Source organism: Gossypium arboreum, chromosome 7 (assembly GCF_025698485.1).
Source record: "Gossypium arboreum isolate Shixiya-1 chromosome 7, ASM2569848v2, whole genome shotgun sequence".
NCBI lineage: Eukaryota > Viridiplantae > Streptophyta > Magnoliopsida > Malvales > Malvaceae > Gossypium > Gossypium arboreum.
This window is the reverse complement of record NC_069076.1, coordinates 98,389,811-98,457,884: the sequence shown is the minus strand read 5'-3', so window position 1 is coordinate 98,457,884 and position 68,074 is coordinate 98,389,811. Positions and strand designations below refer to the sequence as shown.

Here is a 68,074-nt window from a genome sequence, read left to right as displayed (position 1 = left end):
TTTTTGATGTCAGCGTTTTCGTTGTCTGCATCGGTAGGGTTTTTTTTTTTTTTTTGTTAGGACCAGTGTGGTTTTTGATTTTTGACTTTTAAAAAAGCTAAAGACTATCATTGATGGAAGACTGTGGCATTGCCATATTTGTTGCTGCTAATCGCACCTCCTCCACTACTAGTGTCTTTTTCCTCTATTTGCTGTTATCACTACATAGTGTTTTCCGCTGCTTGCCTGTTCTTGAAGTGACCAACATCGATTTATTCAACATTGTGGCTTGATTCAAAAAAGCTAAGGAAAAATGAAAAGAAAAGAGGAAGAGAAGAAGGCAAGACAGATGTATGAGTAAAAAAAATAGACTTGGAAAATATAACAATTAATTATAACAGTAATAAGATTAATTAATTGTAAAATAAATAAGAGTCGAATAAGGTTAAAGGAAAGGATATATTAGAAAAATACTAAAATAATTATTCTCGAAAAGATAAAAGAAATTGAGTTGATAAATTTAATTTTCAATTTTATGGTTTCAATGTACTTTACCTAATATAAAAATATTTTTATTCTCTTCCAAAATTTGTATATGAAAATTAGAAGTTTAAGAAATTAAAGTGTTTGGAATGAAATTTTTATTGTAATTAAATTCCATTCATTGCTGCAATTAAAACCCATTTTGTCTTTTCAACTGCAATTTTATTCTTATATACAGCTAAAATTGAATTAATTAATGGAATTTAATTGCAATAAAACTCATTCCGCCTTGCCAATGGCAATTTTGTGCCCATTTATAGCTTTAGTTGTGTTACAAGCTAATTTTGGGCCGATTACAAACTTAAACTAACCCACAAAGCCCAATCACATTCAGCTAAACCCAATTACCCATTTGCCCATTTTTAAACCCCAAACTCGGGAGCCCAATTAACCTACCCAAACCCATCGGACCCACTAACCTAAACCTAGCCCACTTACAACCCCAAACCCAAACAGAAACCCTAATCAACCAAACCCCCCACTTGCCCCCTACTTGCGCCGCAATGTCCCATCGGCCACTTACCCCTCTGTCATACCGACTGCCACCACCACCACTGGCCATGCCCTACAAAAACAACAGACAAGCAAAGCAGAAGCAAGAATAGCAAAAAATAATAATAAAGTATGTAACAAAACAGGCTATAAAAGCCGAATAGAAAACTGAAATGGGGTTTCTTTTCCCTTTCCTTTTTTTTCTTTGTAAACATCAACCAAAAAAAGAGTTATAGATTTCAATAAACATATAAGTCGTTATTCAAGCACATAGGAGAAAATCCAAGAATCGAATCAGATCAGTGACAAAGAAGGTGACTTTTTTTTTTCATTTTAGGCATTTAAATACAGAAAAATAAAAGGAAAATAAAAAATAGATAAATAGAAAAAAAAAAAGAAGAAATTACCTTTCCGGCCACCGTGTACGGTGGCCGACGCCGGCGCCGGTGAGGATCAGGTGGCCGGAAGGTGGCCGGGCTCCCCGTCGGAAATCCTCTTCCCCCCTCCCTTCTCTCTCCCTTCTCTCTTCCCTATCTCTTTTTTTTTCTTTCCCTTACACCAAATGACTTTTTTTTTTGTTAATTTTAGGCCTTATATAGCCCTCCAAAACGACGTCGTTTTGGGGGCTGCTCTTTAGCCCCAAAACGGTGTCGTTTTGAGCCTACCCGACCGACCGATCCAAACCCGTTCAGGATCCTCGTGTTTTTTATGGAGGGGTTATTTGCGCGTTTAACCCCTCCGCTTTTTAATATGTTGTAATTAAATCTTTCATGGTTTTTTTAATTTGGCCCCAAAGTATGTAGCGCTTTGCGATTTAGTCCCTCTTGCTATGTTATGTTTTGAGGGGAGGATTAATTGTGTTTTGGTCCCCACAGTTTATCTGCGTTCTAATAGGTCCTTTCTCCTTTATATTTTTTTAAAAATTAGCCCCAAAGTTTTGATTTTAATCCAATTTTGGTCCTTTTTCATTTATTTTTCAGATTTACCTTGGATTTCATATTATTTTGACTATTTAATTCAACTTTAAATATTAATCATGTTATACATGTAATATTGTTATCACTATTATTTTTATATATTGTTATTATTATATTATATTTAGCTATATATATATATATTTTCTTTATGTTTCGTTTCTTACTATTATATGCATATATATCTATTATTATATTTATTATTAATATTGTTAGCATTAATACTTTTACTTAATGTGTATATAGATATACATGTACATATTAATAGTTTATTTTATCGGATGTGTATATTGTATATATTATATTTATATTATGTATATATTCTTAATGTTATTAGTTGTATATTTCTTGTATATTTCCATGTATATATTTTATATTGTCTCATGTACATACTCAAATACTATTATACATATACGTATTTTTAATACCATATTGAGTATATATTATTGTATTTATTTTTATTCGATTATACTTATTATTAATATTAGTACATATATTTTACCATATGTGTATATATACATTTTGTGTATATAATATTATTTTCGTATATTTAATTATATTATTCTAAAAAAGTTATAATATGTATATATTTGTGAATATCATACTATTCATATATTTTTATGTTATTTCATACATATATCTTTATGTTATTTGTTATGTATTTCTTTTACTATTTCATGTATATGTTTTTTAAATCCCATAATATTTATATATTTTTGTACTATCTTATGTTTGTATTTAATCCTTGTTATTATAATTACGAATATATGTTTTATTATTTATGTATATAGCTTCTTATTATTACTATTATTACTATTATTATTAGTGTGTGTCTATTATATATGTATGTTGTATATGTTCATTTTAAATATGTTACATATATGTGTATATATTATGTACCCATATTAGTATTATTATGTAAACCTTTTTCATCCTTATGTTACGTACATACTCTTAACATCTTCACTATGTATATACATGTATTCATTGTTTCTATTTCATGTTTAATTATAGTAGTGCGCTTAATGTCATATATATCTCTATCATCTTTATTATCATTGTCACATTGATTATTTGCTTCAATATACACCTAGCTCTTTCATTTATTTATTTTTATTCCACATCAGTTTTGCTTTGCATTACTTCGAAAATCATATCCTTGTTTTCTAATTGATTTCAATAATTAAGGCAACGTACCGATTTAACATTAAGTCATCGATTTCATCGCTATGTTGGGTGAATATCTATCGACTCGTGTTAAAACGGTATGCCCTTCTAAAAAAAACCAAAAAAAAAAACTAAAATCTCTCGTCTTTTCAACCGGATCCCGATTAAATGTTACTTTGAACTTGCAATTTTGAAAATTAAGACAACATTTGTTTTACAAGACACCAATTTTGGGCGTTGCGAGGGTGCTAATACCTTCCTCGCTCGTAATCGACTCCCGAACCCTACTTTGCTCTGGTTTTCACGTAGACTTAAATTTAGCCTTCATTTTCTGTTCGAGGATAAATTTTCTTTTCAAAAAGATGATTTATTAGGTGTCCGATCACACCTATAAAAAGGATCGGTGGCGACTCCCTCTTTTTTTCAAAATCAAACTTTAATTTTCGAGTTTTCACTAAATCGCCACAATTAACGATCAAGCCAAAATTTTTACGTCGCCACAAGTTGCATTAATTAATGGAATTTAATTGCAATAAAACTCATTCCGCCTTTCCAGTGGCAGTTTTATGCCCATTTACAGCTTTAATTGCATTAATTAATGGAATTTAATTAATGCATTAATTAACGGTAATTCCAACAATAACGACAACCCCAATACCAAAAAGGTTGACATCTATTAAAACATATATATATATTTTTTTAAATTCAAAATATTAGTATTTTTAAAAGTGTATTTAAAAATATACATTAGCAAACACAATGACAATATAAAAAAAATTATTTTTTATAGACAGAACAATTATCGGACAATCATTATGGGATGATGTAAGGTGGTGTCGACAGTAAGATAATTGACATTAATACGCGCTGTAGAAAACGAATCATTTTCGTATAAGATTTGACACTTTAATTATTTTCATAAATGATAAAAAAAAAACCACATATTTAACCTTCTTTTCTTCTTTTCGGTGGAAATAGATTTTATAAAGTTTGTTAACACAAAATAGAAGTAGTACTTGAGTGGTCGGGTGATTAAGGAAGAAGCATTAAACTAAAAATGCTTGGGTTTAAATTTTTGAAATTTATTTCTTTTTAAAAAAGTTTTTTTAGTTCGAGACTCATAAGAGACAATAATAGAAAATATAAATATAATGAATTCTTTGGTAGAATCGATTTTTTATGTTTTATTTTAACATTTTATAATAGTTTTTATTTATAAAAACATTTATAAATCTGAAGTGTAAATTAATTTTCTATAATAGTATATATTTTAAAATTTTAAGTAAATTTATAGGTATTTTATATAAGCAAACCTATTAACTATAATTTATTAAATAAAAATATCTTAATTAAAATATTATTTCATTAAAATGATTAAGTTTCACATGAAAAAATCATTAAGCATATTTTATTAAATGAAAATAATCTTCAATAAAATTATTAAGTTTCCTAATTAAATATTAAACTATGAATCTGAAACATCATAAACTTATAACTTGATTACTTGAATTTAATAACATATGATAAATTATAATTAATTTAATTTGATAACTTATATTGATTAATTGAACTTGCTAGATTTATGAATTTTATAATTAAATATGTGAAAGAGTATAAAAGCAATAACACATGCATCTATGTTATTGGTCTTTTAATTTTGTTGATTTGATTCGCCCTTTCTTTTCTTTTCTTTTTAACATAATTCTCGCTTTTTTATTTGATGGAACATGAATATGAATTTTATGATATGTTTACAATGATTATCTCAATAAGAATATGTTGTTATAGGTGTATAACAACCACCTCTCTATAATAGACAAAATCTTAGTAGACAAATGAGGTTGTTTTAGAAATGGTTGATTGTATAAAAATAAATAAATTTCCTAATTTACAACCACCGTTGTCGTCGAAAATTGAAGAACCTTGTTGCAGGCACTTAGAAAGACAATCAACGAGCAACGAAAAAGGGCCAAAACAGGCCCAACGTCATGACAAGAAATGTCGGGATCATGCCATGGACGATGTCACAATGAGTCAAAAAGCGACGTCACGACATGGCGATGTGTTCCAACATAAATCGGGTATTTTTTCCTAGTTAAATTCTTCTATCTTTCCCCAGTTGAACTCTAATTAATCTAGGAATATTTTAGTCATATTAGGACTTTAATATTAGCCTACTTAAAGGACCTTTGTAACCTTATTTTAAAGAGTTAATAGGCTATCTCTTATGTGAGATTTGATGAAGAGTTTTGGAGAGTGTTTTTGAGAGAGCTTTGTATTCAGATTTTGAGTTTTAGGTTTTCTTCTTTTAGAGTTATTTTCTCCATCTTGCACTCTTCGTTGGTTTGCCGAATTAGTGAAGCTTCCTTTGCCCTTGATTTTTATCATTTTTGGAGGAGTTTTCCACGTAAATTTTATATTTGATCTTCTCTACCTTTTATATTTCGTTGTTTATATGAGTTGATCTCCAACAAACTGGTATTAGAGCTTGGTTTGAATTCCAAAATCGACTCATCTAAGATGACAACAAGATTTGATATCGAGAGGTTTGATAGGAATGCAAATTTCAGTTTATGGTAAGTTCGGATGATGGCAATTCTAGTTCAGAACAGCTTAAAAAATGTCGTTACTGGGTAAAAGCCCAAAAATCTAGACCAATTAAAATGGGAAGAGCTTGATGAGAAGACTCTTTCAACAATTCAATTGTGCCTCACAAACAATGTGTTACAGGAGGTGCTTACAAAGAAAGCAGCAACAGCCTTATAGAGAAAATTAGAAACCCTTTATATAACAAAGTTTCTAGCAAATCGATTGGTGTTAAAACAACGCCTATGCACGAATTGCATGGACGAATGTGAGAACCTTAGGGGTCGCATCAGTCAATTTGTCACTCTCTTGAATGATTTGAAGAATGTCAAGGTAAACATCGATGATGAAGATCATACTATGCCATTATTGTGCTTTTTGTCTCCTTCGTATGAAACTTTCAAAGAGACTCGAAAAAAATCTCATCTCCTTAGGAAATTTAGACTCGAAGGGTTATATAATAGCCATCAAGTCAAACGATATTAAGGTATCCTGTAGAGCTCCTATTTTGATGAGAGATCGAAAGACCGACAGTCTGTATGTTCTACAAGGTTCAACAGTAACTAGTAAAACAACAATTTTCTCATTTGTTAATGAGTCAAAATTGAATTGTTTGAGGCATAGACAACTTGGTCATATAAGCGAAAAATGTATGATTGTTTTGAATAAAAGAGGTTCTCTTTCGGGTGCAGGAGTTGGAAAGACAAAGCATTACGTTTATGGGAAACATATATGAGTTAACTTGGATTTGGTAGCTCAAAAAACTAAAACTCTTCTAGTTTCATAGTTCAAGCACTGCTTGGACTCAGTTAATATCCTGCAAAGATCAAGCTAGGCCTGGGACGGACATTGGCGAAGAAGGCGTGTTAAATACTAGTTAAGGTGGAGATTTGTGGGGGTATGCCTCACATTTATCAGACTCTTTACAGGTACTTAGAAAGACAATCGACGAGTAATTGAAAATGAGCCAAAACAGGCCCAACATCACAACGAAGAATGTCTATACGATGCAACAGACGGCGTCACGATGAGCCGATGAAAAACATCATGATGTGACGGCGTGTTCCCACATAAACCAAATCTTTTTTCCTAGTTAAACTCTATTATATTTTCCCAGTTTAACTTTAATTAATGTAGGACTATTTTAATCATATTAGGACTTTAATCTTAAGGGGTATTTGTACTATTTAGAGTGTTAATAGAATATCTGTTATGTAAGATTTGATGAAGAGTTCTCGGGAGAGTTTTTGAGAAAACTTTGTACTCTTCATTGGTTTGCTAAATTAATGAAGCTTCCTTTGCCTGTGATTTTTACCCTTTTTAGAGAAGTTTTTTACGTAAAGTTTATGTTTGATCTTCTTTACCTTCGGGTCAATCCCCAACACCTTATGTTGTTCGATGATGGAGGCAGTGCAGAGGAAAGGAAAATGAAATTTTAAGAAAAAATATGAAAAATGAAAAAGAAATGAAAATTGGTTTGATTATGTTGTTTTTATAGTAACGGGGTTCTTCGAGTGGAGGCCGTGAAGAATAATTTAGTGACCAGAGGAAAAGAAAATGAAATTTTAAGAAAAATTATGAAAAATGAAAAAGGATTGAGAATCGGTTTGATTTTGTTGTTTTGATGGTAACAGGAATTGGGAAATTGGCGAGCAGCCCTCTGTGCTCCTTAGTGTTGCAGAGTGGGGTCGCTGCAAGGGATATTTTTTCATTTGGTCCTTGCTATTATTGATTTTGTTCAAATTTTGAAATTTCAACCAAATATAATTGCTCCCTAAGTTCATCTGTCTTCACATTCCATTTAATTTAAATTTTTTCAATTCCTATAGATTTTTTTAATTTTTTATTCTTATTTCACTTTCTATTTTATTTAAATTTATTTATTTTCACTCTATTATTTAGCTTTGGTTTTATTTCCATAGATTATGCTTCATTTTCTTTTATTCATTATTTTATATAAATTTTAGCAATTTTCATGGTTCTCAACTTAGTACCCATCTTAGTACCTCCATTTTATTTTATTTTGTAACTTTCATCATCTAATTTGTCAAGTGTTCTTATCATTATTTTGACATTGGTAAAATACGAGATTTTTTTTTGAATTTTACTTTAATATAAATTAGCCTTATATTTTTATAGTATTATTACTATAACCAAACTGATAAACATTATAAACTTTCACATTCTTATCAATTTGGACCTACTAATAAATATTATAAAAATAGAGGATGAAATTATATGAAATTAAAGTAAAAATATTAAATCTGAGGGTCCAAAATCGAAATTAGACCCTATATTTACCAAGGTACCGATAATAACGAATAAGAGAAAGTAAAAAGGGTCAAATATTCTGGGCGGACTCTTTTTGTCAAAATAACGCAACTTTACAAACTGTATATCTCTCTTTACAAACTGTATCAGCCGTCAGTCACTTTCACTCCTTCCATTATATATAAATATAGACACACACAAACTGTTTAAGCCAAAGGCTTTGGTTTAGAGGGATATAGGCAGATAGCGTGACAACTGTCAGAGATGGAGATGAAACCGCCGCCGTTTTCTCTTGGTTACCACATGCCTGCTGAATGGGAACCCCATTTACAGTGCTGGATGGGCTGGCCTGTTAGTATTATTTCTTCTTCTTTTTTCTTACTGATTCAACTCAGTTTTTTTTGTCGAAAAGTGTTTGTTTTGTTGGTAAATAAACGTTCGTTTTCGTTTCTTCTTTGATGGGTATGAATCAGAATCGAAAGATGTCCTTTTGTTTGTTCTTGTTATGTTTTTGGCCTTATTTTTCCATGGTTTCCTCTTCTAATTTCATTTCAATGGATTGGGTTTTTGTCTGTTATTGCATTTGTTGGTATTCTATTCAAAGGCTTTGAAATTGTTTAATCATGATCTAGGAATTTGATGCATGTTATTGCAAAATGCTGTTGTAACTGAGTACTTAGCAGCCATTGATTATTGGTAGTATAGCTTCATATTTATGATAAATGATTCTCAACATGCATTTTTGGTTATGCTGCTAAATTATTGTTCATCTAGCTGTGTAATGATCCATTTATGGCTAGAAGATTAGATGGTGTTTGATGTTATGTTCATGCTTAGAGTCTGTTGAGTTTGACAATTTTGAAACTGCTTGTTTTTCAGGAACGTCCTGATAATTGGCGAGACAATGCGAAACACGCCCAACGTGTGTTTGCTAGGGTTGCGAATACAATCTCAAAGTTCGAACCTGTGACCGTCTGTGCAAGTGCTGCTCAGGTTTGTAATCTGTTTTTCACATGTGGTATGTATTGTTTTGAGCTGAATTTTAATGAATTAATTAACTTTATCCACAGTGGGAGAATGCGCGAACTCTGTTACCGCCAAATGTCAGGGTTCTTGAAATGAGCATGAACGATGCTTGGTTTCGTGATACTGGACCAACTGTGAGCACCTCTTATTCTTTATGATCTTACTTTGTCTTCTGTCATAAATATTTGAAATTATTTATTTTTTTCTCCTTCTTGCAGTTTGTTGTAAAGAAAGGATCAGTGATTTCTGATAACTACAAGCACAGAGTTGCCGGGATAGATTGGAATTTTAATAGCTGGGGAGGTAAGAATAAACTTGACATGATTGCAACCTAATGTGCCTCTATGAATCAATCTATTTAATATCGAACGATGGTTTAACAACGAGCTAGTATCACATCTGTACTACAACTAACATAATCTAATATCATCCTTTGAAGTGTTTATTAAGTACGGGAGATGCACCAGTAGATTTTGATTCTTTATTAAAACTACATGGCCTAACATATGGATAGAAATTTAGATCTTACTTAGTATAAGGAGGAGCAAAAGCTGGGGAAAATGTTGGGTAAATTTTTTTACTTTGATTGCTTATTTGTTGGTCACAAGAGTCTGGCCTTGAATTTGACAGTTTTAAAGTGTTAGTAGTCATTATGTGTTAATTTATGGGTTTATCTCGTATTTGTCTTCACTGAGAGGAATCAGTTGTGATCTTTGTAGGGATTGATGATGGTTGTTATGAAGATTGGAGTCTTGACCTTCTTGTGGCACGGAAGGTTAGTGTTGGTGATATACTTATTTACTTGTTCAGTTGGGAAATTTATCTTTAGTCATTGATTGTTTGTAGATATTGGGAAATGAGAGGCTTCCTAGAATTCCTCATACGATGATTCTTGAAGGTGGAAGTATACATGTAGATGGAGAAGGTGAGAAACCAATAACTTATCCTCTTTGATAAGCTTGCTGTGTCAAAACTGTTGGCTAAGGCTGCTTAAGGACTCTTTTCTACGATACTTGCATAACTGAAAGGGATTTCTCTTTCACCCTTCATTTGCTTCTATGCAAACAGACATGTTTGAGTGTTTTTATATGATGCTTTTTTGAAAAGATGATCTTTTCTTTCTCATTACATCTAATAATATTAAAAAGTTTCATCTGCAATGCTTGATGTAGATTATTTTAGATGCATAGAAAGATGGAAGTCTAGTAAGCTACAGCTTTTATTCATCTTTTACATTTTTTACCCCCTCAGGAACTTGCCTCACTACCGAAGAGTGCCTTTTGAACAAAAACAGGAACCCAAATATGACTAAAGAAGAAATAGAAAATGAACTTAAGGCATATCTTGGTGTTGAGAAGGTTATCTGGTTGCCTCGTGGATTATATGGTATGTGATTCTGTCTTTATCTCATATCTGATATGTATCTCAAATTTCTCTTGAAATTTGTTTCTTTTCGAGTCTGGGGATTATCACTTCATGTCACTATGATTCATACATGTCTAATTTTCTCATCTCCTTCGGGGGCAATCCTCAGTGGTATATCAAGAAATTTATAACCTTCTTAAACTTAGAATGATTTTTCATTAGAGAACTGCACTATTGTTGTTTATTAATGCGCAAATCTTCATATCTGAATGGCAAAACCGGTTCTGGCGAACTTTTTACTCAATATCACTTTTAAAATATTAAACAATATCCTTGGAGGATTGCTGTAGCCCCGCAGCATTTATCGATTATCTACTATCTCAAGCAAATCTGTCAAGCTTTTAAGCACTTAATACGTACACTGAAAATTAAAGTATCTTCTTGTTTTCCAACAGGTGATGATGATACGAATGGTCATATTGATAATTTGTGTTGCTTTGCAAAGCCTGGTGTTGTTGTGTTGTCTTGGATTGATGATGAAAAGGACCCTCAATATGAACGTTCCATGGAAGCATTCACTGTTCTCTCGAATGAAAAAGATGCCCGTGGTCGGAAATTAGAAATAGTCAAACTCCATGTCCCTGGGCCGCTTTATATGACAGATGAAGAAGCTGATGGACTTGTTCAAGTAAGGATTTTCTTTTTCCATGACTCTGCATCACTGTCCATATAGATTCAACATATTGACTATAGCTTTGCCGAATGAAACTGTACATGACTTGCCAAAGAAGAAAGAGGTTTATTGTGCATTCTTTTCTGGTCTTTGATGTTCCTAACAACAGGATGGTGACGCTAAAGCAAGACTTCCTGGTACACGACTTGCTGCTTCTTATGTAAACTTCTATATTGCCAATGGAGCGATCATCTTGCCACAATTCGGGGACCAAAAGCGAGATGACGAAGCTGTTTCTGTCCTTTCTCAAACCTTTCCGGACTATGAAGTAAGCAAGTATTTCTTTTCAACATATGCTAGTAGTAGAACCATGATGGATGCAATATTTAACTCCATTTTAGTTATTCAAGTAAAAATGGAAAATTAACTTACAATCACTGCTTGGGAATCTTGTGTAATCGGTGGTAAATTAGGAGATAATATTAATACAAAAGTTTCATTTCTTTGTGAAGACAGCAACCTAAGAAGATTAGAGGCAAGGTTAAGATTGATACCGAAATGAGGTAAATGAAACCCGGATAACATCCAGGTTTAAAAGCATAATAGTGTCTCATGTTCACCGGTATAATATACCTAATGCCATATGCTGAGTTTATTAGTCTTGGAATTTAAAGCTAGCAGTTCTAAACTTACAGTTTTCAATCTTTAATTCTATGGTGATGGCTTGTATAAGATATATAGAAGGCTCAATCAAGTAACTTCTCTTTTTATTTGGGCCTTAGCTACTGGTTTTTTTCCACCTATGTTGCTTTGACTCTTTATTTTCTTAAAATACCTATGTTTGATGCATACTCGGGTAAGAGTATAAAGATATGATCCTCCAAGGACCCTCCATATACACAAGGAAAACTTAGGTAAACTAGACATACTCGAATCTAACACTTCCACTCAAGTCTGAGTAACATTGTTTTCCACAAAATAGGCTAGCCTTGCTTGAATTACTACAGTAACAGCTAAAGGCAAGTCTGAGTAACATTGTTTTCGACAAAATAGGCTAGACTTGCTTGAATTGCTACAGTAACAGCTAAAGGCTAAAGCTGATATTGTTCTTTTGGCTGCATTTACCGCTGTTTGTTTTGGTTCAGGTTGTAGGAATTGAGGGTGCTCGAGAAATTGTTTTGGGAGGTGGAAATATACATTGCATTACTCAACAACACCCTGCTATCTGATATTTTAACCAAAAATACAAAATTTCAAGTCGTTCGATTTGTGGCTTTCAGTTTCTGCAGCAGAAGATACGGGTTGTATCAATAAACACCATTCTTACAGACTTACACACACAAAGCTATAATAATTTATCAATGGACTTCACTTATGGTTGTCTTTAGGTACTTTTTAAAGATAAGTAGTTTTAATACATTGTCATCTTTGTTGTATTCGTATGCTATATGTATGTTCGACATAGACTTTTTCTCTTAGGACATTTCCTTTTTCTATTATTTACTTAAATAATTGTTTTTTTTTCTATACGTATGCTAATCCAATATCATTCAAAAGGAGGAAGAATTACTTAGCACCTAGCTTAAGATTGGTCAATTTGGCAAATTTCTTTGTTTAGTTTGGAATATACCTTGTCTTGCAAATTGATTCTTGTTAGACTATTGAGATTTTGATAATTGTATTCAGGATATTGGTTATGGTTTTTTAATTCTATTGTAGGGTATTTGTCATTGTATGCATAGAAGAGATAGGGTCTTGTTACCTAGTGATTGGGAAATTGAGCATACTTTAAAAACACTCAAGAAAGCCAATAGGGAAAGAGAACAATATTGAGTTAATAGTAACTGGAAGAATTATGGTTGTTTGATTGAAAGGGACATGTATTATAGTATGATGATATTATATATGCAAGTATAATGAGTAATTTGAATAAAGAAAAGAATATATTGATTTGATATTGATGAATGAATTTGTTAGTAAAAGTATAATTGTGTTGTTATGAATTGAAGGGAAAATAGAGGAGAGTAATCAATCTTGAGCTAATAAACATATTGATTGAATATTTGTACATGAGCACTAGTAATGACTTGATTTATTAAAGGTTGTTCCATATTGATTGAAATGCATGTATCAAAGCATTTTGGGACTTTGTATGTATGTATGATGAATGAATTGAAAGAGAAACGTTGATAAATGTACTACTAAACTTGGTGAGAATAGAGATGGAATATGATTGAAAGGCTAATAAAAATCAATAACAATGTGTACAATATATGAGCATACACTTTGTGCAAATGGTGTGGTGGATGGTATAAATTTCATAATGATAATATGTGTATATTTCAGGATTAAAATGGGAAAATGTGTATACTTCAAATACTTAAAGTGTACATTAAGTCAATTATATAATCATTTGATGGTTAAATCATAAGATTTAAAGAAAGTATGAGAAATATAGAATAATGGTATAAGATAAAAGAATATTAATCGAGTACAAATGGATAATGTTATTAAACAAGATACTAGTAAAAGAATATTATATGTGTAATTAATGTAACGATTTGATATTATATGTCTGAGTTGAAAAATATATTGCAATAATTATAAGAGTTATGTTAAGATGTTTCGTTTATTTTTGAACGTTATACACATTCCGAAATAATTGTAAATTTTATAACCAATAAATACATGTTATATATTTGTCGAAACTATTTTTTATTTAAAAATTTAAATTTAATAAAAAAATTAGGGAAATCGACTTTTAAAAAATAGAAATATGGAGTTGCCACCGATCCTTTTGTTTTGGTGTGATCGGATCACCTAAGAATGAGGTTATTTTAATAAAGCATTTTTGGTTTACTAAAACAACAATTTGGTCTACGAATTTTTGAAAAAACAGGTTCGGGAATCGGCTACGCATGAGGAAGGATTAGCACCCTCACTACGCCCAAAATTGGTACCAAATCGATTAAATACTGTCCTTATGTCTAAGATTTAAAAATATTTTTGAAATGTGGTTCCCTTTTGATAATATTTGAATAACCCGAGTTGGTTATCAAAATTCTCTTGCTTAAGAGGAATATAGTGCCACATCCAGCACGATAGGACATGATCCTTTATGCCCTCAAAAACATGACAAATTTTGACTTTCAAAAATTTATACGTTGAAAACCGCAAAAGGATGCCAAATTATTTAGTCCAACGAGAAAATCGAAACCTAGCACAGTAGGGCACGACTCCTCGAATTTCTAGATATCATAAATTGCCTTATTTTAGAATTTAGAAAGTATGAGTGAAATTCTAAAGGAATCTTCGATCATTTTGGACAAACAGGAAATCACAACCCAGCACGATAGGGCACGTTTCCCTGAATTGCCAAACGTTTCCCTGAATTGCCAAACATCGAATATTTCCTTTGTTTTGAAGAGTTTTTAGAAAACATGAGTGAAATTCAAAAGGGACCTTCGATTATTTTGAACAAACGAGAAATTGCAACCCAGCACGATAGGGCACGATTCCGCGAATTACCCAATATCAAACATCACCTTTGTTTAAAGAATTTTTAAAAGACATGGATGAAACTCTAAAGGGATCTTCGATTACTTTGAGAAAACGAGAAATTGCAACCCAACACGTTAGGGCACGATTCCGCGAATTGTCAAATATCGAACATCGCCCTCGTTTTAAAGGATTTTTAGAAGACATAAGTGAAATTTTGAAGGGATATTCAATTATTTTGAGCAAACGCGAAATTGCAACCCAACACGTTAGGGCACGATTCCGCAAATTGCCAAATATCAAATCTCGTCTTCGTTTTAAAGAATTTTTAAATGAATAGTTATAAAACTAGCTTAAAACGTATTAATGCGTTTTGAAACCAGATAAATTAATCATAAAGATTTGAATTTTATAAAAAAGAAAAAAAAACCACATTTCGCAAACCAAGTGAAAAATGATGATATGGGATAATGGATATGTATGAGATATGATCCACTAATAAACTAATAATTAAGCAGGGCTAATCTAAAAAAAGTAACTCGATTACAATAACGCATGGAGAATAATTGATGTGGTAACATATAAAAATGAGCAAGCATGATGTAGCAAATATACAAGAAATATCGGGAAGATAATTAACACATGAGATATCAAACGATATAGGATCAACAAGATACAAAAATAATGGACTAAAAAAATGATGGACTAATAATCAAATAATATATGCTAGAGTTTGAAATAACTTATAAAAGAAAAATTAAGAGTATATACATACAAAAAATAAAAATTTAATAGGTGTTTCAAAAACATTTGGATCAACCAAAATACTAGATATTTAGCCATAAAAATTTATTTAAAGTTGGTAATATCCCTACAATAAGAATAATCTATATAATACATAAGATGTGAAAGGATAATGGGTATAAAGCATGTAGCTATATGTACATATACACGTGTGAGTGAATTTTAAAGAAATTATATATAAAAATAACATGGAATTAAAATATAAAAAATAGATTGATTTTATCATAATATATATATATATATATATATGCAGATAAATAAATTAAAAATGATTGCTTTTAAAAAAATACCATAGAAACGTACTCAAAATTGAATTAATTTTATTAAAAACTATGATGGACTTAAAAGTGTGCTTATGTACAAAGGAAACTATGTATATAAAATGTAAGTTTAATAATGCATGTAAATCAAAACATGTACTAATATAAATGGATATAAAATAACTCAAATTTTTGTAAAACGATATACAAAGCATGCTTGAATAACAAAAATATATATTAAAATACATGGGTTTAATAATATATAGATCAAATATAGGTATCGATGAATATATATACATATATAATAATAATTTAAAAGATGTATTTAGTAGGATTATATAATAAAATACAAGAAGAAAATAATTTAAGGAATCACATGTATAAAAATAATATAAGGTTGATACTAGTATATATATATATGAAATAAAACCAACTTTGATACGAAGTACATATGTACATATATATATATATATATATATATTAATGTATATAAAAACTTTTATGAAATATACAAAGCGCGAAGATGACATTACAAAAATAAATTTACAATAATATAGTAACAATCACCAAAGTTATTTAAAATGCACGAATAAATAGTCAAGAATAAAAGGCTACAAAAAAAATAAAGAAAACTTAACTGGAATTAAACTAAAACAGCAGGGACAATTCGAAAATAAAACAATAACAATAAAAGGACCAATAATCAATGCACGAAAACAGCTAGGGACTAAAACTGGCAATATACCAAATCCCAAATGCTGCGTTTAAGCGCAGATCCATTTGCAAACGAGTGTAAATCACAGGGCTAAATTAATAAAAAAACGAAACAAGAATACGGGCTGATTTGAATACGGCGCGAAAGGGAGGGACTGATATGGAAAATAACCCTTCACCACGGAGGCGCCCGGGTCCTAAGGGTCGAAGAAACGGATCGGATCGGGCATAAAGGGGGTGGCCTAGACAGTGTCGTTTGAGACCATTATCATTGGTCTAAACGGTGCCGTTTCTTACTCCCTTAAAATCCCCAACAAAACACCCCGTTCAGCTGAACCCCCATCCATTTTCTTCTTTTCCAAACCCTAAATCCCCTTTGAAACTGCCGATTCTCCTTCCCCTAGCAGCAGTCAACAGATTTAGACTGGAGAGAACACCTTTCAGCCTTTCAATCTCCTCTTAACTTCGATATTAACTAAGCAAGAGGAGATCCACGGCGTGCTTTCAAGGTAAACTCCCTCTTTTCCCTTTTTTATTCATGCCTTAGAGTAAAAAACAACAAATAAACAAAATATCAAGCCGAAAAAAAAGGAACGCCTCTTAGATTTCAGTCAGAAAATCACCTTTAAGAATCGATTGTTTTCTATTGCTTTTGTTTTTGTATGTGTATTTCTGTGTTTATGTGGCGTTTGAGTGTGTAATATGCGTGTGTATATTGCATTCGTCACCAAAATACACTAATTTTTGAGGTCTTTATAGCCGAAAAGAAAGAATAATAAAAATACAATTTTCATTCCTTTCCATTTGCTACTCTGCTGTCGTTTTTTTTTTTGTATGTATTTGCTGCTGTGGTTTGTCCATTTCTTCGCAGGTACAGGTGCGTTGGCGCACGGGTACGGGGTTGGGCTGGCGTACGGAGACACGTGTGTGTGGCTGCTGGAGGGTATGGAGGCCAGGGCTGAGGCTTGGCTGCAGCGCGAGAGTGGGAACTGCTAGGGTTTCTGACGTTTTAATGTTCTGGGCCTATCGAGCCTTGTAAGTTTGGGTCAGGTTTTAAATTTGGGTCTAAGTTTAGTTATTGGGCTTGGGTTATGTAGCTGGGTTTAGGTTTGTTATAAAACTGGACTGTTGTATTGGTTTGGTTTAATTTAATTTTTTTTATTTACTTATTTTGTATATATTTTGGTTTTTAGTGGGCCCGGGCAAATTGGCCCTTTTACAATATTGATTTGTTTTTAAAGCTAAATTTGAGGTAATTTAGAAATCATATGAACACTATTAAGTATAGAGATATGCTTAATGTATTGAATCTTTATTCTACAAACAGGTAAATTCTGCATCGAATTACGGTCATATTAACTTGCTATAATTATATGCAATTTTAGGTTTTAGGATTATCTTGTATACATAAATGAAGTCTGTGTGATAGCATGGCATTTACGTGGGTATGAAGAATTTGTATATTATATAATTTTGTGACATGAAAGTTTATATGGTAAGATGTTTGAGGGTATGGCTGAATGGAATGGGACTTCAGTCGACAAATACAATTGTGTGTGATACGTCTTACCTTTCAATGGTATGACCTTAAACCCAAATCTTTAAATACCATGTATATAACCAGGTTGCACTGAAAAGATTAAATTTTGTTATTACTTTTTTTTTAGTAAAGGTTATGAATTTAATCTTTATATTTTTATTTTTTCTTAATTTTTATATTTTTAAATTTTAGTCTGCACTAAATATTAATTGTTAAATTTATCAAGTAAAATTCTGTTATTTTCAAAATTTGATGGCGTCAATATAATGTCGTGTCAGTTTATTATTTTCATATTACTTACTAAAAATTTAATTAATGGATACTATTAATTGTCATTTGCATTAATACTGAAATTTTAAAATATAAAAATATGAGGATTTAGAAGGATTCAATTAGAGACAATGGGCTAATTGTACACATAGTACAAGACTAGTAATTGAATTTAACTAAAAAAAAGTATAGGACAAATTTACCAATACAAAGACTAAATCTACGGACTAACTGTACATATAGTGCAAGACTAATAATTGAATTTAACTAAAAAAATTAAAAAATATAGGACTAAAATTTATCAATACAAAGATTAAATCTACAACTTTTTAGAAAATACATTGAGTAATTAACAAATATATATATATCCAATTTTTTTTAGGCCTAAGAGCCAAATAAAAGCTTTTTCATCTTATGTGTCTCTCTACTTAGCCAGCCAAATGGACGGATCGGATTAAATCAGATATACTCTAAAATCACCACAAGGTACAAGGACTCAAATGTAATTTCAAAATAACAGCGTTAGTAAGTGGCAGCCAGATTTTTCATGTCTGCAGTCGAGTCAAACTGACAGTAGCCAATCGCAACACAAACAGCGGAGTGGAAGAATGAAAATTTGGAGTGTCAAACTCAACCCAGATCCAGTACAAAATCAGTCTCTTAATAAACACAAGAAGCTTCTTAATGCTTCAAAACCTGACTAAACTCAAATAACAAAAATGATAGCTTGAAGATCTAAAAGGAATTTTTTTTTTCTTTTTTAGTTGAAGATAGAAAAGAAAAGAACAATGGGGTGTTCATTTTCAGGGTTGAATGCTTTATACGACGCCGTAAATGGTGGAGGGGACGTTTGGATCAATGACAACAGGTTCAGGATCGTGAGGCAGTTGGGTGAAGGTGGGTTCGCTTATGTCTATTTGGTGAAGGAAGTCATATCCGACGCCTCTTCAGCTTCATCTGTTGGCTTAGCCAAAAAAGTCAAGGACCCTTCTCATCTTTCCGGTTCGTCCCCTTAAAAAATTCATCTTTTTAATCTTTTTTTTTTCTGAGGAATTTATGATTTGGGTTTTTCTCTATTTCAATGGTTTTTCAATGATCTGGTTCTTTCTAAATCTTGGTTTTTTTTTTTTAAATTTTGTCCTTTGCTTCTTGGTCTTAAATGATTCTGTTTTTTTACTTTTGTTTGGAGGGTTTTAAGTGATTCTTTTTGTTGTAAATTAATCGAGTTTTTGTGAACTTACTGCTACTGAATGCTCTTGCCTAAGGAAAATTGAAGCTAGCTTTGGTATTTCATATGAAGATTTATGGTAAATTGTGTGGGGTTATTTTATTTCGGCTTATTATTTAGCCTTGGATCTCTAAAAGTGTGCTCTTTTTTCTTCTTTGCCACAATAGTATGATTATCTCATAAAATTGAATTCATATAGGTAAGTAGGTGGAACTTTATGTGATTATCAAACTCTTGTTGGAGTTATAGACCTCAAATTATGGATATCACTTTAATCTTTGATCTCAGTTATGTTGTAAAAAACGAAGGCCTTGGACATAGAATTTCATACTTCATAGCGAATCTTGTCTTTGGTCTATGACAGTTTGACTGCTTGCCTAACGGGTTCTGATTTATGCATCTTTAATCTGGATTTACATCTTAAATTTGGGTTGCATTTGTAGATGATGGAACTTATGCAATGAAAAAAGTTCTCATTCAGAATAATGAGCAGTTGGAATTGGTTCGTGAGGAGATCCGTGTTTCATCCTTGTTTAGTCACCCTAATCTGCTTCCACTTCTTGATCATGCTATTATTGCCATTAAGGTAATTATTCAGATACCTTATTCTCTTATGTCCTAAACTTTTTTGAATTTATCAGCTCATTTACCTTTAAGGTTGGTGTAAAACTTAAAATGGGAACTATTTTTGAGATGCTCTTGTGTTTCGCTTGATGGCTCATTTCTTCTTCTTTTGAAGGACTTTTAATGCAAAATTGTGTTTGTCTAAAACAATTTCATTTCATTGGCTAGCCTACACAAGAAGGATCATGGAATCATGAAGCATATTTGTTATTTCCTGTTCATTTGGATGGAACATTACTGGACAATTCCAATGCTATGAAAGCTAAAAAGGAATTCTTTTCTACCTCAGATGTTCTTCAAATATTTCGGCAGGTGAGTAAAACTATCTTATTGTTTTGAACTATGCAATCCCATTCCTCATGTTATAATATTTCTCAAAAAAAAATTGGTAACTATGCGATACAAGTAATCAAATGTATCTCATGGATTTTGCTTAGACTTTACCATCTAGCTTCAATGTTATAATATTTGTTCATTTAATGTTTTAGGATCCCCTCTTGACTTCCTTTTTTGTATTTTTCGGATTTATTGATGTTATAACTGATTAGAAATAATTGTAAGCATTTTAACTGGACCAAATTATATCTGCAGCTGTGTGCAGGGCTGAAACATATGCATGGTCTTGTTCCTCCATATGCACATAATGATGTCAAGCCAGGAAATGTTCTTTTAACCCGAAGAAAAGGGCAAGCACCACTTGCTATATTGATGGATTTCGGTAGTGCTCGTCCTGCAAGGAAACAAATCCGCTCTCGTTCTGAGGCACTCCAGCTTCAGGTACTTATTTCTTCTTTATTTTTCTTCAATTCCAAGTCTTTTTACACTACACTCCCCTATCACATATAGCACTTCCAATTGTGTTGCTTACGTTGCCTGAGTTTGAATAGAATATTTTAAGACACTTTCTCTGTATATCAGCTCAGTGCCTTTTCTACAATACTGATGGTGGATTTTGGTTTCATATGTAGGAATGGGCATCTGAGCATTGTTCAGCACCTTTCCGAGCTCCTGAGTTGTGGGATTGCCCAAGCGATGCTGATATTGATGAGAGAACTGATATTTGGTCGTTGGGATGCACTTTATATGCAATAATGTAAGTAACACTTATAAATGCACTTCTACAATGTTTGCTTTCATTTTACAAACTCTTCCTTTTTTTTGGTTCTGTAATTTCACAGTCCTCCAACTTTCATTTTATAATCACATGAAGTTGTGATTTGTTTATCGAACTTTCCCTTTTTTTTGAAGTTTCATCTTTTCCTTCCTAAAGTCTTGGAATGAAATCATTTTTCAGAGTTACATGCGTGTCTCTCTGTATCTTGGATGTAATGTAAATGCTATCCAGAAACAAGCTAAAGAAACCATAAACCGTTTGCATTATGTAGTTATTATGTTATTAATTGCCATTTGTTGTAGGTATGGGGTATCTCCGTTTGAGTACGCACTTGGAGAATCCGGAGGAAGCCTACAATTGGCCATTATAAATGCACAGATCAAGTGGCCAGCTGGACCTAAACCACCATATCCGGAAGCTCTTCACCAGTTTGTGACATGGATGCTTCAGCCTCAGGCTGCTGTTCGCCCACAGATAGATGATATCATAATTCATGTAGACAAGTTGATCTCAAAGTTTTCACAGTGATACCAATAGGGGTGCGAAGATTAGAGCATTCCAGCCATTAATGCATACAAGTTAAGTCCATTGAAATACTTCCGGAAGTGAAAAGCGTTTATCAAAGCAATAGCAGTTCTTTAGTAATGTTACATGGTTTGGACTTAGATGTCTTAGTTGTGTCGATAACTATATTTCTACATTCATGATTCGATTTGATAGAAAAACCTCAATAATTTGTGCTTTCCATTTAGTTTAATGTTTCGGATATCCCAGTTTTTTTCTGAATTTTTAAGCTATTAGTCATTTAGTTCTGCAATATCGAGTGAATATCCGATACGTGTACATTGATTCTATATATGTTAAAAGATTATATTTTCATATTATGCTCTAATGTATAATCAAGCTTCAACGGAGATGCTGCCATAAACGTATATTTGTTAAGACAATCAGGTAATTTGTTTTTTGGGATGATTTCAAAGAGAGAATTTAGATTCGAATCTTAAGATACGGGTTGTTTTGGAAGATGCAGTCCTGAATTTCGAAAGGTTTTCATGGATAGTAAAACAGACACAGGAACTTACCCAGCACACGGAAAGAGGTGGAAAACAAAAACTATAATAACTTACCCAGAACATGGAAAGAAGTGGAAAACAAAGACTGGTGAAGACAATGGGGAGTATATAAGTTATGAGATACCCTCTTATACGACATGAAAATAACATTTTTTAGGGTAAAAGGACATTCTAACTTTTAATACAAAGGCCTCCTTGGTCACCCATTTTTTCGTCAAGATTCATGGATTCATCTAACTAGCTAGATTAAAAGTTTGAGCCCTGCCATTGGCTAGCCTTGGTGCTTTTTAAACACTCTACGGAACCATTAGTACAACAATCCAAGACACCAAAGTAACCAAATGAAGACCTTCCAGTATTCTCCAAGAAAGGTCAATAGAAACAAAATGATACGATGCCAAATCTCAGCAACAGAAGCAAATAGAAGAATTCAGGGTTTAACTCAGTTGATTCATGAAATATTCTTATAAAGGTGGCATCAAGCAAATTTGAAGTTAGAATCCTAGAATTTACAAAACCTTTTTCTTTGTACGCCCCAAAAGAAGAGATATGTATAAAGAAAAGGAATCGAGCAACTTACGGCATGGCGAGAGCTCAAACTAAGGATGACAATGGAAGGTAAAGTCCAATATACTTTCTTCGCCTAAGAAGTATGGATAAACAACATCAACCCTCAAGATTGAACATATATTCAACTTACAACTAGAAATAAATGAATAAATAAAAAGATGACCATGCCTTTCGTCACCTTTCGTGTGTACGAGGAAAAAAAATGAAAGAGAAAAAGGAAAGGTACAACACTGCATTAATTTCATCAATAATAGGAAATATGTAGAATTGAAAGAAAATTACATTTGTATTGAAAATTATGATTTCCTAAATACCTTGGGGAACAAGTAAATATAGTGGTTTGCAAGCTTTCATATTCAATCCTCATGTTCATCCTCGCCTTCAGAATCTGCAGAACACCAGGACATTCAGTTAGTACAAGGAAATTCCTAGAACTAAGGTAGAAAATCTGCTTAATTTAAGGAATTCCAACATAAGATAATGTAATAAATGTCCTTGTCCTAATTCATCAACCAAAACAAACTTGACTAGGAATATAAACAAAACGAGCTGCTTAAATGGCTTTATAATATCAGCAGAATAATTATCCCTTTTCTCAAATCTCATGCCATCGAAGATAAACTTCGGTCTCTTCTTGGGTGAACTCTACCTTTTATCAAGTTTGAACATATAAATACATACAATTTTCCAACAACAATAACCCTAACCTATTAAGTTTGAACATATAAATACGGTTAAAATATGCCATATAAGTCTTTGTACTCTTCATAAATTTGGAATGTAGTCCTTATACTTTTATTTCTAAGAATTTAGTCCTACTTTTCAGATTTCAAAACAAGTCCAACTGTTAACACTGTTAAAATGTTTTTGTTAAATTCGAGTTCATTACAACCCATTTTTTTAGTTACATTACTACAAAGTGAATTTTTTTATTATTTCAAAATGTCAACCAACAAATTAAACAAACAAAAAAAAAGTTACAGTGTTAAAAATTAGACCTAAATTTTGAAATCTGAAAAGCTGATGACTAAATTCATGAAAAAAAAAGTACATGGACTAAATTCTGTCTGTGAAGAGTACACGGACCTCTGACATATTTGAATCTATAAATATGTGCCTAGAAAAAGGTTACTTAAGACTTTAAAAATCATTTTCCCTTATTCTTGCTATTGGATATCTATTCCTTTCCCCTAACGATGCTAAAGAAAGAAAAAGTTGTGCATTCTCATTAAATTTTCTTTCTTTACCTAAAATTGTGTTTCTAAGCCTACCGGCAGTTTAGAAGCATTGCTAGAAGGTTCATACCTGATCGAACATCATCAACCTGTCCGCCGGATTTGACTTGTCTCATAATCACTCGTATCATCAAGATCCACCAATAAATATGAACAACAAGCAAGCAGAAAAGAAGAGTATTAAACAAATAGTAGTATATAGATCCATCCACCATGTGCTTCTCCTTATCCAATGTTAAAAGAACTTCATAGCTGTCAAAAGTAAATTCGAAAAGGAAATAAAAAAGCAAGGGATTAACCTCCTACCAAAGAAAGCAAAACATTAAATGTGGAAGAGGATGAACTAGGGACTTTTCCAATGACAGTGAAAGGTCTCCATTATCGGCACACCAAGCAAATCATTAAACGTTTTCTGTAGGATGTTATAAACTAAGGCACCAAATACAGAGATAAACCCAAAAATATTTAAAAAGCTTCAGATAAGCTGAGACAAAGGCTCACGTTGTACTCCGGATTATCCAGAATGGAAATAATGACACGCGTAGAATGGTCCAAGAGAGAGCAAAAAGAACAAATGCAACACTAGCAAGCCATTCCAAGCCACTATATTTTGACATCTTTGCAGTTTCTAGGAACACATCACTCCCTTCATGAAGGGCTAAAGTAACTATACCTACACGAGCAAACCTGCAAGAGGCAGAATGAAATTGTTAAAAGGCAAAAAGGATGGAATATTTACTTAAGCCGAAATTTGATTAATCCTTGATAAGCAATCATAAATAAACTCAACTCAGAAATACCTGCATACGTAAGATAGAATAATGAGAATTATAGTTGCTATGTGGTGAACCATGGTCACCAAAAAGTCTGAACGTCTTGTCTCCCAAAAAATCAAAGCAAATAGGGCGTATGTATAGAACCCGCCAGCATATGTGTAATATGCTTTTAACTTCAATCTTAGCATAAAAAACAAGCAAATCATAAGCCTCACATGTCAAATATCAAAAGTTAGTACTACATGATTTTGTAGAAAATGATTTATACACGAGTTTGTGAGCTTACTTAATTTTTTGATCAGGCCAAACCTGTTTTCCAGGCCCTTCCCAAAAGTACCTGCTATTGGTAAGCCAAGGCTCACCGTAGGCAACATATATAGATAATAACTCTGATGAAAAAAAATAGATACATTTCCATGCTGACTCTTTGAATTTATTGAGTTTCTTCCTGTTATCATGCTTCTGAACATCATGTAAGGTGTGGCCTTTACCAAGGACCAGTCTCCTAGCTAAATTCTGCACCAAATATTAACAGCTACTTAACATCAACCAAACTTTAGAAAAAGAAAAGGTAAATAGCAAAAGATAAGATGTAGAACCATCATTCACAAATGTAGGTTTCAATAATTTTTACCAGGAACCAGTAATATTTTGTTTCTCTTTCATGATATTGTTAAAACCATTCAAACATAAGCAAACCGATTACAGAAAAGGTTCCTAGATGTGGTCTAGATGCTTTTAAGTATCACAGCAATCATCCTTGCCGATCATTTTCAATTGAATGGCGAATGGACTTTGGAACAAGGCATTTCAGACCATAATGTTAATGATCATATGGAAACAGACAAGTTTGTTCTTATAATCAAATTTTCATGTTAGCATTCGGAAAACAATGCTTATCACTTAAAACCCCAGAAAGCTAGCTCCGTTACAAGAAATAGATGAAACAATTAAACAAAATCAAACTGATTTTGAACATGAGTTGAACAGAACTGAAAAAATTAATCAAAGATTGTCATTCCAAGTCCATTAAAACTAGAAAAGAAAATTATTAAGTTGAGAAATGTGCAGAATTGTGATTTCTATTAAGTACAAAAAAAATAAGAAAAACCCAATATGATTGTAAAAGTTTTGGACATTCATTAATCTCTATTATTTATGAACTACTAAGAACATTATGAACATCATTGCAGTTTATGGTTCAAACCCGATTTCCCAAAAGTTAAGTTTCAACTCAAAGTTAAGAGTTATAGTCATTTTAACCAATATTATCTAAACAGTGTTCTTTTTATACATCAAACAAACACACACAGAGAAATATATTCAAAGTTACCACTTAAATCGACAATTCCAATCAGAATCAATAATTACAAGCACGAAATTGAATAACTCTACAACTAATTAACTTAACTAGCAATTACAATCAGAACCAATAATTACAAGCACTAAAATAAATAATTCTACAACCAGTTAACAACTAACTAACAATTCCAATAAGAATCCATAATTACAAGCACTAAATTATATAATTCTACTATTAATTAACTACCCAACTAACCCGAACCCGAATAAAGCCGAGAAAATCCACACATGAACTACACAAGATGGGACTCTTAACAGAGAGCTCAAAGTCTAAGGAAAGTGCCAAACATATATTATCAAACTACAATCAGTTGGCACCAAAAATGGCCTAAGACCCTAATTCACTCAAACAAAAAAGAATCCTATAGCACAGTCAAACCCCCCCAAAAGTCAACTCAAGTTCTTTTCTTCCATGGAAAGCAATTCCACCATAAACTACAAATGATCAACGATGACAGTTAAAGAAAACATGAAAATTAAAAAAAAAAAAGTTGAAATACCTCAAAGATAAATTTGTCTAGGAAAAGCCTGACAGAAAGGAAGAAAAGAGCAAAGAAAGGGAGGTAAACGAAATCAGTGAGCTGTGGGTAAAACTCAGAGTCCCAGTTGATGGAACTAAGCAAACCAAAAAGACCCATTTGTTTATTTTCGAAGAAAATTGAAAGAGAAAGAGGGATAAACTGAAAAGAATATTTTTTATTTTGGCAAATGGGGTGAAATGAGGTGTGGTTGAGATTGAGAGAGACAGCCATTTTCAACTTTAATTTTATGAAATCGATATCATGTTTGCTTCCTACTTCTGAAAAAGAAAAGTAAAAATTTAATTAAAAAATAATGCATGAGTGAAGATTGATTGACCCACAGAGAATAGAAATTTCGACTGGCAGGCTGCAAATTGCAGAAGGTATGGGTTGGATATATTATTTAGTTTTTAAATAAATAAATATAAATGTGTATTATTAATTAAATATTCCAAATAAAAATTGTTTTAGATATTCATTTTATTCTAGTTTAAAATATGCCATAAATACCTTAGTTTCTTATACTTTCATTTTCAGGAATTTTTTCATATTTCAAAATTTAGATTCAACTATCAATACTATTAAATTTATTATTAAATTTATTATCTTCAGATTTTGAAATAAAAAATATTCATTTAATAGCTATGTAATTAAGAAATAATATTGTAAAGATATGAATTTAACAAAAAAAATTAATAGTGTACTAATTGGGCTTGAAATTTTAATTAGATTAAATTTTTGAAAACGAAAGTACAGAAACTTATGCTATATTTTAACATTTATTCTATTATTCTTTTTGAGTTTCACTGTTTCAAATATAATATATTTATAAGTATAAAGATATATTTGATTGACTTGATTGATGGGTGATACTAACTTAATTGTGAAATTACCAAAATTCATTACATTTACAAAGTAAGAAATATTATTATTCTTATATAAAATCTCAAAAAAAAAAAATACGCTAATGTAATTTGAACATAAAATACTATAGTTTTCAACATCTCAAATTTATCATTTTAACTAAAACATCATTTATTTTTGCATCAAACTTTTTTATAAATATATTTATTATATAAATTTTTTCATTCATCGATTCACAATAATCTATTAAAAATAAAATTATTAAGCAATCCTATAAATAAGTTATCGAGCCATATTCAAGGGTAAAATTAGAAATTTGGCAGAGACCCGCCATCTTCAAATGGAAAATTTTCCATTTAATCTTTTTAAAATTTTAAAATTTTAAATTAATAAAGGTAAAATTACACTTTAACCTCTCTTAAAAATATAAAATTTGATTTCTATCTTTTAAAAATTATAAAGATACATGCTATTAAAATGGTGAAATTGTATTTTACTATCGTAAAAATTACAATTTAATATCATCCCCTAAAAAAATTTATGGTTTCACCCCTGGTTATATTTGAATTTGGTCTAATGTTTATATATACACTAATAAACTAATATGATTTCTGCCCAAATTTGTATCACAAATTAACTTAGATTTAGAAATTACAAGTCACTCGAAAGAAATAAAATAAGAATATTGAAAATAAAGGCTTGTACGAGAAAAGAAACAACGTTATAGAACGTGACCCGTTTTCTATACGACAAACAATTGAAAACAAGAAATTAAATTCGAATAGACCCCAACCCGTTGTTTATGAAAGAAACAAGAACAGAAGGTATAGAAAAGAAAGAAGAACGCCACAAGCAATAAACCTTGATAAGTTCAGTTCGTATGTTATTAAGAACTTAAGAGAAAAATCTCACAAAATGTATATTCATTCATTATGGTCTAACCTTACATAAGTAACTTAGGCCGAAATTTATAGACCTCCAAAATGACTTTTAGAATTCCTATAAAGGGCTTTTCAAATTCAGCATTCAACTAGCTATTAAAATAAACATTTAATTTCAATTATAACTCATAGTGGGCAACCAAAGAGTCATGTCTTTTCACTTGATTCATGTGTAGTTGAAAAGTCATGTTTCTTCACTTTGATGAAGGCTTAATGTTCCTTAATTGTGTTGTTTTGTAGTCCTTTCATCTCCTTTAAAACCAAATGCCTTAATGCTTGTGTATTCATCTCTTTTATTGACACCATGATTGTAACAGCCTAATTTTCAGTATTGTCGAAAATAGTGATTCGAGATTACTAAATCCGATGAGTGAGTTTTAAAATTCAATAATTTAATATTTATTATTTAAGTGAGATTTTAGAAGTATTTTTGAATTAGTGAAATTTGTGAATTAAAAGAATTTATTAGGTAAATTGAGTTGAAAACAAGGAAACGAGACCTCAATTTCATAAATCGAGCCATAAATATTTTTATAAACATTTATGGAGTGTTAGTGAATTAATATTAAAGTTTGGTTAGAAAATTTTAACGTTTTGATAGTTAATTAATCAAAAAGGACTAAAGTGAAAAAGGTGCAAAACTAGTCAATTAAGGAATAATGATTAAATAGCATAAGTGGTAATTAAAGGAGGACCAAATAGGGAATTAGACACATGGGAAATGGCTGGACGGCGTGTGGAAAGAAGAAATAGAAAAAATTTGGTGTAAACTAAGGGCAAAGTGATAATTTGGTTAGAATTAAAAATAAAACTAATGACCAAATTGAAAATCTAGACATTTCTTCATGTTTCTCCACCAAAAAACAGCCATTAAAGAGTCCCTATAAGCTGTTTTTTTCATATTCTTGCTACAAGTAAGTTCAATTCTTGGTTATTTCTTGTAATTTTTGTGATTTTGATACTTTTACAACTAGGTCTAACTATTGAATTCATTAGTTTTTGATTTTATGAGTGATTTTGAAAGTTTCCATGGATAAGTGCTGAAATTTTATGATGAATAAACATGGATTTGAAGCTTTAATTTTGTTATGTGATGATTTTATTAAGTGATTTCAATAGAAATTGATTTTTAGGACCTAATTGTGAAAAAGTTAAGAATTAGGATTTTGTGCTAAAATTTCGAATACAAAATGTTGTGTAGTAGTTTAGAATTATGGAATAATGTGTTAATTTTGAAAAATTAGTTCAATTGATGGGTTAATTGATTAGGGACTAAATTGTAAAAATATAAAATTTGAGGTAAAAGTGTAATTTTAAAAATTAAAGGACATAAATTGTGAAGTGAATTAGAATTGAATTAGATTGTAATGACCGGAAAATTTTATATTAGACCAAGAGCTCAAAGAAAGTCGTGGAAAAGAGAAAATAGCTGATTAGTCCCTGAATTTTTTACAACTTCTGCATATTACCCCAGGTAAGTTCATATGGTTGAGTTCTCATGATTATTTGTTAATTTATAAATGATATAATGTATTATCTCATATGTTTATTATTAAATTGCAATTATTATAAAAATATGAAAATTTAGATCAGAAGTTCAAATTAATAGAACGCGAGATTGAGTATATTCATTCAGTGCAAAGGAAAAATTGACGGAAAATTACCCAAGTAAACCGAGATTCAGTATTTGTTGCGAAATTCAGTGTTTGCTTTCAGTTTAGCTCTCATGAGCTTCAGTTAACTCTTATGAGTTTCAGTTTAACCCTAATTGGGTTTCAGTTCAGCTCTTTTGAGCTTCAGTTTAACCCTTATGGGTTTCCGTTCAACTCCTATGAGCTTCCGTTCAACCCTTATGGGTTTCAGTTTAACACTTATGTGTTTTAGTGTAGCCTTCAGGCTTCTGTTTATGATATACTCAAATCTGTAAGTCGTTCTTTGATTGGCAATAATTGGTAAGTTTTATATGAAAGTATTGTGGAAGAACTTAAGTTATTATTGATATTGAGCTCAAATAAGTGAATTAATCGATTAAAGTTGTTGTTGGCAAGCAATGTTAATAATATGCTCTATTTAATGTCTAATTATAAATGGTTTGGTAAGATTTATATTTTAGGCCTATGAACTTACTAAGTTTCTATAAGCTTACCTTTGTGTGTTTAATGTTCTTGTAGATTAACGTGTATTCAGAGGATCGGATCAACACATCAACTCACACTATCCAGATTACTTGGGTAGATATTGTTATACATTTTTGGTTTATATGGCATGTATAGGTTTGGTTTGATAATGAAGTAGTTTGAATTGAGATTATGAGACTTAGATGTGTTTGTATGTATTAGATATTGATGTGTATGGGATGATATAACATATTTTATATTTATTTTGGCTTGAATTGGTGGCTTGGTTGGATTATATTGGTATGTGAAAGTATTGTGTGCAGGTTGTTTGTGGAAAGGGTGAGACAAGTGGCCTTGAAATGGCCTATTTTCGTCTACACGGGTGGAGACATGGCCGTGTGTGACGCACGGCCATACACGTGGGCGTGTAATCTGGCCGTGTATCCCCTGCACCTTAAATTTGAGAAACAGAATGCTCAGAATTGAGCACGCGGGCAGAGACACGGGCGTGTGTCTCAGCTGTGCATGCTACACGACCTAGAACACGGGTGTGTGTCTTGGCCGTGTGAAACCTGCACCTAATTTTGAAAAATTTAATTAACAACACGGCCTAGCACACGGGCGTATGGCACAAGACAGAGAGCTACATAATTTTGAATGGCTTGTAGCATGGGCGTGTCCTAGGGTCACACGAGCGTGTCCCTTGGACTACACGGAAGTGTGAGCCCTGTATCTTGAAAAATTTTTAAAATTTCGTGAAAAATTCTTTCAGCCCTTGATTTAGTCCCGAATCGATTTTAATACTCATATTATGCCTCAAGAATCCATTTAAGGGACGTTATGAATAATCTTGGAAAAATGAATAGTAATTGATCTGAATTATCTGTAATTGTTTTGAAATTGCTAGTAATGCTCCGTAACCCTATTTCGGTGACGGATATGGGTTAGGGTATTATAATGATTGAGCTTTAAGTGCACCAAAACTGATAAGAAGTTGAAATGCCACTCTTGGTCTATTTGAACAGCCACCATAATGAACTTTAAGTGCTTGAAACCGAAAAAGACTTGAAGAGTCATTCTTGATCCATATGAATAGCCACCTACAAGACAATTAATTAGTTATTGAGCATTGACAGCTTTTTATATTCTTATTCAACTTAAAATATCTTATTTATAATGAAAATTAGCATACTATAACTTATGCATAAAAAGTAATAGCCAAAACAAACACACTTCACACACTTATGAAACTATCACACACTTATGAAACTAACTCATGCTTTAACTAAATGAACAAACAAGATGCTTAAATGTAAGGTTTAATGAATATGCAAACTAAATAAACAAATGATTTACATAATGCATGACATAATTAAATGTAAAACATATAATGCAATTTAAAGATGCAGATAAATAATGCAAGACATTAATTCATAACTAGTTCTCAAGATGTATTTAACACGTAATTAAAACTAACAACTAACTTAATTAAAAGCTAATAGCATTAAAAATACTTAAGACACATATTAACTACTCATACTAAATAAAAATTAATAAAAGATGTAGAATTATAAGTAAAATGAGATGGAAGATTTGACCTCAAAAAGCCCACAGACAAACATTGCATGAGTTTTGAACGATTTCTTCTTACATTTGGACTCTTCGAGTTTAGGTCAATCTCGAATCGTTCTTGTCAAGTTACATGATGTGACCATACTCACATCATAACTGATATTGTTATAAAGATATATATTTTTTCAATAGTTCACATAAAGGTAAAGCTATAAGACCATTTTACCAATAAAAGCCCATTTCCTACTTTATTTATGGAAATGGGTCACCTTTTTCATTATTTACTGGATTGGGTTGAAAACACTAAAACGCATCCACGTAAGAGTGTTTTAAGGGAAAATTCCAGCAAAACGCGTTTTTGAGGGAACGATTTTTCCATGTAAGCAAAAAACGCATTGACATGGACGCGTTTTGCTGACATGGGAAAAGCTCCCCAAGGGATGTGTTTTAACCCGTGTTTTTCTAAGGTTAGGGCTATTTGCATGTTTATTGCCTAGGGTTTATGGGTTTAAGGATTTTAGGATTAATGGTTTGTTAAAATAATTTAGGATTTTATTTTAGGGTTTAAGAGTTTTAAAAAATAAATCGGTGTAGATTTTTTAAAAAATTAATTAAATTAGGTTTTAAGGGTTTTAAGTAAATTAATTAAATTAGGATTTAAAATTTTAAGAAAATTAAATAAATTAGGGTTTAGGTTTTTAAATAAATAATTTTGTGTTTAGCTTTTAGGGTTTTTGTAAAAGGGTTTAAGGTTAAGTCTTGAAAAAATTATATTGACAAAAAGGGTTTTGTTTTTTTTTCTACAGTAGTTTCTAAAAAATTAATTTTGAGAAGATGATTCTAAAAAGATAATGTTAAAAACGCTTCAAGCAGGATGCACTGTCAGTATAAGTACTGAAAAAAGCTCCTACGTGGATGCTCTTTTTCTACAGTAGTTCCTAAAAAATAATTTTGAGAAGATGGTTCTGAAAAAATAGTGTCAAAAACGCTTCAAGCAGGATGCACTGTCAGTAAAATTACTGAAAAAAGCTCCCACGTGGACGCTCTTTTTCTACAGTAGTTCTTGAAAAAATAATTTTGAGAAGGCGGTTTTGAAAAAATAGTGTAAAAAATGCTTCAAGCAGGATGCACTGTCAGCAAAATTACTGAAAAAAGCTCTCACGTGAACACTTTTTTTTTATAGTAGTTATTGAAAAAATAATTTTGAGAAGATAGTTTTGAAAAAATAGTGTCAAAATCGCTTCAAGCAGGATGCACTGTCAGTAAAATTACTGAAAAAATCTTCCACGTAGGCGCTCTTTTTCTATAGTAGTTCGTGCTTGGCCTTAGGCTATAAATGAGCCAAATTTCATTCTCATGTAACATAAGTTACAGCAAGAAAAATTAGAAAGGCTAACCAGAATAGAAATTGAAGATGAGTGAACGTATTAGTGCTGCTATTTACTATGATGGTGAGGTCCGTGACACCGAGAACGACATTGTTTTTTTATCGAAAAACACAGCGTAACTAGTTTTTAACCAGAATATAGATTTAACAGAACTTCATAAAAGAATTAGATGCAAAATCTTCGGAATGACGCCAATGAGAGTTTTGTCTATTAAGTATCGATTTTATGTTTCGATTGATCCTGTTAGATATGACTAATTTGATATCAAATGTGGTCGTAGCTTGGAGGCAATAGCGCAGACTCATCTCGCTAGTGGATTACCCTATCTTGAGTTATATGTACAATTTTCATTGCCAAATGAAGCATTTGCGACTTCAACATCTACTACTATTCGAGAGGAATACACGACCCTTGCCCGACACTTCGTTAGTGGGAGACAGAACACGAAACGCCCGTGTTTGGTAGCAGTATGGAATACACAACTCCTACACAATACTCTGTTAGTGGATGGGATATGCACCTCAGTGGGTCGATGTTTGATGCTGGAAATACGTACTGGAAAATGACATTAACTTTTAGTGGTTGGCAATCCACATCTGATTGGGGACGTTACAAAATGTCCACAAGAAGGGATGATGTACTCCCTATGACGTCCATCGGTGAGGGGACCTCGTACGTTACAGATGATGGTGGGTTGGATGATGAGTCCTATGTGGATCCACCTCGAGAGCCCGGCCCCGATGGTACAAAAGTTGTATTATTTTCTGAACTGAATCCTGTTCTTACCGAACCTAAAGACGATGAAGGGGTTCAGATGAGAAAGAAGAAGTGTTCAAGCGTTCAAGCATCTGCTCTAGAGCTTTAAGTAATATCGGGACGCATTTGTATACTACAAGCTATTGGTACAAATTGACGGTACCTTTATGTATGGTACAAATTTACTATTAAAATATTCAAAACAACTTTTATTTTATTAAATGAAACAATAAAAAAATAGTTTGTACAAATATATTAAAAAAATCAATGCATGTGCCAGTCAGAATCAGTGCCATATGGGGCTGGTCGACTGTTACATGCTAGATTCCTTCTTGGTTCAGTTTCCAGGGGGGGTTGTGGGTGTTGGGAGGATGACCCACCTTGATAGAATAAAGAATGCAAATGCATTTGTATCACCCACGGCGGAGGTGTTTGAATCTCATAAGGCGAGGGGGATTGGAAATGAGATGAGCTCCCCGACAGTGCCTCATGTGATCCTTTCTACGACGATGACCTATATATCGTCGGTTGAGTTAGAGTCATCGGGAAAGGAGATGCATCAGGCCATGTATTCCAAACTGGCATAGGACTAGGAAAAGGAAACATATAAGGGTTAGGATACATATAAGGGCTAAGATATGAACCTGACATAATTTGAAGAGGCTGTGGTGTGAGGGTCGTCATTTGAGGCGTTAGGCCTGGTGATTATGTGAGCGTTGTTGATAGGCACGTCCTTTCATCCCTTCTCCTTAGATTTAAAGGGCCTTGTCGTTCCTTTTGAACACGGATTTGCCAATGCATCTACTCTTCCAAGAGCAAATATGGCTTGCCATGGATCCTAAACCATGGCATGTAATCTAGCACGCACGCTAAATTTAGAACGATGATCGGTTCACGAGTAGGTATATGATCATACCAATAATTTTAATATATTCTAAGAAGAATACCGGCCAATACATATTCGATTGCTGTAAGTCAATTTTATGCTCATTATCGAGCACCTCAGGTGTCATGGGAATTAGTTGTCAGAATCTTAATTGCCATAACACTCCATATGTCTAGTGTATCTCGACAGTAACATAGTTGACCAATGGGACCTTAATATGCCAAATGTTTGGATTTTGAAAGAATTCATCCAAAATTACTGTCTGAATTGCCGGATCCTCATATGGTGTCCATTGAAACTATATGAATGTGATAAAAATATTAGTTATATATATAATACTAAATACTAAATACGAAACGAATATGTTATGTATATATATTTCATTTAATACTTACATGTGCTTCCGACTGTTAGTCTAATCGAAGCCGTATATCTTCAAGAGCGGTAGGTATTTTAACATAACTCGCCGAATGGTTCCACCTAATTAAATAAATTTTTAGCATAAAATTATATTTTAAATCTATATAATAATTGTAAAATCCAATATAAATTTTACCCCGTTATGAGTGAGAATTATATGGGTGGCTCACTTGAGGACATAAAAATAGAAAATAAAATCGAGCCCATGATTGTCGTAGTGATAGGAAACCTCCGATTTTGGCTTTATTTGGTTTTGTCACCTCGCACATCTCCTAGTACAGTGATTCCAACACGGTATGTAACACCCCTAACCTGTATCTGTCGCCGGGATAGGGTTACGAGGCATTACTGAATTTATGCATTCATTATCGTAAACTATTCACAAACATTCACATTGTCCCTTACAAGGTTATACGAAACCTTAAAACACGCTTAATAGTGGTTCGGGACTAAACCGATCACACATAAAAGCTTTCAGACACTTAGAAAAATTATGCAATCATAGGTCACACGCCCGCGTGAACAGGCCGTGTGACTTATACGGATACCAAACACGCTTGTGTCATAGGTCGTGTGAAAACAAGGCATACATACTGACTTGTACCACACAGCCGAAGACATGCCCATGTGCCTTGACCGTGGTCGAAACTGACTTGGGTCACACGGCTAACCACACGCCCGTGTGTCTACCCCGCGTACCCTTTGAAATGGTCACACACGCCTATGTGCCGAGGCTGTGTACCTCACACGGCCACCAGACACGCCCATGTGTCTAGGCCATGCTCAAGATATAGGAAACCTTAAAACATGCTTAATAGTGGTTCGGGACTAAACCGATCACATATAAAAGCTTTCGGACACTTAGAAAAATTATGCAATCACAGGTCACATGCCCGCTTGAACAGGCTGTGTGACTCATACAGTTACCAAAAACGCCCGTATCATAGGTCGTGTGAAAACAAGGCATACATACTGACTTGTACCACACAGCCGGAGACTTGCCCGTGTGCCTTGACCGTGGTCGAAACTGACTTGGGTCACACGGCTAATCGCACGCCCTTGTGTCTAGCCCACGTACCCTTTGAAATGGCCACACACGCCCATGTGCCAAGGCTGTGTACCTCGCACAGCCACCAGACACGCCCATGTGTCTAGGCCGTGCTCAAGATTGACTTTAAATTGTAGGACTACCCCAGGGGACACACGGCCGTGTAACATGACCGTGTGTCACACACGGTTGAGACACACTCCCTTGTCTCTGCTTGTGTCGACAAAAATAGGCTATTTGCAAAGCCAATTTGCCACCCCAATCTTAAGCAAACATAGCAACCAAAATAACATCATTTCAATATGTCTTTAAACAACTAAAACATGCCAATACAATATGCATTTAGCTATATCCATAAATAAAGTAAACATACCAAAACAAACCAACATATATATAAGGCATTATAAACACCACATATATCAATTATCAAGTATATAACTTAAGCCAACTTAAATGGCTAAAACACACTAACATTTACATCATTAACAAGCCAAATCACTTGGCTAACATCATAGCTCAAAATATATCAAAATGACACTAGTCTATACATGCCATATACCAAATATACTAGCTTCAAAAGTACCAACAATTGTTCGATAGTGTGATGATGCTCCTGTCGATCCTGGAGTTCCAGCTAGCTTTGACTATATAAAAAAAAACATAGACAAATAACACACAATAAGCTTCATAGCTTAGTAAGTTCGTAATTAAGTAATTCAATTCATCAAATAAATACAATTCTATAATATACACATTACCAAAAACAACATCTCATTTACACAAACCTTCCTATCATGTCTCAAAACATAATTCATTAACATCTCATTTAACTTACTGATTGTAATGCTCAAATAGGTTTCGTACATACCTGTACCACCTCGTACTAACCTTTTTCTCAAATAAGTCATTTTTTTACCCATTGGATCATTTAGAATAAAAATCAGATACTTAAGGATCACAATCAATAAGTACCTATACCATGGCCCGTAGCCAAATCAATGTAACTTATCCCGGAGTACCTATATCATGGCTCATAGCCAAATCAAGGTAATTCCTCACAAAGTACCTATACCATGACCTATAGCCAAATTAAGGTATTTATCACTCCCAAAGTGCCGATATCATAGCTCGAAGCCAATATATTAACTTAATGACATTTCATTGCCATCATTTTTGTACTTAAGGTTTAAACGAGAAATTTCGCTTATCGATTTTGTTGTCGAACACTTCCGTATAGTAGGATTCATAATTAAATCACTATCCACAATCTCATAAATACATTTTATGCAATTATTAATGCATATAACATTATTTATAATGAAATTAACATCTACGAACTTACCTCGGTCGTCAAAATAATGAAACTAGCCAATTAATCGAGTATTTTGTTCTTGCCTCGATCTAAGTCCGAGATTCTCTTTTCTTGATCTATATGTATTCGAAATTAACTCATTTAATCACCTATTCATTCAATTTCATCCAAAAATATACATTTGGTCATTTTTTCACTTTAGCCCCTAACATTTCACATTTTAACATTTTAGTCTTTATTACACAAAACACCAAATACACAAAATTCATCAAAACCATGCCTTAGACGAATTATGTATAGGTCCCTAGCAGCCCAAAACTCTCATTTATTTCACAATTTAACCCATCAATTTACACTTTTCCCAATTTAATTCTTAATTGACATTTTTGTCAAAAATCACTTTACAAAACATGTATATCAAACACCAAACTTGCATAATTCATCACCAAACATCATAAAACTCATGGATTCATCAATGGAATTTCACAAAATCATCAACAATTTCCAAAATTAAGGCATGGGCTAGCTAGTACTCAAAGTAACGATAACAAAAAACGTAGAAATCATTAAAAACCGAACTCAATACATACCTTAATCAAAGAAAATGAGAGATGAACCCTAAAATGCTTCAATAGCATTCTTCTCTTTTGATTTTTGGTGTGAAGAAGATGATAATGGACTAATCTTGGCATTAGTTTTAGTTTTATTTAATATAACATTAATAATCTATTTACCATATTAACCTTATTTATAACCTTTTAAAATCATTCATTTAATGGTCATTTTTGTCAAATTCTACTATCAATGGTCTAATTACAACATAAGGACCTCCTATTTAATAAGCCATAAAAATTTGGCACTTTTAACATATAGAATGCAACTTTTGCGTTTTACGCGATTAAGTCTTTTTTATCAAATTGAGCTATTAACGACAAAATTTTCATATTTCACACATATTAATTCACATACTGCAAACACCAAAAATAATATTAAAATATTTTTCTGACTCGAATTAGTGGTCCCGAAACCACTGTTCCGACTAAGGTCTAAACTAGGTTGTTACACGGTAGACCCCCAACTAAGTTTGCCAGCTGCTCTAAAATCAATGAGTTTCAGCGGCCACCTCATATATATGAGGCTTCGTGACAAGTCCGGCATTAGATAACCTCCAATGATCTCAAGGATGTATGCCCGAGTATATTGTATTCTTTTTACTTTAGTCGAATCATTCCCTGGCTTTAGGATGTGTCTTGTGACCAGCCCATCTCGATCTGACATTCATAAATATTATTCAAAATCGCACCCGAAATATCGTAGCATATGGCTTCCCAATTAGCAAATTGAGTGGACCCGGTGAGTACAGATCCATCCACTGACAATCCCAATTGCAACTGCACGTCCTCCAAAGTGATGGTACACTCTCCGCATGGAAGATGGAATGTGTGCATCTCGAGTCTCCACCTTTCTATGAACGCGCTGATGAGTTTCGGGTCTAACTTGCACCCCCGGCCTATACTGGCCACGTGTCAAAAACCCGCTTCCCCTAAGTATTTTTCTATCAACGGTGATAGAAGACCAGACATATTACGAATATAACATTGTAACACCCGATCCACAGAATGTTATAAAAAATTATAAAATAAAAATTAATTAATATTATATAAATAAAAAAATATTAAATAATATTCAAAAATTGAAATTAACCATTACCATTTTTATTTGTTCGACTGAGATATGTTTATGATTGAGACGAATTAATTCTCCAGTCATTGTTAATACGATCAAATATCTTTGAAATTATAAAAAAAAATACTAATTTAGAAAAAAAATTAAAGGAAATAATTAATTAAAGAAAGCTTTGAGAAATTTAGGGAGAAATTTGAGAGCTTTTTCGAGAATTTTGTAAGAAATGTTTGTGTGAAAAAATAGGAGGGGGTTTTATAGGTTTTTTTTTTTAACATTGGACTCCCCAACGATCAAAATTTTAAATGATCATTGGGGTGATAGTTGAGGGTAAAAAACACGGGCTAAAACGTGTCCATGAAGGAGCTGATAAACCATAATATATACATATTTTTTTACCTCATGCTTGGTATATTTATGGATGATTTTTCCTTGGTTTCATTGAATTTGATGCTCCTAATCCTTTAATTTCATGTTTTATACTCAGGAAAGCTTAGGATAACAAAAAGAGCAAGAAACGGGCCTAAAACGGAAAAATTGGACTAAATTAGTATTTCACACGACCTAGGCATTTCCACACGGGTGATCCACACGCCCGTGCATGACACACGGGTAGACCACACGCCTGTGTGTCATGGCCGTGTCGACATTAATCCAAGTCAGAATTGCACATGGCCTGAGCACCTTCACACGACCGTGTCCCTGTCTAGCCCAAGCTTAGTTCTACTCAGAAAAGGCTAATTTTGGGCTATTTTGGGCATTCAAAAGTCTATATAAACACCCTAGAAGAGGATTAAAGGGGGGGAAGAGAGGAAAGCAAAAAATACTCAAAGACAGCCATCAGAATCACCTCGAAGGCAGGATCTACATCAAGACTGAAGATTTCCATCCAATTTCCTAGAAGTTCTTTGGGTTTCTTTATGTTTTTTTGTTTTCCAAACTTTGAGATGTTTTCCATTATTATTATGAACTAAACTCCCTCAATACCTAAGGGAGATAAAACCTAAGACGGATCTTATTTTTATTTGAGTTATATGATAAATACTTGTTCTTATTCTTAATTGTGAATTTAACCTTTGCTTTAATATTCTAGGATATTAATTCAAATTTTTGATGTCCTTATTTAGTGAAGCAAAAGTCCTTGTTTAAGAGTAGATCATTCATAATTAAGCGGAGTTGCATGCAATCCTAGAGATAGGACGACATAAATCTATCGGATTAGAGTTAAATCTAATAAGGGAATCCATAAATTTAGTTAATACAACAATAGGGGTTTTAATTAGAAAGAGGTTTTGATTAATCAACCTAGAGTCAGTTGTTTTTAGTCTCGGGAGAGATATTAACATAAATCAGGGATTTCTACGGATTAAGCCAAGTGAATAAATCGTCTAACTCAAAGGTAATAAGTGAAGTTTAGGTGGATTCTTCCTTGGGTATTGCCTTCTCCATCGATTTTCCAAAAGTATTTTCCAATTTTAATCTTTGTCGTAATTTTAGTTAATTAGATAATTAGTTTTAGATAAAACATTCTCTTAAATTTTAGGCTAGATAATAAGAAGATAGCAATTACTAGTACTTTTAGTCCTCGTGGATACGATATTTCCGATCTTACCATAACTATACTACTGTTCGATAGGTGCGTTTGCCTTAAGTCTAATTTTTAGTTAGTTTAATGACCATCAAGTTTTTGGCGCCGTTGCCAGGGACTAAGATATTAGGAACACTTAATTTTTATTACTTTAGCCGTTTTTATTTTTATTGCAATTTAATTTTGTTTTTATTTACTAAAATTTCTTTTCTTTACTTTTGGTAGGTTTTTATAGTTTATGACTAGAAGAAACCCGTCAAGACCTCTACTTTTTGATAGTGAGATCAAGAGCACAGCTTCCAGAAACTGAAGAGAAATAAGGCGAAACCTACAATACATAGAAGAAGGGCAAGAGGACGATATTCACACCATAACTGAGGAGATGACTGAAAATTAGAATAATTCGCTACCTCCTGTGGTTGCTGCAAATCCAGTAAATCAGAATCCTGCTCTTCGTACTATGTATGATTATGTTAAACCTACTTTCACAGGAACTGAATCGAGTATAGTTAGACCTGTTGTTGCTGCAAATAATTTTGAACTAAAACCTAACACGATCCAAATAATACAACAGTTTGTTCAGTTTGATGGTTTGCAGGACGAGGATTCAAACATTTATTTAGCAAATTTTCTAGAATTCTGCGACACCTTTTAGATCAATGGCGTTTTTGACGATATCATTCGGCTTCGGTTGTTTCCCTTTTCATTAAGGAATAAAGCTAAACTGTGGTTGAACTCGTTACCTCGAGGGTCAATCACCACTTAGGAACAAATGACCGAAAATTTTTTGCTTAAATATTTTTCGTCGGCTAAAACAGCTAAATTACGGAATGATATCTCTTCTTTTGTGCAGATGGATTTAGAAACACTGTATGATGCATGGGAGAGATACAAAGATCTATTGAGAATGTGCCCTCACCATAGATTACCCTATTGGCTACAAGTTCAAACTTTCTACAACGGGTTAAATCCCTCGACTAGACAAATGATCAACGCAGCTGCTGGTGGAACTATCAATAACAAAAACTTGAAGAGGCTTATGAGTTCATAGAAGAGATGTCACTGAATAATTATCAGTGGCAAGTCATAAGGACAAAGGCAGCTAGTGTTTTTAACGTCGATTCAGTTGCTATGCTTTTCAATCAGGTAGAACTTTTAAATAGAAAAATTGATGGTTTACTTGGTTCTACGTAGGTACATCCAGTAAGGCAGTGCGATGCAAGTGGAGATGGATTAAACAATTCAGAATATCCACCCTATGGTCCCAACATGGAGAACGAGCAATTGAACTATATGGGTAATAATCCTCGACATCAAAATAACCTTATAGTAACACTCATGATGCAGGTTGGAGGAACCACCCAAATTTCTCATGGGGAGGCCAAGGAGCCTTCCAAGCTTCCAACAACAACCTTACCAGCCAGAGAAAAAGCCAAACCTTGAGAATACTGAATACTAAAACTGCACTTAAAAATCAACAAGCATCAATTCAAGGTCTCAAGAATCAAATAGGACAACTGCCTAAGATGATTTCAGAGAGACCACCAAGGAGCCTACCCATCAATACCGAACATAATCCAAAAGTGCATGTGTAAGCAGTTACATTAATGAGTGGGAAGGTGTTAGCTGAATCGAAAAAGAAGCTGCAACCAGAAGCTGACAGAAAAGAAGGTGAGGAGGAAAAACTAGAAGACAATGAAAAACCAGTGTTGAGGGAATATAAACCACCAATCTCATACCCAGCGAAGTTGAAGGAAGACCACATGGATACACAATTCAGTAAATTTCTCAAACTTTTTAAACAATTACATATTAATTTACCTTTTGTTCAAGCTATCTCGCAGATGCCTACATATGTAAAATTTTTAAAGGAGCTTCTACCAAATAAAAGAAAGTTTGAAGATTTGTCTACAGTGGAACTCAACAAGGAATGCTAGGCTATACTCCAAAATAAACTGCGAACCAAACTGAAAGATCCAGGAAGTTTTACTATTCCCTGCTTAATTGGTAGTTTGAATGTTAAGAATGCACTAGCTGATTTAGGCGCTAGCATTACTTTGATGCCATATAAAATGTTCAAACAACTTGGTCTAGGGGAACCTAACCCAGTTGGATGAGTATTCAACTAGCTGATAGATCTGCTAAATATCTTAGGGGTATTATAAATGACGTACTTGTAAAATTAGATAAATTTATATTCCCTATTGATTTTGTTGTACTAGACATAGATAAGGACGTTGAGGTATCTTTAATTTTAGGTCGTCCATTTTTAGCCACTGCTAGGGCTGTTATTGATGTAGGTGATGGTAAAATTTTTCTTAGAGTAGGTGGCGAAGAGATTATTTTTAAAATTTATGATGCTATGAGACTTTCTAGGGAATAGGATGACTTATGTTATTTTATTGACTCTATTGATCATGCTACTCAAGACTCTTTACAGGAAATCGTACATAAGGACATGTTGGAACTGTGTCTAGCCCAATGAGAGGAGGTAAATGATGAATATTTTGAGATAGGTAAGATAAAAGATAAACTAAATTCCAATGAACCTTCACTGAGACAGAAGAGCTACGAGGGTATTGAGGTAAATAATGAATTAAAATTAAAACCCTCTGTTGAAGAACCGCCTAAATTGGAATTAAAGAAATTACCAGATCACTTAGAATATGCGTTTCTTAGAGATAATTCCACATTACCAGTAATTATTGCTTCAAATTTTGATAAACGCCAAATTATACATATTTTTACCCCAAATACCTAACATATTTATGGATGTTTATTACTAGATTTATGGATTTTGGTGCTCTCAATCCGGTTATTTCATGTTTTGTACTCAGAAAATCACCAAGAGTCAAAAGGAGCCAAAATGGGACAAAACGGACCAAATCGAGAAGATGATACGGCCTAAGCCTTGCCACATAGGCAGCTCACACGCCCGTATCTTTCGAGGGTGTCAACCAAGGCTTTCACGATTCACATGGCCTAGCCATTGACCCACACAACTGTGTGCAATTTAATGAATCGAACACTGCCTAGCAATCACGTCACACGGCCGTGGCACACGGGCGTGTCCCTTTTTCAAAGAGTTATATTTTACACAGAAAATGATACTTAGGGAGGAAGAAAGCCAATCCAAAGCCTATATAAACACCCTAAGTATGTCTTAGAAAGGGGCCACTCCCCGCTAGAACTTTTCTGGAGAACAAAACCACACGTCGAGAATTACTTGAAGGAAGCCAGACGATCCATCCCAAAAGCCGAAGCTACTCCAAGACTGAAGATCTCTCTCAGAATTCCTTCAAGGGTTTTAGAGTTTTCTTTATGTTTTGTTATTTTCATACTTTTGAGATGTACTCTTATTTTATTATGAATTAAACCCCTTAGATACCTAAGGGGGTTGAAATCTATGATGGATCTTGTTATTATTATCTGAACTGTATGATAAATACTTAATTTGTTCTTAATTATGTGTCTTAATGCTTGAGTTAATATTCCAGGTATTAATTCATGATTTGATGTTCATATGCAGATGAGCAAAAGTCCATGTCTAAGAGTAGATTTGGCATAATTAAGCAGAGTTGATCGAACGCCTAGAAATAGAGTTACGAGATTTTGCTAGATTAGGGTGAAACCTAATATGGGAGTCTATAGATCAATTTACTGCTTCCCTAGGGGTTTTAATTAAGAAAGAAATTTTGATTAATTCAACTGAGGGTTAGGTGCTATTAGTCTCGAAAGAGATAATAATATAAGTTAGGGAGTCTCATGGATCAAGTCAAGTGAATAAATCGTCTGGTTCAGAGTCAGATAACAAGTGAAATCTAGGTAGATTCCTCCTTGGGTGTCGTCTTTATCAATTATTTTTCTGTAAGTCTTTTTTTCCAAATTTTCTCTTTGCTTTAGTTTAGTTAGTTAATTAGTTTAGTTAATTAGTTTAATAAACAACCCCTATTTATTTCTAGGTTAAATAATAAAAAGATAGTTATTACTAGTACTTTTGGTTCCCTTGGGTACGATATCCCAGTCTTGCCATTACTATACTATTGTTCGATATGTGCGCTTGCCTTTTCGTCGTGATAATAGTTAGTCTAGGTTTGATCTTTATTATAAATATTTATTACTTTTACGAGTCACGCGATCAAGTTTTTGGGGCCGTTGCCGGGGACCTAAAATTTTAGGAACGCTAAATTTTTATTACTTTAGCCATTTATTTTCTTGGAATTTAATTTAATTTTTATTATTTTTATTTATTAATTTACTTTTTCTTTCTCTTGGTAGGTTTTTATAGTTTATGACTAGAAGAAACCCGTCGGGACCATTACTTTTTTACGAAGAAATCGAGCGTATAGTTCGTATAAATCAAAGAGAGATAAGACGCAGCATACGATACACGGAGAACAAGCAAGAAGACGATACTCAACCCCCAACCGAAGATATGGCTGAAAACCAAGGCAATCAGCTACCTCTTGCAATTGCGGTTAATCAAAATCCTGCTCCACGTACTATGTATGATTATGCTAAACCTTCTCTAACAGGAACTGAATCTAGCATAGTTAGACCTACTATAGCTGCAAATACTTTTGAATTAAAACCTAACACTATTCAGATGATACAACAGTTTGTTCAGTTTGATGGTTTGCAGGATGAAGATCCCAACACTCACTTAGCAAACTTTCTGGAATTTTACGATACATCTAAAATCAATGGCATTTCTGATGATGCCATTCGTCTTCGGTTATTTCCTTTTTCATTAAGGAACAAAGCTAAACAGTGGTTGAACTCGTTACCACGATGGTCAATTACTACTTGGGAGCAAATGACCAAAATTTTTTTATTAAAATACTTTCCACCGGCTAAAATGACTAAATTACGTAATGATATCTCTTCTTTTGTGTAGATGGATTTAGAAACACTTTACAATACATGGGAGAGATACAAGGACTTACTGAGAAAGTGCCCTCACCATGGGTTACCGCTTTGGCTGCAAGTACAAACATTCCATAATGGTCTGAATCCCTTGACTCGGCAAATGGTTGCAACAGCTGCTGGCAGAACCATAAACAAAAAAATACCTGAAGAGGCTTATAAATGTATTGAAGAAATGTCTCTGAATAACTATCAGTGGCAAGTCATGAGGACTAAGCCAACAAAAACAGCCGGCGTTTAGAACGTCGACTCAGTTACTATGCTATCAAATCAAGTAGAACTTCTCAATAAAAAGATTGATGATTTTTTTAGTTCTACGCAGGTACATCCAGTAATGAGGTGTGACTCAAGCGGAGGAAGTGTGCATGCAGAATATCTCACAACCGAAGAGGAACAAGTCAACTATATGGGTAACAATAACTTTAGATCTCAAAATAACCTATACAGTAATACTTATAATGCAGGTTGGAGGAACCACCCAAATTTCTCCTGGGGTGGTCAAGGGAATCAAAAGCCACAAAATCCTGAGGGTTTTCAATAGTCACCTTATCAACAAGAGAAGAAATCGAACCTTGAGGAGATGCTCTCAAAATTCATATCAATTTCAGAAACCCGTTTCCAAAATACCGAGACAGCACTTAAAAATCAACAAGCATCGATCCAAGGACTCGAAACTCAGATAGGCCAACTTTCCAAACTAATCTTCAAATGACCACAAGGTAGTTTTCCAAGTAATACCGAACCTAACCTAAGGGAACAACTCAACGCAATTAATATCCAAAATAACGAAGGAGTCGTTGAGCCTGAACCAGAACCGAGACAAGAAACAGTGGTAAGCAAAGGGAGAGATAAGGTAGATCAAAATACAAACAAAGCAGTGACTATCGAATATAAACCTCGTGTGCCATACCTTAATGTGACAAGGAAAGACCACTCAGACGAACAATTCGGTAAATTCCTTAAACTTTTGAAAAAATTACATATTAACTTACCGTTTATTAAGCTTTGTCACAGATGCCAAATGCAATGAAATTTTTAAAAGAGGTTTTAGTAAATAAGTGGAAGTTGGACGAAACGTCGCATGTGGAGCTAAATGCAGTCTGCTCAGCTATTCTACAGAATAAGTTACCCCACAAATTGAAAGATTCAGGGAGTTTTACAATTCCTTGTTTAATTGGTAGTTTAGATATAAGTCATGCATTACCTGATTTAGGGGCTAGTATTAACGTTATGCCTTACAAAATGTTTAAGCAACTAGGTCTTGGGAAGCCTAAACAAACTAGGATGAGCATTCAATTGGCAGATAAAACTATAAGATTCCCTAGGGGTATTATTGAAGATGTACTCGTGAAAGTAGATAAGTTCATATTTCCCGTTGATTTCGTTATTCTAGACATAGAAGAGGATAATAACACCCCTTTGATTTTAGAGAGGCCCTTTTTAGCAACTGCTAAAACAATTATTGATGTTGGCACAGGTGAGCTTACACTTCGTGTGGGAGACAAAACGATCACCCTTCAAGCTCGTAATTCTGGCATCACATCAAACATTGAAGGTAATAGTCCACACCAATCTACTAAAACTGACAATATGACTTTGCAGAAATTAAGCTTCAAAGAAGTTCACGAGCCATGTTCCAGAAATGATAGAGGACACATTCATGGAGAACGAAGGCTACGGATAGAGGAGTTAGATGAGTGGCGAGAACACAAACCGAGAACACATGATAAACCGAAACTACGCCAAAACAAGCCTGATACCTCTCCTAATCAACTTAAGGTTGGCTATAAAGTCTTACTAGATGCCGCAGATCCCCATATTGTCACTACCACACCGAATGAGGAAATCCCTCTTATGGTACTTAGTATTTTTCCATTCGATATGGTGTAGGTGAGTCACCTAAAGTTCGGCACTTTTAAGGTAAACAACACCCGTTTAAAACCTTATTTTGATAAGATTGATAGTAGGAATGAGGAGTACGAGCTCCTCGAACCACCCTGACCATTCACTAGAGAGGTAAGTCGAGCTTAGACTGTAAATAAGCGCTTCTCAGGAGGCAACCCGAGCACTAACATATTTTGATTTCTTTATTTTTTATTTCTAACACTTTAAATAATTAGATTTATCTTTGAGTTGCAAAGTTTTTTAGCACACACGGCCAGACATAAGGGCATGCCTAAAGCCGTGGCCAAGTAGGGGAAGAAACACAGTTGTGCGATACGGCCGTGTGGAGGCAGGACATGATTTCCCCAAAACACGGAATGTGATAAATCTTCACAGCCATCCGACATGGTCATGGGTAAACTTGATAGGTGAACACAGGCATAGGAATAGAAAAGCACGGGCATGCCAAGGGCAAGGCTAGATTCTGTTTCTTCGACACGGGCGTAAGACACGCCCGTGCCTATAAGCCGTGGACAACAATACACGGGCATAGTACCCTAACACACGGGTATGGGAGAAGTGAACAAAGCTAGGTACGGCTGTGCAATATAGCCGTGTACCACACACGCCCTAGACACACAGGCGTGGGATAGTAGCCGAGCATGACCTAAATTGCAAAATTCGAAAAATACGGGCTCACCTTCAGAGTACAAGGGCGTGGGCCTAGACTGTGTGCACCTCTCCTATATAAGCAAATCACTGTTCATTTTTTTCTTCATTTCAAAACCCTAGCTGAAATCTTCCCTTCCCCACTCCCCACTCTCTAATCCCTTTTCCGGCCACCATTCCCCAAATTCTCAATTTCCCAAACCCCAAACCACCCTCAAATCCATTCCGCCTGCATCAATCTTCACTTTCCCTTCTCTTTTCCCTTCATTTTTCCTTCACACAGCTGAACACCCACACCACACGCCTGTGCTCGCCACCCTACAGCCATTTTTGGTACATTATGCCATCTTCGAGATGCAAGAAGGCTGCGGTCCCATCCTCAAAAAGATGTAGGGGACTGGGTTCTTTCTCGGTATGTGCTACAGCCGAAGTTCGGCACCCATTCCTTGAGTTTTCGCAAGCTTCGTAGGAGGAGCTATTTCATATACTATGCGCGCGACCCCTCACTACAGGTCGCTGCATTGACTGGGTTGCCATAGAGCAAGTCTAACTAGCTGATGCCATCCGCGCCTTCCTGTCCACAGACCTATGGGAGCGGTTCTTCGCTATTACTGAACCTACTTATTTATAGCTAACTTTAGAATTATGCTCTACTTTTCATTTACAGGTGGTGATGACGAACAATGATGACCCTGGCACCATTCATTTCCGATTAGGCGGTCTAGTTTGCGCGATGAGTGTCCTAGAGTTTGGAGTCGCTCTGGGATTTTACACCAATGAGTTTATGGAGGAAAAGGACATGAATGCACTACCACGCAATATCCACATTTATCCCTCCTTGTGCTGGAAGGCTTTAGCACCACTCTCTTCCACTTACGACCTCAGCCGCTCGAAGGCCTCAGCTCTCGCCCCTTCCTTACGATATCTCCATGCCATATTAGCACACATCTTGACCGGAAGGAGAGAAAGCACCAGCGTCGTCAACACCCATGACGCCTACTATTTATGGTACATGGCGAATGCACACGTGACTGACTTGGCATATTTTATCGCTTTCGTCATTTGCCATTAGACCGAGCGATATCGGAAGGGAGTAATCTCTATCGGCCCCTACGTAACGCGCTTTGCCAGACACTTCAGCCTCTTCAACACCGTGGCCCAGTTATCAGCGCTTACACTGATAGGTCAGATGTCTCCACAGGGCATCACGACTATGTTACACATGAGGATGATTGAGCATCGCTGTGGGACCGATCCTCCTCAATACCATCTCACTAATGCCATTGACGAGGAGGATCTAGAGGACATTCCTGATGATGTCCCTCCACAGCACGATGAGCCTTCTACCACGCCACTTAGGGAGCGACTAGTTCATGCGGCTGCTTCATCGGCACACCTTTCCGACCTACTCGCTCAGTTTGAGCAGTATTGCACAGCACAGTTCGAGATGATTCACGAGCGAGATCGGTGACGTGACAGGCAGATGGACGACATGCAAGCCATGATGCAGCAGCTGTGCCAGCACTTCCACATCGCCACTCCATCACCACCACCTGAGGGCCCCACTGACGAGGATAATTGAATCCTCTTATCTTTTTATTTTTATTTTTATTTTTATTTCAATTTTATTATTTTCTTTTGAAATACATATCTATATTAGTAAATTTTACTTTCTTCATTTTTCTGGTATCTCTAACAAGTAATCCTACTACACTCTCTTCCACACCAACTCTTAATAAGCTCTTTATGATTCTACAGACTTCCAAGCAAAGCTGCTAGGAATATTTTATGGAATTAGGAAACAAATGGGAAACAATACCTCACGAGTGCCATGTTCAACGACCTAATTTCTTCATCTAGCTAAGAACAATGGGAGCTACCACTTTCCCCAAACACTCCAGCCTCAGAATCAAGCTCCACATCCATATAACAGGGAGTTTCACCTCATTCCCTCTTATGATTTTCTTTATTTTGAATAATCTATCTTTGTATATTGAGGGCAATGTACATCTTAAGTGTGGGGGGTAACTTTTTGCATTATTCTCAAATCCCTGAATTTACTCTTGTGCTTAAGTGATTTTCTCATAATATTGATCGAATGAATTCTGATTGATCTATAACTATTTTTGATATGTCATGAATTAGACCATGGGAATTATGCGTGATTATTTGATTATAGGACATTAGAGAATCGAGCATGATAAATTGATATTTTGAAAACTAAAATTTTTAGATTATTTTCCTAAATTGAGGTATTATCTTGAAATCTTAAGTATACAGGAATAAAATCAAAAACCCAAATTTTTGGTGAGATTTTTGAGCCTTTTGAGCATATAGCTTTCTTTCTTGCTCACTTCTTTTGTGGTTTGAGTGTGTCAACATTGAACTGTTATTCTAGAACTTACTTTTATTATACATGTCGAAATCACACGTATGATTTGATATACTGAGATAACAAAGGCTTTTAGGATTTAACCCACTTACTCCACAAAATGCCTCCCCACATAATTAAACCCTTAGTAAACCCCCTTGAGCCTACTAACCCTTTTTATTAATTAACCCTCATCATTAACCCATTAACCCATTATTATTGAAATCCTCTTACTTAATTTACCCTTTTTTATCGGGATTATTTTTAATATTGTTACCTTACTATGTTCATCATTTTTTGTTATTGAATCAGGAAGTATGATTTCTATATTGTATTGACTTGATTTGTTCTTAAAAAAAAAACTCAGTATTATTATTGTAATTCTCAGCAAGCTAAAGTTGTCATAAGCTCATGTAATATAGTTCTAGATATTTGTTTGTGATTCAGTAATTAAGTTTTTGATAGTGGGGTAATATATTGAAATTATCTCGATTCTAACATTTGTCTCTTCGGCTTGTATCCATACCCATAACCTAAACCCCGTTACAACCATGCAAAGACCTTTTGATTTGTGTATCATATCATTTACAAGTGGTGGAGATTTGATTTTCATGCAAGCCTATAGTAATAACTTCTCATGTTAGACAGTCGACTGCTTAATCTTGAACCTTAAACACTTTGAGTGATTTGAGTGAACCTTTAGTGAGGATGTCATCTTTTGTATATTTAAGACTAAAGTTAATTACTTAGAGGAAGTGGATTACCTATGATTTTATTATCAAAATATTCGATTTAAATTGTTTGAGGCTTTTAATGCCCCTATAGTTGAATTCTCACTGTATGATTTTCTGTGGAATAACTTGTAACATTACCAGTAATGACTATTTGATTGAGAGGAATGAATTCTAACAGTAAATGAGAGTTTTGCTTGAGGACAAGCAAATGCTTAAGTGTGGGGGTATTTGATAAACGCAAAATTATACATATTTTTACCCTAAATACCTAGCATATTTATGGATGTTTATTACTAGATTTATGGATTTTGGTGCTCATAATCCAGTTATTTCATGTTTTGTACTCAAGAGAGCACCAAAAGTCAAAATGAGCCAAAAAGGGACAAAACGGACCAAATCGAGAAGATGACACGGCCTAAGCCTTGCCACACGGGCAGCTCACACGCCCGTGTTTTTCGAGGGTATCGACCAATGCTTTCATGATTCACACGGACTGGCCATTGACCCATACGACCGTGTGTAATTTAACAGATCAAACACAGCCTGGCAATCACGTCACACGGTCGTGGCATACGGGCGTGTCCCTTTTTCAAAGAGTTGTATTTTACACGAAAAAAGATACTTAGGGAGGAAGAAAGCCAATCCAAAGCCTATATAAACACCCTAAGTATGACTTAGAAATGGGCCACTCCCCTCCAGAACTTTTCTAGAGAACAAAACCACATGTCAAGAATTACTTGAAGGAAGCCAGACGATCCATCCCAAAAGCCGGAGCTACTCCAAGACTAACGATCTCTCTCAGAATTCCTTCAGAGGTTTTAGAGTTTTTTTTATGTTTTGTTATTTTCATACTTTTGAGATGTACTCTTATTTTATTATGAACTAAACCCCTTAGATACCTAAGGGGGTTGAAACCTATGATGGATCTTGTTATTATTATCTGAACTGTATGATAAATACTTGATTTGTTCTTAATTATGTGTTTTAATGCTTGAGTTAATATTCTGGGTATTAATTCATGATTTGATGTACTTATGCAGAGGAGTAAAAGTCCCTGTCTAAGAGTAGATTTGGCATAATTAAGCAAAGTTGATCGAACGCCTAGAAATAGAGTTATGAGATTTTGCCGGATTAGGGTGAAACCTAATATGGGAGTCCATAGATTGATTTACTGCTTCCCTAGAGGTTTTAATTAAGAAAGAAATTTTGATTAATTCAACTGAGGGTTAGGTGTTATTAGTCTCGAAAGAGATAATAATATAGGTTAGGGAGTCTCGCGGATCAAGTTAAGTGAATAAATCGTCTGGTTCAGAGTCAGATAACAAGTGAAATCTAGGTGGATTCCTCCTTGGGTGTCGTCTTTATCAATTACTTTTCTTCAAGTCTTTTTTCGAAATTTTCTCTTTGCTTTAGTTTAGTTAGTTAATTAGTTTAATAAATAACCCCTCTTTATTTCTAGGTTAAATAATAAAAAGATAGTTATTACTAATACTTTTGGTTCCCTTGGGTACGATATCCCGGTCTTTCCATTACTATACTATTGTTCGATAGGTGCGCTAGCCTATTCATCGTGATAATAGTTAGTTTAGGTTTGATCTTCATTATAAATATTCATTACTTGTTACGAATCACGCGATCAGATTTACAGCCAACCGAAAAAGACGAGTTACTCAAAGTTTTAAATGAGCAAAAAAAAGCCATAGCCTGGAAGATTTTTGACATAAGAGGGATTGATAAACCATAATTTATACATATTTTTATCCCATATTTAGCTCATTTATGGATGGTTTCTCCTTAAACTTGGTGAATTCTATGCTCCTAATCCTTTAACTTCATGTTTTATACTTAGGAGAGCATAAGAGAGTAAAAAGAGCGAGAAACGGGCCGAAAGCGAAGAATATAGACCCACGTGGAAAATTAACACGGCCTGGACTTTCTTACACCGGTGTGTCACATGGCCGTGTCCCTTTGGCAGGATTAAATTTCAACTTACACGGGTGGATCACACGCCTGCGCCCATTTAACAGCCTTAACCACGACCTTAAGTAATTGCACACAGGCGTGTCACACGAGCGTGTCCTTGCCAAGCCCAAGTTTAGTCCAATTTGAAAAAGGGTAATTTTGAGGGCTCTTAGGCATTCCAAAGCCTATTTAAACACCTGATGAGGCACTTAGAAGGGGGACGCAGAGTAGAAAGCAATGAATCACTCAAGGAAAGCTGATTGATCCATCTTAGAAGCTGGATTCATCATCAAGACTGAAAATCTCCCTTCAAGTTCCTTCAGGAGTTTTGGGTTTTCTTATGTTTTGTTATCTTTATGCTTTTGAGATGTTGTCTTTCATAAGTATGAACTAAACCCCCTAAATACCTAAGAGGAATGAAACCTAAGACAGATCTTGTTATTATTATCTGAATTGTATGATAAATATTTGACTTATTCTTAATTTTTTGTTTCTTAATTCTTGTTTTGATATTCCAGGATATTGATTTAAGCTAAGCTCTTATTCAGAGGAGGATAGACCCTGTCTAAGAGTAAATTTGTTATAATTAAGCGGAGTTGATTGCGCGCCTAGAGATAGGGTGACAAGATTTTGCCGGATTAGGGTGAAACCTAATAAGGGAATCCATAGATCGAGTTAATGCAATTCTATGGTGTTAATTAGAAAGAGATTTCAATTATTCAACTTAGGGTTAGATGTTATTAGTCTCGAGAGAGATAATAATATAATTTAGGGATTTCTACAGATCAAGTCAAATGAATAAATCATCTGATTCAGAGTCAAATAACAAGTGAAGTCTAAGTGGATTTTTCCTTAGGTATTGTCTCAATCAATCGAATTTTCCCAAAAGTATTTTCTCAAGTTTTCTTTCTGTGCATTCTTAGTTAGTAATTAGTTTAGATAACCAAACCTCTTAATTTTTAGGCTAGATAATAAAAAGGAAGTAAATACTAGTACTCGTGGTTCCTTTGGGTTCGACAATCCCGTCTTGCTGAACTATACTGCTGTTCGATAGGTACACTTGCCTTAATTATGATAATAAGTTAGTCTTAAGAACGTTTTATTTATAAATCTTTAAAACCTGTTACAAATATCACGCAATTAGGGATTAACCCTTCTTTTTACACACATAAAATTTTAATGGAAGATGAATTCAAACCCTGTTTGCAAGCGCAAAGACGGTTGAATCCTAACATGAAAGACGTTGTAAAAGCTGAGGTAATTAAACTTCTAGCTGCTGGAATTATTTATCCTATCTCTGACAGTTCCTGGGTGAGTCCTGTACAGGTTGTTCCTAAGAAATGAGGCATGAGTGTCGTCGCCAATGAGAAGAACGAATTAATTCCAACACGAACAGTTATGGGATGGAGAGTCTGCATCGACTATAGGAAATTGAACGATACCACAAGAAAAGATCACTTTCCCCTACCATTCATTGATCAGATGTTGGAAAGATTATCTTGACATATGTATTATTGCTTCCTAGATGGACTCTATGGTTATTTCCAAATCCTAATAGCTCTTGAGGATCAAGAGAAAACGACATTTACATGTCTGTACGGTACATTTTCTTATCGACGAATGCCTTTTGGATTATGTAATGCCCCTGCTACTTTTCAGCGATGCATGTTGGCCATTTTTTATGAATTCGTGATGACATCATGGAGGTATTTATGGATGATTTATCGGTATTCGGTAACTCTTTCCATCTTTGCCTTAAAAATTTAAAACGAGTTTTAATTAGATGTGAGAAAACAAATCTTGTACTGAATTGGGAAAAATGTCACTTCATGATTCGTGAAGGAATTGTGTTAGGCCATAAAATCTCTAGTAAGGGAATCGAGGTTGATAAAACAAAAGTTGAAACTATTGAGAAATTACCTCCCCCTAATTCAGTTAAGGTTATTCGTAGTTTTTTAGGTCATGCTAGATTTTATAGACGATTTATTAAAGACTTTTCTAAAATAGCCAAGCCTTTAACAAATTTGCTAGAGAAAGATGTACCTTTCAATTTCAGTCAGAATTATTTAGAAGCGTTCAAAATCTTAAGGATAAATTAATTAACACTCCAATTATAGTTGTACCTGATTAGAATTTACCTTTTGAACTAATGTGTGATGTGAGTGATTTTGCAGTAGGAGCGGTTTTTGGACAGCGAAAAGATAAGCACTTTCAACCGATTTATTATGCTAGCAAAACATTGACAGCTGCACAAGAAAATTATACGATGACCGAGAAAGAATTATTGCTGTGGTTTTTGTATTCGATAAATTTAGACCATATTTAATATTATCTAAAGTGGTCGTTTACACTAACCACTTAGCTTTTCGATACCTCCTTATTAAAACAGATGCAAAACCTCAACTAATAAGATGGATTTTATTGTTGCAGGAATTCGATTTAGAAATTCAAGATAAGAAAGAGCAGAAAATCCTGCAGCAGATTATCTATCCAGATTAGAAAACCCACATCTCAATGAACTGAACGAACATGAGATAAATGTCTCATTCCCTGAAGAACAACTTTTTGCTATCTCTAACTCTAAGAAACCTTGGTTTGCAGACATTGCAAATTATTTAGCCGCTAACATTATACCAAAAAGGTTGACACATCAGCAAAATAAGCGATTTTTTACTGATGTGAAAAATTATTTTTGGGAAGAACCTTTTCTTTTTCATATATTTGCAGATCAAGTAATTTGAAGATGTGTTACAGAGACAGAAACGATTAAAATTTTAGAGTATTGCCACTCAGGACCAACTGAGGGACATTACAGTGGAATTAGGACCCATATGAAACACTCGAATTAGGTTTTTACTGGCCCACACTATTCAAAGACGCCAATAGGTATGTTGCTACTTGCGATAAATGCAAACGAACAAGTAATATCTCTAAACGTAATGAAATGCCCTAAGCGTACATGCTCTCATGTGAAAATCTTTGATGTATGGGGTATTGATTTCATGGGTCCATTCCCTAGCTCATTTGAGAATAAATACATATTAGTAGCCGTTGATTATATGTCTAAATGGGTGGAAGCCCAAGCCTTAGCTACTAATGATGCTAGAATAGTGGTGAAGTTCCTTAAGAAACTTTTCTCTCGATTTGGATCACCTAGAGTAATCATCAGTGATAGGGGCACTCATTTCTGTAATACTTAATTTGATAAAACTCTTAAGAAATATGGAGTTTATCACAAAATTGCTACCCCTTACCATCCTCAAACTAGTGGACAAGTCGAAGTCGCTAATCGAGAACTTAAACGCATTCTAAAAAAAAATGTAGAGTTAAATAGAAAGGATTAGGCAAAAGAAAATAGATGATGCTTTATGGCCTATAGAACTGCTTTTAAGACACCCATAGGAACATCCCCTTATAGACTTGTTTATGGGAAGAGTTGTCATTTACCGTTTGAATTGGAACATAAAGCATACTAGGCTATAAAATTTCTAAAATTTGATCCCAAACTCGCAGGTGAAAGGAGATTGATGCAGCTGAACGAGTTAGATGAATGGTGAGCTACTACTTATGAGAATTCACGAATATACAAGGAAATAACAAAGCGCCGCCATGATGCTCGTTTAAAGCAAAACAAGCAATTTGAAGTTGGAGATCGTGTCCTGTTATAAACTTAAGGCTCAAATTGTTCCCTGGGGAAGCTTAAATTACGATGATCAGGTCCTTTCGTAGTCCAAACCGTCTTTCTATATAGCATAGTAGAGGTAAGTCACCCAACTCAAGGTACTTTTAAGGTAAATGGACATCGACTTAAACTTTATAACGGTGAGGATTTCAAAGAGAAGGGAGAGGAGCTACGGTTCTGCGAACCTGAATAAACATACCTACTAGGTAAAGTCAAGCTTAAACTCTAAATAAGCGTTTCTCGGGAGGCAACCCGAGCACTAACCCCACTAAATAACTTAGTTTTTTTTTCCTTTTTGTTTTATAATCTGATTGCAGGTATTTTCAGCATACACGGTCTAGCACACGGGCATGCTTTTGGCCGTGGAATCCCCACGGGCAAGCGACACGGGCTTGGCCATGGCTGTGCTAAAACAGGATAAATATTTTTCTCAAGATAGGATGACACATGGGCTGCGATGAATAGCCACGGCCGTACGACATGGCCGTATGCACAACACGGCTAAGGGACACGGGCGTGTCCTAGGCCGAGGTAAAACTACATCTTAATTTCCAAAAAAGATCACCAGAGACACGGCCTACTATAAATCACTACGGTCGTGCGAGGCGGCCGTGGGTGACACACGGCCTGTACCACAGGCATGCTTGAGGCCATGTGAAAACTTGCCCAAAATTTGAAACGATAAACGAATTTCAGAATAGAACACGAGAGTAGGCCATAGCCATGTTCAACAGCCATGCACAATCTTGACTAATTGACATGGGCGTGTTGGATTGGACACGGGCGTGGAAGAAACGAAGCGAGCACCACATTACCTTACAATATGGTCGTGTGGGTCACACGGCATAAACACAAGGGGATTTCTGCAGGCCGTGTGCGATACTGACTTGAAGCATCAAACCATAAGCATAAGCTATGAACACGGGCGTGGTGAACCTAACACAAGCGTGGGAGAAGCGAACGATCGTACACACGGCCGTGCGACGCGGGCGTGTGCACCACACGGCCTGAGGACACGGGCGTGTCGAAGCAACCGTGTACAATCCTGACTACGAATTTCACGAAAAACACGGGCTAAGAGCGTACCACAAGGGCGAGGGCCACCACCGTGTGGCTTAAAACAGGGCTTACACGACCGTGACCCCTTTTTTTTAATCCTCCTAACCCTAATTCTCCCTTTACCCTTCACTATTCATCATATTCTTCAACAAGCCCCTATTCTCCTTCTTCCTCAACCCTTCCACCTCTCATCACGCACCACCTCGCTCTTACACCGAGCACCACCAAGCACCACTACGTTTGTCCATCCTTTTCTCTCAATTATCTTCATTTCTTTTACTATCTTTATTTTATTTTTTGTTTCATTTGACTATTTTTGGTTATTCTTTACACTGTTAATAATATTTATGCTTGTGATTCTTATTTTTGTTTAGTGATTTTCCATTTTACTGCTAATAGTGCTTGACCTATGCATAATACTACATTCACTCATTTTTGGTCTTTTGTGTTTCTATGGATTTCATTTCTTCCTACTCTACCACACCATATTTCGTATTATCATCTGACTTCATCTTTGTTTCATTGTTTCTTCATCTATTTACTACTTCTATGTCTAACATAAGTTGTCTATGTCAGTTCCTAGGTATTCTTTATCATTATTTCTCATATTTCTATTGCTAATAACTTGATTTGTCTTTTAGTTGATATTTGTTTATTTTTCAGTACTATTTTCTCACTAAGATTTATCATTATTCTTTTGGTCCTTTGATTCCTATGCAGTGTCACTATTTAGTTTTGGCATGCTTGATCATTTGTCCATGCTATTTTTTGACCAATTTATTATTTTGGACTACCCAGATTTTTGGCTTACAGGTGTGGGGATTATTTTATTGATAACTTAGTCTTTTATTTGCAGACATTATGACGAACCCAAAGGCAAGAAAGCTGCGGTTCCTGCCTCAAAAAAACAAAAAGGAGAGACATCTTCCTCGGGTCCCACTACCGAGATACGACACCCATTCCTCCAATTCCCACTACGTCCTCAAGAAGAACTATTTCATATTCTACGTGCCTGACCTCTTGGTGTGAGACGTTGCATCGGTTGGGTCGTACTAGAGAAAGTCCACCTAGTTGATTCGGTACGGGCCCTCCTTGCCACAGCTCCGTGGGATAGATTCTTTGATATCATCGAGCCGACATATTTGGAATTCACCTTGGAACTCGGTTCAAATTTTCAGTTACAGACAGTGATGGCGGAATACGACGACCCAGGAACAGTTCAATTCCACCTTGGCGGTCTAGTACGACAGTTGAGTGTCCCCGAATTTGGAGTTGTCTTAGGACTCTATACCAATGAGCTTATAGAGATAGACCATTTCCCCCACGTCCATCACCACATCCATCATTCACCTTCATCGTATTGGGTCGACCTCCACCCTGCTACAGGTATTTATGATCCTAGCCGTTCAAAGGTATCGGCTCTAGCTCCAACTTTGCGCTATCTCCACGCCCTTTTGGCACACACATTAACAGAGAGGCGAGAGAGCACCGGCGTCGTCAACACTCATGACGCATACTTCCTGTAGAGCATGAGCCATGGGCATATTTTTGATCTCGCTTACTTTGTTGCCATTGCCTTTCGCCACCAGACAGAATGACACCGAAAGGGAGTCATCAACATTGGCACATATGTGACTCGTCTAGCGCGATATTTTGGGCTCTTGAATATAGTGGCGCAGTATTCATTGCTCATTCTCATTGGCCAGATGTTCCTACAGGGCATCCAAAGTATGTTCCATATGCGAATGATTGAGCGTCATCGTGGGTTCGACCCTCTTCAATATCGACTTGCACGAGCTACTGATGAGGAGGACACCGAGGATATTTCTGATGATATCCTTGCATTTCAAGAGGACCCACATTCACAGCCACCACCGAGTCACCGACCAGTTCATACGGCTACTTCACTGTCTGAGGTTTCTGACCACTTTCGTCACTTTGAGCAATATTGCACTCAGCGATTCGACAGCATCGAGGTGACGTTACAACAAATTTGCCAACATTTTCACATATCGCCTCCAGCACCACCACCTCACGGTCCAGCTGTCGACGAGGACTATTAAGTCCATCTAATTTTCAAATTGTTTTTCTTTTTCTTTTATTTTTATTTTTATGTTTATCTTGCACTTTCGTTATCATTTCCTTACAAAACTTCTATTAGTATAATTTGAATTTTCTTTTATCTAGTTATTTTATTATTATAAACCATAACAACCCTATACATATAAATCCTTAAAAAATTCTTGATGGCATCGCAGTTTCAAAAGGTTCAGTTGATGGGTACTACTAAAGAATAAACAAACAATCCTCCACGACTGCCATGTCCTGCTCGACCACGACCATAGCCACCACGACATCAACCACCATGATAACCTCTTCGCTGGGTACCGTGATTGTGGAACCCAACCTCTACCACCACCTTCACCTCTATCTACATGTCACATACACATTACTTTGAATGCCTCTAAATCTGTTTCCTCTCTTTCAAGGATTACATCCAAATTTAGGGCAGTTTTGCTTCTCTCTCTCTCTTCTGATATTATGTTTATATTGCTGTTATCTATCTCTGTACATTGAGGACAATGTACATCTTAAGTGTGGGGAGGTTATTTATGTGATTATCAGAAAAAGACCTGAATTTTTATCTTGTTCTCAAATAATTTCCTCATATTACTATTAGAATGAATCTTGATTGACTTATGATTTTTTTTTGATATGTTTTGAATTAAATCATAGGTAACTATGCATTGATTGTCTAAGTTTTAAGACAGTAGAGGATCAAGCATGATAAGTTGACTTTTGAGAATTAAAATTTCTAGGTTGTTTCCCTGAATCGAGGTATGATCTTGAAGTTTTGAATTTACAAGATTGACATCAAATACCTATAAATTTCGTGAGATTTTGAGCCTTTTAGAGCATATATCTTTCTTGCTCACTGATTGTTTTTATGAGTATGTTAACAGTGATTTGCTATTCTAGAACTTGCATTGATTATACATGTCGAGACCACACATTTGATTTGATATACTAAAATGATAAAGGCACTTAGGTTCTAACCCATTTACCCCATAAAAAGCCTACCAACATAATTGACCCCTAGTGAACCCTTTTGAGCCTTAACTATTATTTCTCGACTTTACCCCTTTATTTTAACCTACGACTTATCCCTTTTTGATTCATTAAGAATTTCTCCCTTTTTATTGACTTCCCTTTTATCAAGATTTAATTTGATTAGTTACCTAATTATCTTCGTTCATTCCAGTTGTTGAATTATTCCTTATTATGTATTTTCCATTACTGTTCTTATTCTTAAAAGAAAAATCGTATATTCATTCAAATTACATATTGTTCTAAAGAGCTTGGATAAGTTATTGTATTGAGAGAAAAGCTCCCTTCATTAGTTTTGGTTAGTGTTAATTCTGGCACTTGTTTGTAATTCAATAATTAGCTTTATTTTTTTTTTAAGTTTGGTAATCTATTAAATTAATCTCGATTCTAACCCTCTTTTGCAGCCTTTATCCATACCTTTAACCGAAGCCCCATTACAACCCAGTTAAAGACCTTTTGATTTGTGTATCATTTCATTATAGTGGTGGAGATTTGATTTTCATGCAAGCCTATAGTAATAACCTTTCATGTTTAACTATTGAGTGCTTAATTATTAAACCTTAAACACTTTGAGTGATTTGAGTAAATCATTAGTGAGGATGTCAACCTTGTCAATTTGGAATTAAAGGTGATTACTTAGATAAAGGGGATATGCTTTTATGATTGAAATCCTCAATTTGGATTGTTTGAAACTTAATGTTCTTATAATTAAGCTCTTAATGTATGATTACTTCTGGATTATTTCGAACATTATTAATGAGAATTATAAGTTAAGAAGGATCTATTTTATTTGTAAGTTGAGGATTTTGCTTGAGGACAAACAAATGCTTAAGTGTGGGGATATTTGATAAACCATAATATATACATATTTTTTTACCCCATGCTTGGCATATTTATGGATGATTTTTCCTTGGTTTCATTGAATTTGATGCTCATAATCCTTTAATTTCATGTTTTATACTCAAGAAAGCTTAGGATAACAAAAAAAATGAGAAATGGGCCAAAAACGGACAAATTAGACCTAAATCAGTGTTTCACATGGCCTAGGCACTTCCACACGGGTGATCCACACGCTCGTGCGTGACACACGGGTAGACCACACGCCCGTGTGTCATGGCCGTGTCGACATTAATCCAAGTCAGAGTTGCACACGGCCTGAAACGGGCATGGCACACGGCCGCGTCCCTGTTGAGCCTAACTCTAGTTCTACTTGAAAAAGGCTAATTTTGGGCATTCGAAAATCTATATAAACACCTTAGAAGAGGATTAGAGGGAGGAAGAGAGGAAAGTAAAAAATACTCAAAGACAGCCATCAGAATCACCTCAGAGGCAGGATCTACATCAAGACTGAAGATTTCCATCCAATTTCCTAGAAGTTCTTTGGGTTTCTTTATGTTTTGTTGTTTTCCAAACTTTGAGATGTTTTCCATTATTATTATGAACTAAACTCCCTAAATACCTAAGGGAGATAAAACCTAAGACGGATCTTATTATTATTTGAGTTATATGATAAATACTTGTTCTTATTCTTAATTGTGAATTTAACCCTTGCTTTAATATTCTAGGATATTAATTCAGGTTTTTGATGTGCTTATTCAGTGGAGCAAAAGTCCCTGTTAAGAGTATATCATTCATAATTAAGCGGAGTTGCATGCAATCTTAGAGATAGGACGACTTAAATTTGTCGGATTAGAGTCAAATGTAATAAGGGAATCCACAAATCGAGTTAATGCGACAATAGGGTTTTTAATTAGAAAGAGATTTTGATTAATCAACCTAGAGTCAGTTGTTTTAGTCTCGAGAGAGATATTAACATAAATCAGAGATTTCTACGGATTAAGTCAAGTGAATAAATTGTCTAACTCAAAGGTAATAAGTGAAGTTTAGGTGGATTCTTCCTTGGGTATTGTCTTCTCCATCGGTTTTCCAAAAAGTATTTTCCAATTTTAATCTCTGTCGTAATCTTAATTAATTAGATAATTAGTTTTAGATAAAATATTCTCTTGCTAGACAATAAAAAGATAGTAATTACTAGTACTTTTAGTCCTCGTAAGATACGATATTTCCGGTCTTACCATAACTATACTACTGTTCGATAGGTGCACTTGCCTTAAGTCGAATTTTTAGTTAGTTTAATGACCATCAAAGTTTTGCCATGTAAACAAAGAGCGTTCACGTCAACGCATTTTTGTTGACATGACAAAATCGCTCCTTCAAGGACGCGTTTTGCTGGAATTTCCCTTTAGAATGCCCCTACGTGGACGCTTTTAGTGATTTCGGGCCATTCCAGTAAATAATGAAAAAGTGGGCCATTTCCATAAATTAAGTAAGAAATGAGCCTTTATTGGTAAAATGGTTAAGTTACACATATAATTTAAAAAATTTTCTTTTACCCACACAATGGATGTCATGTAATCTAATATTAATAAAATTTGTATTTATCAAGATCTTGTCAAACTTAACATGTATATTAATAATATGATTTATTAAAATTTTAATTTGAGTTGATATCATAAAATATAAAATTAAAATAGTTATACAAACATTTTTTTAAAAGTTATATATCTGTGTAAATTTTTAAACCACCTTTTAGTATATTTTTTATTTTTATTTTGATACGAGATAAAACAATTTTCTAAAGGGTCATTTAATAAATAAATATATTTTCTTGTCATAATTATTATAATTATATAAAAAATTATATGTACTTTTATTGAGATGGTGTCACCTATTAACCAAAAATTATTTTATTTGCAAAATGAGTTATATGTTTATGTGCGTGTTTTTATCTATTTATATTTTTATAAATTAATAAAAATGTTCAAAATAAAATTTGAACCGAAGCTATCGTGCATATAAAATTTTTTCCTTTACCATTTAAACTAAATCAATTTTTTTAAAGGCAAATTCATTATTTTATTTAATGAATAGAATCATACAATTCAGAGAGAAAATAATAACAAACACTCGTCGTAGATGGTGAAAAACAAGCTCCATCAATACAATAATGGCTTTAGCCTCAGCATCAATAGAACATTATAAGACATTGTGTGACAGCCCTAATGTGACCCTAGTCGGAAAATGGTTTCGGGACCACAAAACCGAGTCATAAAAATAATTAACCGTCATATTTGATGCTTATTATATGTATATATGCATGTGTGAAAATTTCATGTTTGAATTTTGTTAATTGTAAGTGAATTTTGTTAAATAGGACTTATGTGAGAAAATTTAGAAATGTGTTAGGCAAATGTTGAAGTGACTTATTAATACATGTTAGAAAATGCTTGTACTTGCATGTCAAATTAGCCAAATTTGACATAGTGGTAAACCATGTTATAGATTAAAGAATATTATAACTATTTTATGCTAATAATTTTATGTTACAAAATGAAATAATGAATAAAGTTAATAAAATACTAGTTAGTGGGAGGAGAAACCAAAGTTAGCCTATGTTTTCTCCTCCATTGCCGTAACTAGAGTATGTTTTCTCCTCCATTGTCGTAACTAGAGAAAGAAGAGGAAGAAAAGTCTTTAGGGAAGAAAATTCGGCTAAGGTGGATAGCTAAAGTAAGGTAAGTTCAATGTCATTCTTGGAAAAACTTATGCACCATTTGGATGATTAGTTTAAATTCTACCTATTTTATGGTTTGAAGATAGGTTTTGTATGAGTTAAGTTTCGGTTAAGGTGGATTGTTTTGATGTCATTAGCATGCTAAGTGTGAAGCTTTGTAATGATACATGTGATGGTGGATTGATAAATTGGGTTTTATAAGGAAATTATGCCATAGCCGAATGTATCTTGAAGAAGATGTAATATGTGCTTATTATAAGTATATGTGTATTCGGCTAATGAGTTTGAATTGAAGTTTCGATAGGTTGTGGGTTGAGTGGCCGAGTGAATTATAGACTTTGCAAGGATGGAATTTCCTTATAAGTTGTGTGTGTATGGCTTTATTTGTTAATGACATTTAACAATATTATATGCTTAAAATTGATGTAGTATAAGTTACCAATGTTCTTGCCGAATGTGTGTTTGATAATAGAGGAGTTTGTTATTGAATGTTTAAATAAATTCGATAATTAAAAATGGTAAGTCAATTGAAGAAGCCATACTTTGTGTGCTTAAATTTCTTAGTGAACATTCGGCTATGTCCCTAGTGACTGGATGAATTGATAAAAATTGTTTATAGAGAATTGCTTTGCTATGCTTATGTTAATAATATGAGAAATGAATTAATATGGTCTTAGTGTACCGATTAGGAGCTAAGAAGTTGAACTAAAGATAGAAGATTTTGAGTAAATGTTTCATGGACATTTTCTTTTGGCATTTAGTTCCTATGAATTCAAGCTTATTAAGTGGCCACCTATTCGGCTCTTAATGATTTTTATGTCATGAATAATGAGTTGATGAAAAGGTTTAATATGACTAAACTTGTTTAACATAGCTCAAGAGCATAGAGGGGCAACATCGGATAGAGGAAAAGCGAAAGTCACGGAATAGCCAAACCGAGAATTGTTCAGAAGGATATAAAGTAAGTTTTGAGTAATCGCCTTTAGTATAAGATTTACGATGCCTTGATATGTATATGCTAGATGAACATTATCTTTTAGTCCTATTTGATCTAAGATGTGTGGTAAATAATTTAATTATATGACATTTAGTTGAATGGTTAATTCGGGTTAAATTGGATTGATGAAAGGTAGATGTGATTTGTTTGTATGATCTTCAAAACGAAATGAAAATGATGGTGTATATTTTACCCTTATATACGAATGGAGCAATTGAATTACCAATGTGATAGGCTATGTGAAAGGTGTTACCATGTGAATATATATATATGCGAGAATTATATCCGGACTTTATGTCCGCAGGCTATATGCGAGAATTATATCCGGACTTTATGTCTGCAGGCTATATGCGAGAATTATATCCGGACTTTAGGTCCGCAGGCTATGTGCTGGACATATATCTGGATTTAAAGTCTTGAAGGCTTTATGCTAGTGACTGGATTCGGGTTCTAACCTAGCAGGCTTAATGTCGATAATTCGACTAAGGTTATGAATTGAATGTACTATACAGTATGAAAAACAGTACGCATTTCGGATACCTTAAGCGAACCCACTTTTAGATTGAAGTTTCATATATAAGGAATGGAATGTGCATATGTATGTATAGATATACGTATGGATGAATATCGCATCTATGAATATGAAAATAACTACTTCGGACGATGTCTTTATTTATATGAAGGTATACGATTAAATGATTTCTATAATTCATGGTTATGATCGAGGTTGAGTTGTGATCTCTTTGTATGTTAGTGTATATATATATATATACGTAATTTGAGCAAAAAGGAATACAGTGATTCGAGTTTAATATTTTGAATGTTGACTTATATGTCAAATTTTACCTGCTTAAAATTACTTAAGACTTACTAAGCATCATTTTGCTTACTCGTTACCTTGTTTCCTTGTGTTATAGATTTTGTTCGTCACCATCGGACTCGGACGTGTCAAAGTCGAAGTCATCCACACTATCTAAGCCACTTTTTGGTACTCTTCAGTTGAACTTGATAATGGCATGTATAGGGCTGACCCTTGTTGTTGAATTAAGTATCTTTTGGTAATGTATATTCGTATAGCCATGCGAAAATAGCTTGTATATTTTGAGTATAACATTATGATCATTTTGTATATATGGTCTTATGATATGGTTATTAAGTGATGTGGAAATGTTTGGTAATGATTAGCCATTGGAATGGCCAATCATGGTCCTATTGGTGCCACGTATGTCATGGCTAATCGTGATTATACTTGGAAATAATGTATGTCAAATTACTAGTTGATTCATGGAAAACTATGAAATAGGTAAAATTTACCTTAAAATAGATCTGACAGCAGTAGTGATGTGAATTTGAAAATCACTAAAAATAATAAAATGGAATTAAATAATGAATAAATTATGTAATCGAATATTGATGAGTCTATTTTCATATGAAAGAAACGAAACGATCATATGAGCCGTATTTTAAGAGATGTTTAAGTTTTCGTGAAACAGGGCCAGAGCGATTTTTGGATCCCCTGTTCTGAATTTGGAAATTCACCATAAATTAACCAGAGATAATTAGAAGTCATGATTTATATGTACAGATTCCTTTTTGAGTCTAGTTTCATTAGAAACAAACGGCATAAGTATTGAAGCCTTGTACAGGGAGATATCTAAGTCGTAATGCATGAAGGTTAGTGTAGTCGAACCCTGAAACAGGGGAGATTTTAGCTAATAAACTGTACTAATTGGCCCGACCAAAAATTCTAGAAAAAAAATTAGTAAATATATGTATGAGTCTAGTTTCAGGAAAAATTTACGGAATTGGATTTCGAGTTTCGGAACTCGAGATATGATTTTTAGAGTGACTGTGATGCAGTTAGCTAG

General features: G+C 34.1%; 3 protein-coding genes and 2 non-coding genes across 8 annotated transcripts; 2 read left to right on the top strand and 3 right to left on the bottom strand.

Moving 5' to 3' along the window:
* The first annotated feature begins 8,091 nt into the window (after positions 1–8,091).
* LOC108465858 (agmatine deiminase) lies at positions 8,092–12,642 on the top strand. Of its 2 annotated transcripts, none has more exons than XM_053031297.1 (10): positions 8,092–8,363; positions 8,892–9,005; positions 9,083–9,172; positions 9,257–9,341; positions 9,743–9,813; positions 9,885–9,963; positions 10,290–10,424; positions 10,859–11,091; positions 11,246–11,404; positions 12,222–12,642. In XM_053031297.1, exons 1-10 carry the CDS (start codon positions 8,277–8,279, stop codon positions 12,303–12,305), a joined length of 1,137 nt encoding a protein of 378 aa, XP_052887257.1. In that variant the 5' UTR covers positions 8,092–8,276; the 3' UTR covers positions 12,306–12,642. The 2 variants fall into 2 exon arrangements, with proteins under 2 accessions (XP_052887257.1, XP_017621766.1); XM_017766277.2 differs by having other exon boundaries at positions 8,094–8,363; positions 9,758–9,813.
* A 6,055-nt stretch (positions 12,643–18,697) lies between these two features.
* Positions 18,698–22,007, top strand: LOC108454547 (uncharacterized). The gene is made up of 6 exons (XM_017753048.2): positions 18,698–19,164; positions 19,834–19,976; positions 20,183–20,326; positions 20,606–20,791; positions 20,983–21,107; positions 21,431–22,007. The coding sequence occupies exons 1-6, from the start codon at positions 18,951–18,953 to the stop codon at positions 21,654–21,656; spliced, it is 1,038 nt and encodes a 345-aa protein (XP_017608537.1). The 5' UTR covers positions 18,698–18,950; the 3' UTR covers positions 21,657–22,007.
* LOC108454557 (ASC1-like protein 1) lies at positions 21,460–27,055 on the bottom strand. Of its 3 annotated transcripts, XM_017753067.2 has the most exons (7): positions 26,645–27,055; positions 25,069–25,298; positions 24,807–24,962; positions 24,508–24,693; positions 24,077–24,258; positions 23,086–23,159; positions 22,631–22,844 (listed from the first exon to the last, which is right to left on the bottom strand). In XM_017753067.2, the coding sequence occupies exons 1-6, from the start codon at positions 26,894–26,896 to the stop codon at positions 23,128–23,130; spliced, it is 1,038 nt and encodes a 345-aa protein (XP_017608556.1). In that variant the 5' UTR covers positions 26,897–27,055; the 3' UTR covers positions 22,631–22,844; positions 23,086–23,127. The 3 variants fall into 3 exon arrangements, with proteins under 3 accessions (XP_017608549.1, XP_017608556.1, XP_017608564.1); XM_017753060.2 differs by having other exon boundaries at positions 21,460–23,159; XM_017753075.2 differs by lacking the exons at positions 22,631–22,844; positions 23,086–23,159 and having other exon boundaries at positions 24,124–24,418.
* A 15,005-nt stretch (positions 27,056–42,060) lies between these two features.
* Positions 42,061–42,167, bottom strand: LOC128295961 (small nucleolar RNA R71). The gene has a single exon (XR_008286509.1). It is a non-coding gene; the product is annotated as a small nucleolar RNA R71 (small nucleolar RNA).
* Positions 42,168–46,104: 3,937 nt separating this feature from the next.
* Positions 46,105–46,211, bottom strand: LOC128295645 (small nucleolar RNA R71). Its single transcript, XR_008286205.1, has one exon. It is a non-coding gene; the product is annotated as a small nucleolar RNA R71 (small nucleolar RNA).
* Between the last annotated feature and the right edge of the window lie 21,863 nt (positions 46,212–68,074).

Bases quoted from the DNA above. Each gene is read 5' to 3' on its own strand.
- LOC108465858 (XM_053031297.1), top strand. From the start codon at position 8,277: ATGGAGATGAAACCGCCGCCGTTTTCTCTTGGTTACCACATGCCTGCT. The intron at 9,173-9,256 runs GTGAGCACCTCT...TCCTTCTTGCAG, and splicing joins TTCGTGATACTGGACCAACT to TTTGTTGTAAAGAAAGGATC. The intron at 9,964-10,289 runs GTGAGAAACCAA...TTACCCCCTCAG, and splicing joins TATACATGTAGATGGAGAAG to GAACTTGCCTCACTACCGAA.
- LOC108454547 (XM_017753048.2), top strand. From the start codon at position 18,951: ATGGGGTGTTCATTTTCAGGGTTGAATGCTTTATACGACGCCGTAAAT. The intron at 19,165-19,833 runs GTTCGTCCCCTT...TTGCATTTGTAG, and splicing joins GGACCCTTCTCATCTTTCCG to ATGATGGAACTTATGCAATG. The intron at 21,108-21,430 runs GTAAGTAACACT...CATTTGTTGTAG, and splicing joins TGCACTTTATATGCAATAAT to GTATGGGGTATCTCCGTTTG.
- LOC108454557 (XM_017753060.2), bottom strand. From the start codon at position 26,896: ATGGCTGTCTCTCTCAATCTCAACCACACCTCATTTCACCCCATTTGC. The intron at 24,694-24,806 runs GTATTTCTGAGT...TGCCTCTTGCAG, and splicing joins ATTCTATCTTACGTATGCAG to GTTTGCTCGTGTAGGTATAG. The intron at 23,160-24,076 runs GTATGAACCTTC...GGTGTTCTGCAG, and splicing joins GGTTGATGATGTTCGATCAG to ATTCTGAAGGCGAGGATGAA.